Source organism: Magallana gigas, chromosome 9, assembly GCF_963853765.1.
Source record: "Magallana gigas chromosome 9, xbMagGiga1.1, whole genome shotgun sequence".
Taxonomy (NCBI): domain Eukaryota; kingdom Metazoa; phylum Mollusca; class Bivalvia; order Ostreida; family Ostreidae; genus Magallana; species Magallana gigas.
Window position 1 is genome coordinate 42,203,044 of NC_088861.1, and position 72,089 is coordinate 42,275,132.

The 72,089-nt window shown below is 32.3% G+C and overlaps 1 long non-coding RNA gene across 1 annotated transcript; it reads right to left on the bottom strand.

Annotated features, from left to right (window-relative positions):
- Positions 1 to 14,437: 14,437 nt before the first annotated feature.
- Positions 14,438 to 41,912, bottom strand: LOC136271457 (uncharacterized). Its single transcript, XR_010709336.1, has 4 exons — positions 41,801 to 41,912; positions 38,587 to 38,689; positions 20,313 to 20,435; positions 14,438 to 16,237 (listed from the first exon to the last, which is right to left on the bottom strand). It is a non-coding gene; the product is annotated as an uncharacterized lncRNA (long non-coding RNA).
- Positions 41,913 to 72,089: the final 30,177 nt, after the last annotated feature.

Genomic DNA, 72,089 nt, shown 5'->3' on the forward strand with positions numbered 1-72,089 from the left:
TTGAATAAACAAAAAAATTCTACTTCCGGTGAGATATCTCGATTATCTCAGGAAGCTTTTTTAAAACATATTTTGTACCCGCAAGTTCTCAGGTACTGTACGTGATCGAGACACGAAACTTTTACTACACATAGACATTTGATTGAAGATGTGTTTAAACAGTTTCATTTTGTCTTCCGTCACTTCCGGTCCACAGCGGAAGAGTTCAAACAAATCAAACTGTTTATCCGTTAAACTGTTTTTATTTGATAGTTTTAGCTACTTCGATGAATAATAATGTAAAATAGGAAAGTAACAAGATATAAAAAATTTAAATTTCATTAAGCACTTCCGTTTGTCCGTTTCCTGTCCCGAGACAAAAAACCTTATATCGACGAGATCTCAAAAACGGTAACGACTTCAACAACCAAACTTTGTAGGATTAAATTACTGTGTATGGACACGTGTTAACACTATTTTATTTCATCCGGCGTAACTTCCGGTCTTCACAGGAAGTACACCCAATTTTGATATTTTTAAAAATATTTTGGTTATTTAGCATTGAAGTAACATTTTAGCTATAGAAATACAAAAAGTCATCTACACATGGTAAAAAAAAGTTCTACTTCCGGTGAGACATCTCATATATCTCGGATAGCCTTCTTTTTTAAAAACAAAGAATAAATAAGATCTCAGAAACTATGATAGATCAAGATACAAAACTTATATATATTATATTCATTTTCTGTTTACAAGATAACTGGATTTCTTGTGCAGATTAATACATGAGGAACGGAAGACCTTTTTGTTGCTATAGCAACAAGAGTCTAGTTTATTATTATTTTTTTCCCATTTTTTGTCCACAAGATATCTCAGAGATGGCTTGATCGATTTACTTCAAGTTTTCAGGAGTGATAGAAAATGATCGTATCTCGAGGCTTTTTTTTCATTTTTTCAAAATCGACTTCCTGTCGTCTGTTTCCTGTCCCGCGACAAAAAGCTTGTCACATCGAGATCTCAGAAACGATAAAGATTTGAACATCCAAACTTTGAGGGATGATAGACCTATAGTTGTAGATGTGTTTAAACACTTTTGTTTTGTTCGTCGTAACTTCCGGTCGTCACCGGAAGCTCTTCAAAAATTTTTGTTTTTACGTATTTAATTTATTTTCCATAGAATAAAAATATTAGTATAGATCCTAACAAATGTCATCTATGCAATGTTAAATAAACAAAAAAGTTCTACTTCCGGTGAGATATCTCGATTATCTCAGGAAGCTTTTTTAAAACATATTTTGTACCTGCAAGTTCTCAGGTACTGTACGTGATCAAGACACAAAACTTTCACTAATCATAGACATTTGATTGAAGATGTGTTTAAACAGTTTCATTTTGTCGTCCGTCACTTCCGGTCCACAGCGGGGGAGTTCAAACAAATCAAACTGTTTATCCGTTAAACTGTTTTTATTTGATAGTTTTAGCTACTTCGATGAATAATAATGTAAAATAGGAAAGTAACAAGATATAAAAAATTTAAATTTCATTAAGCACTTCCGTTTGTCCGTTTCCTGTCCCGAGACAAAAAACCTTATATCGACGAGATCTCAAAAACGGTAACGACTTCAACAACCAAACTTTGTAGGATTAAATTACTGTGTATGGACACGTGTTAACACTATTTTATTTCATCCGGCGTAACTTCCGGTCTTCACAGGAAGTACACCCAATTTTGATATTTTTAAAAATATTTTGGTTATTTTGCATGGAAGTAACATTTTAGTTACAAAAATACAGGAGGTCATCCACACATGGTAAAAAAACCCAAAAAAGTTCTACTTCCGGTGAGACATCTCAAATATCTCAGATAGCCTTCTTTTAAAAAAACAAACTACCCCCAAAATCTCAGAAACAGTGAGAGATCATGACACAAAACTTGTATGGATAATGGACATTTGAATGAACATGTGTTGAACGGGTTCCATTTGGTCGTACGTCACTTCCGGTTTTCACTCGAAGTGTTCAAGCAATAAAAGATTTTTTGTTTTGTTTTAACATTAGAATTTTTTAACATTTTACTCAATGTGATGAACAATAACGTATCATAGGTAAATGTACTAAAATACGTATTTTCAATTTCTTAATCACTTCCGTTCGTTCGTTTCCGGTCCCGAGACAAAAACCTTTTCTCAACGAGATATTATAACTAACAAAAACTTGAACATCCAAACTTTGAGGAAAGACAAGGCAATGTATGAAGATATGTTTACTATGTTTTGTATGATCCGGCGTAACTTCCGGTCGTCACAGAAAGTACTCAAAAAATGACGTTTTGTCTTTTTGTTTTCTTTATTTCTTGGGAATTCCTTTACAGTATAAATTATATCCGTTTTCTGTTTACAACAGAAATGGATCTTTTGTACAGATTTATATGTGAGGAACGGAAGACGTTTTTGTTGCTATAGCAACAAGAGTCTAGTTAAGGTCTTCCGTTTCCAACGGAAGACCTTATAGTGATTGTAATGTTTCTTATTATTATTATTATTTTTTTTTTTCCTTTTTTTGTCCACAAGATTTCTCAGAGTTGGTTGGATAGATTTTCTTGAAATTTTGAGGACTAATAGAAAATGATAATATCTCTAGGCGTTTTTTTCATTTTGTCAAAATTCATATCCGGTTGTCCGTTTCCTGTCCCGCGTCGAAAAAGCTTGTACATTCGAGATCTCAAAAACGGTAAGGACTTGAACATTCCAACTTTGTGGGATGATAGACCTATAGCTGTAGATGTGTTTAAACTATTTTGTTTTGTTCGTCGTAACTTCCGGTCGTCACCGGAAGTACTTAGAAAATAACAACTTTTCAGCATTTATTTCATTTTAAATAGAATAATATATAAGTATAAATTTTATGCATAAGGTATCTATGCGATGTTATATCAACAATAAAATTCTACTTCCGGTGAGATATCTCGAATATCTCAGATAGCTTTTTTGAAAAACATTTTGTACAAACGAGATCTCAGAAAGTATAAGTGATCAAAGCACAAGACTTTCATGGATGATAGACATTTGATTGAGGATGTGTTTAACCTGTTTCATTTGGTCTTCCGTCACTTCCGGTCCACACAGAAAGAGTTAAAACAAATCAATCGGTTTATCAGTTTAACTTTTTGTCTTTGATATTTGTAGTGTGCTCCATGAACAATAAAATACAAAGGGCAAGTATACAAAAAATATTTCATAAAATTTAAATTAAGCACTTCCGTTTGTCCGTTTCCTGTCCCGAGACAAAAAACCTTATTTCGATGAGATCTCAAAAACGGTGACGACTTGAAGAATAAAACTTTGTGGGATGATAGACCTATGTTAGTACATGTGTTTACACTATTCTGTTTTGTTCGGCGTAACTTCCGGTCGTCACCGGAAGCACTTCAAAAATAACTACTTTTACGCATTAAATTCTTTAGCCATAGAATAGATATATAAGTATAAGTCTATACACACGTTATCAATGCAATGTTATCTCAACAACAAAATTCTACTTCCGGTGAGATATCTCGAATATCTCAGATAGCTTTTTTGAAAAACATTTTGTACAAACGAGATCTCAGAAAGTATAAGTGATCAAAGCACAAGACTTTCATGGATGATAGACATTTGATTGAGGATGTGTTTAACCTGTTTCATTTGGTCTTCCGTCACTTCCGGTCCACACAGAAAGAGTTTAAACAAATCAATCGGTTTATCAGTTTAACTTTTTGTCTTTGATATTTGTAGTGTGCTCCATGAACAATAAAATACAAAGGGCAAGTATACAAAAAATATTTCATAAAATTTAAATTAAGCACTTCCGTTTGTCCGTTTCCTGTCCCGAGACAAAAAACCTTATTTCGATGAGATCTCAAAAACGGTGACGACTTGAAGAATAAAACTTTGTGGGATGATAGACCTATGTTTGTACATGTGTTTACACTATTCTGTTTTGTTCGGCGTAACTTCCGGTCGTCACCGGAAGCACTTCAAAAATAATTACTTTTACGCATTAAATTCTTTAGCCATAGAATAGATATATAAGAATAAGTCTATACACACGTTATCAATGAAATGTTATCTCAACAACAAAATTCTACTTACGGTGAGATATCTCAAATATCTCAGGTAGCTTTTTTGAAACACATTTTGTACAAACGAGATATCAGAGACTATAAGAGATCAAAGCACAAGACTTTCATGGATGATAGACATTTGATTGAGGATGTGTTTAACTGGTTTTATTTTGTCTTCCGTCACTTCCGGTCCACACAGGAAGAGTTTAAACAAATCGAGCTGTTTATCAGTTTAATTTTTTGTCTTTGATATATGTAGTGTGCTCCATGAACAATAATGTACAAAAGGGAAGTATACAAAAAATATTTCATAAAATTTAAATTAAGCACTTCCGTTTGTCCGTTTCCTGTCCCGAGACAAAAAACCTTATTTCGATGAGATCTCAAAAACGGTGACGACTTGAAGAATAAAACTTTGTGGGATGATAGACCTATGTTTGTACATGTGTTTACACCATTCTGTTTTGTTCGGCGTAACTTCCGGTCGTCACCGGCAGCACTACATTTAATATGTTTTTTCTTTATTTATTTCTTTTACATGGAATGAATATATCAGTATACAATCTTAGATGTGTCCTCTTTAAAATGTTAAATTTTCAAATAACTGTTACTTCCGGTGAGATATCTCAAATATCTCTATGTAGCTTTCCTTTTTACAAATGTGATGCCCGCGAGATTTTTGTCACTTAAGGTGATTGAGACTCGAAGCTTTCATGAATGATAGACATTTGATTGATGATATGTTTAGCGGGTTTTATTTTGTCAACTGCCACTTCCGGTTTTCACCGGATTCAAATAAATCATATTTTTAACCAGTTTAACTGAATTTCTTGGGTGTTTCATCTAGCCTGATAAACAGTAATGTACGCTAAGCAAATGTACGAAAAATACCAGCTTTTTTATTAATCACTTCCGTTTGTCCGTTTCCCGTCTCCAGACAAAATCTTTTGTTTCAAAGAGATTTCAGACTTGGCAGAAACGTTAACAACCAAACTTTGAGGAAAGATTGACTTATAATTGTACAAATTTTTAACCTGTTTTGTTTAGTTCAGCATTACTTCCGGTCGTCACAGAGAGTACTTCAAAAACTTATTTCTTTTTCAATCTCGTTGTTTTACATGGAAGTAACGTCTGAATATATCTTTTACAATAATTATCATATCAACTATTTACTCTATGTAAGTGAAGCAATGTCTTCGGTTAAATTGATTCATGTATATCAAAACGGAAGACCTTTTTGTTGCTTTTGCAACAAGAGTCTAGTTAAGGTCTTCCGTTTCCAACGGAAGACCTTATAGTGATTGTAAGGTTTTTTATTATTATTATTTTTTTTTCCCCCTTTTTTTGTCCACAAGATTTCTCAGAGATAGCTGGATAGATTTTCTTGAAATTTTCAGGACTAATAGAAAGTGTTAATATCTCGAGGCGTTTTTTTCATTTTGTCAAAAATCATTTCCGGTCGTCCGTTTCCTGTCCCGCGTTGAAAAAGCTTGTACATTCGAGATCTCAAAAACGGTAGAGACTTAAACATCCAAACTTTGTGGGATGATAGACCTATAGTTGTAGATGTGTTTAAACTATTTTGTTTTGTTCGTCGTAACTTCCGGTCGTCACCGGAAGTACTTCAAAATTAACAACTTTTACGCATTAAATTCCTTTTCAATAGAATAAATATTTTAGCATAAATATACACAAAAGTAATCTTTGCGATGTTATATCAACAACAAAATTCCACTTCCGGTGAGATATCTCAAATATCTCAGGAAGCTTTTTTGAAACACATTTTGTACAAACGAGATATCAGTGACTATAAGAGATCAAAGGATAAGACTTTTATGGATGATAGACATTGGATTGAGGATGTGTTTAACCGGTTTCATTTTGTCTTCCGTCACTTCCGGTCCACACAGAAAGAGTTCAAACAAATCGAGCTGTTTATCAGTTTAACTTTTTGTTTTTGATATCTGTAGTGTGCTCGATGAACAATAAAATGCAAAGGGCAAGTATACAAAAAATAACTAATAAAATTTACATTAAGCACTTCCGTTTGTCCGTTTCCTGTCCCGAGACAAAATACCTTATTTCGATGAGATCTCAAAAACGGTGACAACTTGAACAATCAAACTTTGTGGGATGATAAACCTATGTATGTACATGTGTTTACACTATTTTGTTTTGCTCGGCGTAACTTCCGGTCGTCACCGGAAGCTCTTCAAAAATAACTATTTTTACGCATTAGATTATTTTGCCATAGAATTTATATATAAGTATAAATCTATACATACGTTATCAATGCAATGCTATATCAACAAAAAAATTCTACTTCCGGTGAGATATCTCAAAAATCTCAGGTAGCTTTTTCAAACACATTTTGTACAAACGAGTTCTCAGAAACTATAAGTGATCATAGCGCAAAACGTTCATGGATGATAGACATTTTATTGAAGATATGTTTAACCGGTTTCATTTTGTCTTCCGTCACTTCCGGTCCACACAAGAGGAGTTCAAACAAATCGAACTTTTTATCAGTTTAACTGTTTTTCTTTGATATTTGTAGTGAGCTCGATGAACAATAATGTACAAAAGACAAGTATACAAGAAATATTTAATACAATTTACATTGAACACTTCCGTTTGTCTGTTTCCTGTCCAGAGACAAAAAACTTTATTTCGACGAGATCTCATAAACGATGTCGACTTGAACAATCCAACTTTGTGGGATGATAGACCTATATATGTACATGTTTTTAAACTATTTTATTTTGTTCGGCGTAACTTCCGGTTGTCACCGGAAGCACTACAAATGATATGTTTGTTCTTTATTTATTTCTTTTACATGGAATGAATATATCAGTATACAATCTTAGATGTGTTATCTTTATAATGTTAAATTTTCAAATAACTGTTCCTTCTGGTGAGATATCTCAAATATCTCTATGTAGCTTTCCCTTTTACAAATTTGATGCCCGCAAGATTTTTGTCACTGTAAGTGAATGAGACACAAAGCTTTCATGAATGATAGACATTTGATTGATGATATGTTTAGTGGGTTTTATTTTGTCAACTGCCACTTCCGGTTTTCATCGGAAGGATTAAAAAAAATCATATTTTTAACAACCAAACTTTGTAACCTGTTTTGTTTAGTTCGGCATTACTTCCGGTCGTCACATAAAGTACTTCAAAAATTGATTTATTTTTCAATCTCGTTGTTTTACATGGAAGTAACGTCTGGATATATCATTTACAATACTTATCATATTAACTATTTTCTCTATGTAAGAGAAGCAATGTCTACGGTTAAATTGATTCCTGTATATCAAAACGGAAGACCTTTTTGTTGCTTTTGCAACAAGAGTCTAGTTATTATTATTATTTTTTTCCCAGTTTTTGTCCACAAGATATCTCAAAGATGGCTGGATAGATTTACTTGAAATTTTCAGGATTGATAGAAAATGATAATATCTCTAGGCGATTTTTTCATTTTTTTAAAATTCATTTCCTGTCGTCCGTTTCCTGTCCCGCGACAAAAAGCTTGTCACATCGAGATCTCAGAAAGGATAAAGATTTGAACATCCAAACTTTGAGGGATGATAGACCTATAGTTGTAGATGTGTTTAAACATTTTTGTTTTGTTCGGCGTAACTTCCGGTCGTCACCGGAAGCTCTTCCAATTTTTTTGTTTTTACGTATTTAATTTATTTTGCATAGAATAAAGATATTACTATAGATCCTTACATATGTCATCTATACAATGTTGATATCAACAAAAAAATTCTACTTCCGGTGAGATATCTCGATTATCTCAGGAAGCTTTTTTAAAACATATTTTGTACCCGCAAGTTCTCAGGTACTGTACGTGATCAAGACACGAAACTTTTACTTAACATAGACATTTGATTGAAGATGTGTTTAAACAGTTTCATTTTGTCTTCCGTCACTTCCGGTCCACAGCGGAAGAGTTCAAACAAATCAAACTGTTTATCCGTTAAACTGTTTTAATTTGATAGTTTTAGCTACTTCGTTGAATAATAATGTAAAATAGGAAAGTAACAAGATATAAAAAATTTAAATTTCATTAAGCACTTCCGTGTGTCCGTTTCCTGTCCCGAGACAAAAAACCTTATATCGACGAGATCTCAAAAACGGTAACGGCTTCAACAACCAAACTTTGTAGCATTATAGACCTATGTATGGACACGGGTTAACACTATTTTATTTCATCCGGCGTAACTTCCGGTCTTCACAGGAAGTACACCCAATTTTGATATTTTTAAAAATATTTTGGTTATTTTGCATTGAATTAACATTTTAGCTATAGAAATACAAAAAGTCATCTACACATGGTAAAAAAAAGTTCTACTTCCGGTGAGACATCTCATATATCTCAGATAGCCTTCTTTTTTAAAAACAAAGAATAAATAAGATCTCAGAACTATGATAGATCAAGACACAAAACTTATATATATATTATTCATTTTCTGTTTACAAGATAACTGGATTTCTTGTGCAGATTAACACATGAGGAACGGAAGACCTTTTTGTTGCTATAGCAACAAGAGTCTAGTTAAGGTCTTCCGTTTCCAACGGAAGACCTTATAGTGATTGTAATGTTTCTTTTTATTATTATTATTCTTATTTTTTTCCCCGATTTTCTCAGAGATGACTGGATATATTTCCTTGAAATTTTCAAGAATAGTAGGAAATGGTAAACACTAGGGACGTTTTTTTCATTTTTTCAAAAATCGTTTCCGGTCGTCCGTTTCCTGTCCCACAACAAAAAAGCTTGTCACCTCAAGATCTCAAGAATGGTAAAGACTTGAACAACGAAACTTTGTACGATAATAGACTTGTGTATGTAGATGTGTTTAAACTATTTTGTTTTGTTCGTCGTTACTTCCGGTCGTCACCGGAAGCACTTCATTAAATAGTCATTTCACGTAATAAATTTATTTTCCACAAATTAAATATATAAGTATAAATCTACACATACGTTATCTATGCAATTTTAAATCAACAAAAAAATTCTACTTCCGGTGAGATATCTCAATCATCTCAGGTAGCTGTTTTAAAACACATTTTGTACCCGCGAGATCTCAGAAACTATAGGTGATCAAGGCCCGAAACTTTCATGGATGATAGACATTTGATTGAAGATGTGTTTAACCGGTTTTGTTTTGTCTTCCGTCACTTCCGGTCCACACAGGAAGAGTTCAAACAAATCGAGCTGTTTATCAGTTAAACTTTTTGTCTTTGATATCTGTAGTGTGCTCGATGAACAATAAAATGCAAAGGGCAAGTATACAAAAAATATCTAATAAAATTTACATTAAGCACTTCCGTTTGTCCGTGTCCTGTCCCGAAACAAAAAACCTTGATTCCTAGAGATCTCAAAAACGGTGACTACTTGAACAATAAAACTTTGTGGGATGATAGACGTATGTATGTACATGTGTTTACAATATTCTGTTTTGTTCGGCGTAACTTCCGGTCGTCACCGGAAGCTCTTCAAAAATAACTATTTTTACGCATTAAATTATTTTGCCATAAAATAGATATATAAGTATAAATCTATACATAAGTAAACAATGCAATGCTATATCAACAAAAAAATTCTACTTCCGGTGAGATATCTCAAATATCTCAGGTAGCTTTTTTGAAACTCATTTTGTACAAACAAGTTCTCAGAAACTATAAGTGATCAAAGCACAAAACGTTCATGAATGATAGAGATTATATTGAAGATATGTTTAACCGGTTTCATTTTATCTTCCGTCACTTCCGGTCCACACAAAAGGAGTTCAAACAAATCGAACTGTTTATTAGTTTAACTGTTTTTCATTGATATTTGTAGTGACTTCGATGAACAATAATGTACAAAAGACAAGTATACAAGAAATATTTAATACAATTTACATTGAACGTTTCCGTTTGTCCGTTTCCTGTCCCGAGACAAAAAACCTTATTTCGACGAGATCTCATAAATGATGTCGACCTGAACAATCAAACTATGTGGGATGATAGACCTATATATGTACATTTTTTTTCAAACTTTTTTATTTTGTTCGGCGTAACTTCCGGTTGTCACCGGAAGCACTACAAATAATATGTTTTTTCTTTATTTATTTCTTTCACATGGAATGAATATATCAGTACACAATCTTAGATGTGTCATCTTTATAATGTTAAATTTTCAAATAACTGTTCCTTCCGGTGAGATATCTCAAATATCTCTGTGTAGCTTTCCCTTTTACAAATTTGATGCCCGCAAAATTTTTGTCACTGTAAGTGAATGAAACACAAAGCTTTCATGGATGATAGACATTTGATTGATGATATGTTTAGCGGGTTTTATTTTGTCAACTGCCACTTCCGGTTTTCACCGGAAGGATTCAAATAAATCATATTTTTAACAACCAAACTTTATAACCTGTTTTGTTTAGTTCGGCATTACTTCCGGTCGTCACAGAGAGTACTTCAAAAATTGATTTCTTTTTCAATCTCGTTGTTTTACATGGAAGTAACGTCTGGATATATCATTTACAATACTTATCATATTAACTATTTTCTCTATGTAAGAGAAGCAATGTCTACGGTTAAATTGATTCATGTATATCAAAACGGAAGACCTTTTTGTTGCTTTTGCAACAAGAGTCTAGTTATTAAGGTCTTCCGTTTCCAACGGAAGACCTTATAGTGATTGTAATGTTTCTTATTAAGGTCTTCCGTTTCCAACGGAAGACCTTATAGTGATTGTAAGGTTTTTTATTATTATTATTTTTTTTTTTCCTTTTTTTGTCCACAAGATTTCTTGGAGATGGCTGAATAGATATTTTTGAAATTTTCTGGAATGAAAGACAATGATAATATCTCTAGGCGTTTTTTTCATTTTTTCAAAATTCATTTCCGGTCGTGCGTTTCCTGTCCCGCGTTGAAAAAGCTTGTCACCTCGAGATCTCAAAAACGGTAAAGTTTTGAACACCCAAACTTTGTGGGATGATAGACCTATAGCTGTAGATGTGTTTAAACTATTTTTTTTTGTTCGTCGTAACTTCCGGTCGTCACCGGAAGCACTTCAAAAATTATTATTTCTCCGCATTAAATTTCTTTTCCATAGAATAAACATAAAAATATAATTCTATACATAAGTTACCTATGCGATGTTATATCAACAAAAAAATTCTACTTCCGGTGAGATATCTCAATTATCTCAGGTAGCTTTTTAAAAACACAATTTGTACCCGCGAGATCTCGGAAACTATAAGCGATCAAGACACGAAACTTTCATGGATGATAGACATTTGATTGAAGATGTGTTTAACCGGTTTCATTTTGTCTTCCGTCACTTCCGGTCCATACCGGAAGAGTTAAAAAAATCGAGCTGTTTATCAGTTTAACTGTTTTCCTTTGATATTTTTTAGTTAGATAAATGAAAAATAATGTACAAATGGCAAGTATACAAGAAATATTGAATACAATTCAGATTGAACACTTCCGTTTGCCCGTTTCCTGTCCAGAAACCATAAACCTTATTTCGACGAGATCTCAAAAACAGTAACGACTTGAACAACCAAACTTTGTGGGATGATAGACCTATGTATGTACATGTGATAACACTATTTTGTTTTATCCGGCGTAACTTCCGGTCGTCACAGGAAGTACACCCAATTTTGATTTTTTAAAAATATTTTGGTTATTTAGCATTGAAGTAACATTTAGCTATAGAAATACAAAAAGTCATCTACACATGGTAAAAAAAAGTTCTACTTCCGGTGAGACATCTCATATATCTCAGATAGCCTTCTTTTTTAAAAACAAAGTATAAATAAGATCTCAGAGACTGTGATAGATCAAGACACAAAGCTTATTTATATTATATCCATTTTCTGTTTACAAGATAACTGGATTTTTTGTGCAGATTAATACATGAGGAACGGAAGACCTTTTTGTTGCTATAGCAACAAGAGTCTAGTTATTATTATTATTTTTTTTTTTCCTTTTTTTGTCCACAAGATTTCTCAGAGATGGCTGGATAGATTTTTGTGAAAGTTTCTGGAATAAAAAGCAATGACAATATCTCGAGGCGTTTTTTTCATTTTGTCAAAAATCATTTCCGGTCGTCCGTTTCCTGTCCCGCGTTGAAAAAGCTTGTATCAACGAGATCTCAAAAACGGTAAAGACTTGAACATCCAAATTTTGTGGGATGATAGACCTATAGCTGTAGATGTGTTTAAACTATTTTGTTTTGTTCGTCGTAACTTCCGGTCGTTACCGGAAGCACTTAAAAAATAACTCCTTTTCGCAAAAAATTTCTTTTCCATAAAATAAATATCTAAGTATAAATCTATGCATAGGTTATCTATGCGATGTTATATCAACAAAAAAATTCTACTTCCGGTGAGATATCTCAAATATCTCAGGTAACTTTTTTTAAACACATTTTGTACAAACGAGATCTCAAAAACTATAAGTGATCAAAGCACAAAACTTTCATGGATGATAGACATTTGCTTGAAGATGTTTTTAACCGGTTTCGTTTTGTCTTCCGTCACTTCCGGTCCACACAGGAAGTGTTCAAACAAATAGAGCTGTTTATCAGTTTAACTGTTTTCCTTTGATATTTGTAGTGAAATCGATGAACAATTAAATAGAAAGGGCAAGTACAAAAAAAATATTAAATACAATTTACATTGAGCACTTCCGTTTGTCCATTTCCTGTCCCGAGACAAAAAACCTTATATGACGAGATCTCAAAAACGGTGACGACTTGAACAATCAAACATTGTGGGTTGGTTGACCTATGTATGTAGATGTGTTTACACTATTTTATTTTGTTCGGCGTAACTTCCGGTCGTCACCGGAAGCACTTCAAAAATTATTATTTTCCTTAATTTATACATTTCACATGGAATGAATATATCAGTATACAATCTTAGATATTACATCTATATAATGTTGAAATAGCAAATAAATTGTACTTTCCGTGAGATATCTCAAATATCTCTATGTAGCTTTCCTTTTTAGAAATGTGATGCCCGCGAGATTTTTGTCACTTTAAGTGATTAGGACAGGAAGCTTTAATGAATGGTTGACATTTGATTAAAGATGTCTTTAACGGGTTTTATTTTGTCAACTGTCACTTCCGGTTCTCACCGGAAGGGTTCAAACAAATCATGTTTCAACAAGTTTAACTAACTTTCTTGGGTGTTTTATCTAGTCTAATAAACAGTGATGTACGCTAAACAAATGTACGTACTAGAAATACCAGGTTTTGTTTTTTTTATCACTTCAGTTCGTCCGTTTTCGGTCCTGAGACAAAAAACATTGTTTCAAAGATATCTCAGATTTGGCAGAGACGTAAACAACCAAACTTTGAGGAAAGATTGACTTATGATTGTACAAATGGTTAACATGTTTTGTTAAGTTCAGCGTTACTTCCGGTCGTCAAAGAATATACTTCAAAAATTGATTTTTCATTCTCGTTGTTTTACATGGAAGAAACGTCTGGAAATATCATTCACAATAATTATGATATCCACTATTTTTTCTATGTGAGAGAAGAAATGTCTTACAGTTAATTTGAAACATGTATATCAAATTTTAAAACGCTTTGTGGGATGATAGATCTATGTAGATACATGCGTTAACACTATTTTGTTTGATCCGGCGTAACTTCCAGTCGTCACAGGAAGTACACCCATTTCAATTTAAAAAAAAATAGTTTGGTTACTTAAGATGGAAGTAACATTTAAGCTGTAGAAATACAAACGGTCATCTACGCATGGTAAAAAAACAAAAAAAGTTCTACTTCCGGTGAGACATCTCAAATATCTCAGGTAGCCTTCTTTTATGAAAACAAAGTACCCGCAAGACCTCAGAAACTATGAAAGATCAAGACACCAAACTTATATGGATGATGGACATTTTTTTTTACTTAAGATTTTTTTTAACATTTTACTTAGTGTGATGAACAGTAATGTACCGTAGGTAAATGTACTAAAAATATCTACTTTTAATTTCCTTAGTCCGTTTCCGGTCCTGAGACAAAATCTTTTCCTCAACGAGATACTATAACTAACAAAAACATGAACATACAAACTTTGAGGAGTGACAAAACAATGTATGAAGATATGTTTACTATGTTCTGAATGATCCGGCGTAACTTCCGGTCGTCACAGAAAGTACTCAAAAATTGACACCTCGACTTTTATTTTGTTTAACTTAGAAATAATTTCTTTGGAATTCCTTTACGAACAAGAGTTACTTTTAATTTCATTTAACACTACCGGTTGATCACACTCACCTGACTGATATATCTCAACTTTGCTTGCAGGGCAAACAGAAAACAAAAACAATTCATTAATAAAAGAATAATTAATTTTATTCAGCAATACACAATTTGTTGACTATATGGCATTATTTGTTATGAACAATTGGGCATTTGTGTATGAAAAAAAATCCAAAAATCCATTATTAAGTACAATAAATGGAACAAATGAAAAATAACAATATCATGCTGTCACGGTTAATCTAACAATTCGATGCGTCGTGAAGTTTTTCAAAGACAACAAACCTGCATATTTTGAAATTGTATACCTTTCCTCAGGTGTTATATGATTTTTCCAAAGAGATGGGTTATGTGTTACTTTTTTCGTATTTTTATACGCTGGTCATTGACACTGTCTTTACAATGATATGAACAATGTCCACACGTGTGGACAAGCAACTGACAAACATGGATTTCCTTGGGTATTCTGATTTAAAAAGGTTCAATGTCCATCACGTTTACAAAATAATCAATCATGGGATTGTAAATTGGTGTATATGAGTGACCCAAAATATTCCTGAACATTTATGTCCCATGAACATGATAATTAATTCAACAACAATACAAATCAATTAACAAAGTAATCAGTCACTGAGTCTGTTTTCCTTCCTGTGAGTGTTTCCGAGTGAAAAATGATAATTTAATTGGCAATGAAAATATTTTGGTTATTTTCCCTTTCATCAATTCCAACTATATTTCTTTCACGAGTATGTGTATTTTGATTAAAAATCCTCTAAATATTATGGGAGCATTACTTAGGACAGACTATGGATAATGTTTAAATATAACATAAAACTTAAAAGGCATACTTTTGCATTCTTATGCAATTAATCTATAGTATCAAAAATCATTGCATGAATTTTTGCATATAAATTGTCAATGAAGAACACAACTACATGTACCTGTATAATGACAGTTATAGATTATTAATTTCAAATACACATAATACAAGGCACCCTTCTTACTCAAGTAAATATTGTCTTTATCTTCTAAATATCATAATGATAATGATACAATCTTTCATTTTTCATGAATGAGAACATATTGACACATATCTAGCTACATGTTATCTTCACATCATATCTTATATATTTTGTCTGAATAAGAGGGACTAAAAGGCCAACTGTAGATGAAATGACGTTTAAGCATTATTGAGTCCAAATCCACACACAACTAGAGTAGGAAGAAAAATACATGTAATGGGGAAATATCTGAAATATATAAAAAATGATTCAAATTTGGCTTTTCTTCAAGTTCGTCAAAATTGGAGGGAGCAAAGAGCCCTTCTCCCACTGCATTTTGCATCTATCTTAACAAAACCACCAACTCTTTGTAATGTACAAAATAAATTTGGCTGGAGTCAAAAACAGTTTATTAAATCTAAACCAAAAATCTATATTAAAAAAAAAAACCTATTTGCACAGGAACACTTAATCTATACTTGAATATGCATATCTACATATTATGTCCTTATTGAGTAATTTGATGGAAGTACAATTTAAAGGTCTCTGAGAGGAGTTGCAATGTAAAGGAAAGGACCTAGCATTACTTTACATGTATGAAATAGAAAAAGAGATGTTTCAATGGAAATATTGAATGTCATTCACATAAAAGTTTTAAATGGTTATGCAGTCCAGTAATGCATTTTCCGTAGGCGGTATTAAATGTTAACATTAGGGTTCATAGCTCTCGCTCTAATTTTTGTTCACCAACAAGGGACCCCACAAGGGACCCCTTGAATAAAAGCTCATCAAGTTGTCTCTCTCTGGTAAAAATTTCATGGTGTGAAGTCAGATTCGTTTTCTGGCAAAATGCGTCTGTATTGAAAAACTCTGAAAATAAAAGTATAAGTAGGAAATTTCACAGTTTCGGAAAGGGTGTACAAAAAACAATTTGAATTCTTTCCTTCAAATGATAATTCAATTTGACACTTGCTTTTCAATTTTGACATGTGTCAAGCATTTTGATTAAAAAATGTCACATTAAATGCATATACACTCTGCAAGTACAAGAGCTATTTTGCTGAATGGCACTACTTTGTCCTACAGTTTTAAAAATAATAAAATGGATATACCCAATATGAAACAGTCATTGTGGTTATTTACAATTCTAAACTTATATTTTCACTCTATTCACAATACAGAGCCATGATATCAAATCTGGAAAAATTCAATACATTATAATGGATTTTGCAGCATCCATGATTTCTGAAGAAACAGTGAAGTCAAAATTTACATAAACAACATCTAGGTCATTGGCCCTCGATGTTCTTCATATCCCATATATTGAGAAAACGTTCATCTCAAGGATTAACACAAATGTAAAACATAAACATTCAATATTTTACCAAATTTATTTTATTCATATTCTTATTAAAAAGCTCAATGATGTCTGATTTTTTTAACTTTTATTTGCAGAATGTTAATTCTTTTTTTTTTTTTGGAAGTTCCCAAATAGAAAAGTTTTTAAATATTTTGAAATAGGTAAAATAAAAAAAGTACCTCTGAATGTGTAATATTAACAGAACTTTTAATTCAGCCTAATTTCAGAAGAAATGCACCATAATTTTACCCCTTAAAGATATGTCATAGAGAAAAGTAAATTGCTAATAAGGAGGTTTTTTTTTTACTCTTGTGTATGGTTAACGTAGTAACTATTTACTTATATTAAGTGTGTCTCATTGTTGAGTTTTAATCTTTTATGCAGTTCGATTTCAATTAACATAGAGTACATGTATATAAAATGAAATGTTTTGGATTTAATTCTACATGTATCAAATACTATCCCCACAATTTGCATTTTCATGTCACAAGCACCAAATATTTAAAGCTCTCAGAGAGAGAGAGAGAGAGAGAGAGAGAGAGAGAGAAAGGGAGAAAGGGAGAGAGAGAGAACTGCACTTTTATGCACTACACATTTCTGCAACCTAAAGACCAACCTCCCTCAAACATTCAATATCAACCCCCGTATGCATCGCCAACTAATATATCTATGTTTTAATAGTAAAAATATGACAATAAAAATCGTCAATAATGAATATAATAAATAGATATGAAAAGATAAATAGATAAATTACCTGTAAATATCTACTTAAAATAATTACAGATAATTTAAACAAAGATAGGTTTTATGCATTAAGTTCTAAGCAATATGATAGGCTTTGACTTGTAAAAGTGTGAAAACGTACATCTTCATAGTTCTGTCACATGCATGACAGATTTTTTTATGCAGAGTCAAGGTAAAGTTTTAACATCAACCATTTAAAGACTGTCATAACTTTAATACAAAATGCATGATGTTGAAAAAGTTCATTCAGTTATTGATATACAATAACATACATTTCGCTCCGACAAAAAGTGATTGGGATGAAGGTTAATTAAATGATTTGTTCAACATTTGTTCAAAATCATGATTGGTTCTGAAAATAAAAATGACAGAATATTTTATTTGTAATGATTTCCAGCATTAAAGTACTATTTGTCATATACTAAAATTTGATAGTTTATTTATTAGTTTATTGATTATCATGACAAATCTATTTTACATTATAATTAAAACATTTATTCATTAAAGTTTATATTTCTGATATTTTTATCAATCTGACTTTTCTGCAAAGTTACATCTAAATGTCATTAGCAGAATTTTAAACATGACAATCATGTGTCAAAGTGTACACAGAGATCATAAAATCTAATAAGAATCCTCAATTCAATGTTGTTACATGATATTGTGTAAAATATGATTTGTATCGAAGATTTGTGCGAAAAATTATTCTTTAAACAATTCATGAAAGTATTTCTTGAATTGATCCATTAAGTGGCACTACCTGCAGTTAATTACTGAAGAAAACAAATGAGCCTTACTTTTTGGGTGTTGATTTTAATCAACTCTCCTATGCAGTTACTCTGGCAAACCGAAAGTGAAACACTGTTTGGACCTAAGCACAAATCATCACTGCTGACAAGACTTAGTTCTTGAAATCAAAGTAATGTATGCTGAAGCATTGTTTTTTAAGGAAACTTATCAATAAACACTTTGAAAATAGTCATATTTTATGAAATATTAACAACTAAGATATTTTAATAGTCTCATGTATTCCTACACCAGAGTTTAATATAGCCTCATTCAACCAAACGCTCGGATGTCTCTGCAAATCTCTGACAAGCAGAAAGACTCTCTTGCTTGTCGGAGATTAATGGAGACAGCCGAGCGTCTGGGTGAACGAGACTAGAGTTCGATATCAATAGTGCTTGGATCCATAAAATCTTTAGAATTGCTTCGATTACTTATACATAGCTTGAAATCTTTCTTTAAATATTACACAACATGATGCATATGGGGTTTCTCGAAATTCTTGTCAGAAAAGTCTAAAATTCATATATATAATAAAAAAGTGCATAATTCAAATACAGACTAGAAACTAATTGCCATTCAAGATAAGTTGAGTTTAAAATTAATGATAATCAGTAAAATAAACTCCCGTCAGTACTTCAGTACTTTGATTATTCTTTACTAGAAATTAACCTATTTTTCAAACAATTAAGGAAGCTGACTTTAGTTTTCATTTCACATGTATATGCACATTCTAGTAAAATACAATGTATTTATACCTTTTATTAATTTTTTTTTCGACATAATTTCTGAAATTGAACACAATAAACAAAGATAGATAAAAATATTAAGAATTTTTAAGGAATTCTTTCCTTACAAACAATTTTTCCTTTCTATGGTAGAAGAGTGTTGCTGTTAAGCTTTCATGACGTTAATATAAAATGAGGCTTTGTAGGAGATAACATATCAAAAACTAAAAATTGTACCCAGTTCAAATTTTACACACATAATAATGCTTTTTGGGGTTATTTTGCTTAATTTTTCAATGAATGCACTACATCAATCTACATTTGTAATACTCCATATTTATAGCAAAATTTGGTGCAATTTTACATTTTGAGATAGCTGCCACTAAGCACCAGATTGTAAAATTTAGTATTTTTTTTATATGCGAGTTAAAAAATGATGTGAACTTATGACATATTTCTATTTGAGGATAATTGTTACAGAAGTATTTTTAAAATTTGATTAGAAGAGCGTAAAATGACATTATACATTTATATAGGTAAATATACCTGAATTTTGAGATGGTTTCCCCAAAAATTCCAGATGGTCAATTTTCTCAAAACTTTGCAAATAACCTTTAATTGGCATTAATTACATATGGTTGAAAAATAAGGAGTTTTCTTTTATTCAAGTTTAATGTCAAAAACAAAATACCAAACCCATTAAGAAATTTTTTTCAAGTCATTTTTTTAAGAAAGAGGCGTTGTACTGTATCTTTAAGTATTTCTTGGAAAGACACAAATTATGTCAATCTTTTTTTGATTAACCATAAAATGTACATTTTTACATTAACTTTGGGTAAAATGGAGCAAAGACCTACTCATGTGAAAATATTTTATTTTGAGTAAATTAACATTTTTGTCCATTTTTTGTCAACAGCAAATTATTTAATTCTTTTATTTTAGATTTTTTGCAAATTGATTTAAAAGAAAACTTTGTCATCATGGAGATGTATCATCTTCATTAATTAAAATTCATAAATTATAATAGGCATTTGGCTCACTTCATTTGCCCATATTCTTATGTTTCTTTCATTGACAACTTAAGAAAGATTTCTTTGCTTAAAGTATGAAACTGAGATTTCTTAACTTCAAATATTGACATATATTGAATGCATTAAAGAAGATGTATATACATGTATACGCTGTACAGATATGTAATACATACAAGAAATAGAACCTATATTATTTACTTTTCTGTTTAAATTATATTGCAAATACAGTTTCTTAAAGTTCCAGCAATTTAAATTGTAAATCAATTCATTTTTAAGAATTTTTGTGGCATTATTACCTTCAAATTGTAGACATTTTTCTGCTCTTCAACTTAAGTACATTTCCCATTCTTTATGCAAATTTCATGTACTGCTAGGATTGCAGTAGGCATTGAGAATCTAACCCATGTCTCAATAAACATCTGTCAAAACAACAATGAAAAATATAAGTACATATGTATAACTGATATGTAAACATTGTAAACACAGTATCAATTTGATTCTCATTATCTCATGAATTTAGCACTGCACTCTTCTATTTAGAAAATCACTTTATAAAGATATTATATATGTCCTCTGAACATTGTTATGACATAGAAATTAAGTATGAAAAATTCTTTCAAATTGAAAAGGCAACATGTTTTTTAATATTGAAGAACAGGTAATCTTTTGAAAACTAAGGCTTCCAAATAAAGAAAGTATCTAATAATATATCAACAACCGTTAAATTCATTTTTTATCAGACAAAACTAAAAATTATCCTTGTTTAAAAAAATGTGAACTCAAAATCAGTTTGAACCTTTTTATTTAGTTCTCACATGAATTTCAATAGCTTCATGATAACTGAAATAAAATGACACTTTGTGTACACAGGTTTTTAGAGGGTCAGTTACGTATACATGATCTAATATTGTTCCACCCTCTGTTGTGTAAAAATGCACTAATTGCATAAATCCCATTGATTCTAAGAAACTCTGTATGGGTCCTTGCATTTTGGCATCTTCATTCATGTCACCTATAATAATCAAGTTGCAATAACGTCTCTTAAAAAAATCCACCACTTTTTGTAATGTGTCAAGAAAATTGTTCACAGGCAGTAAACTGGGCCGGTAGAGTGTAATGATCGCAATGTCTTCCTGATGTATTTCTATAGTTATTCCCTCTATGTTCTTGTATTCCAAAGCATTGATCAAGACTGTCTCCTTTGTTTTCTTTTTGTACACTCCAACCCCACCACCTTTTGCTTTCCTCAGTCTTGTCATCAGATCTTCACTATCATCATAACACTGGTTACGAACAACATGGTGAAAATCAAAGCCTGAAATTTCAATATCTTGAATGTCCTCCTCTTCTTTCAACCATGTTTCAGTTAAACAAACAAAATCTGCTTTCATTAATCTGCTGTCGCAATTTATCTCCTGAAAGTGTCCTCTCAAACTCTGAACATTGAACAAAAGAATTGTTTTGTAATTTCCATATTTTGCTACATTGCATTTCCAGTCTTCATCTAAAATGTATCTCTCCATACTATTAAGAGCTAATTTCACATCTAAATCTGCATATATTTTTTTCTGTAAGACACTTTCATCATTAGTCTCAATGAATAGACCATCTTTTGAAGTTACGCGACTGATTGCTACGTATGCTTGCCCAGGAGAAAAAGTGCGATCTAAATTGACAACAACACTTTTGGTAGTCATGCCCTGAACTTTATGTGCTGTACATGCCCACGAGAGTTTTAGTGGAAATTGATGTCTGACAACACTCTTCACATTTTTTTCATTTATCTCTTCTTCCACTCTTTTAATTGGGACCACATTCCCATTGGGAGTCATCTTTCCTTGGATTTTACCAATATTTGCACTATCAAAGATGACTTCAACTACTTCTACTGCATTTACAGGCTGTTTGCTTTTAAACACAAAATTTGCAATATATCCCATTGCACCATTCACTAGTCCATCCTCAACACTTACATTTCGTGTTAGCATTACTCGTGCATTCACAGCTAAAAGTAATGAAGCAGAAAGGCCATCAGTTCGGGAACTAGTCAAAGGTTTGTCACGTAAAGTTAATTTTCCTGTTGTCTTGTCTTTCTGATAATCATCAGCTTGCACTTCTATTAATTGTTCACAATTCCTATGCAACATTTTGAGATTGTATTCATTTGCTTCTTGGTTTGTAGAATAAACATGTAAAACATCATCTGGTCCTTCTCTAATGCATTCTTGAAGTGTTGACAAAGCATCATCTGATATAAATTCTTCAGATGTCCTAATGCGCAGTGAATTCAAAACAGTTGCAAACGCTTTATCTTCTCGTTGTCGCATAATTTCATCCAACTCGACAATTTTAAAAAAATCAAGCCAGTAATCAATTGGATATGAACCATTTTCTTTATACAACCTCTCATCTTTTCGTTGTTTGACAGGTGGAAGTTGGTAGAAATCTCCAACTGCTATCACAGATACACCACCAAAAGGTTTTTTACATTTTTTGATTTGGACAAGTCGTTCATGAATATAAAACAGTAGCCTTTTGTACACCATGGAAACCTCATCAATCACTAAAATCTGCAAATACTCTAATCTTGTTCTTATTCCACATAAACTTTGTTCCTTCAAGGGTTGATATGGAATTGGTAAAGCTTTTGATAAAGAAAAAACATGATGAATGGTATTTCCTCCAATATTGAATGCTGCTGTTCCTGTAAAAGCTGTCAAAATCACAGATATTGCATTTGGGGAAGGCAAAGTTTTTTCAAAGAGACGAGATGCTTCATAGTGTATTGTCTTTATCAGATGGCTTTTTCCTGTCCCTGCTCCTCCAGTTATAAAAATGTGCATAGGTTCTATATTCTCTCCAGACACTTTTTTAATACACCATTCATGAACAGCATAAAAAATCTGCCTCTGTCTCTCATTCAAACTGCGCAGTAAGGGAAGCATCTCTTTTCTAGTGTTTTGGGTTTCTCTCAAATGATAAACAATGTCTTCAGAACCACTAATTTCAACTTCGTGTGTTACTTCTGATTCTGTATTCTCTGTTTCCTTTGATTTTTCATTCAAACATTGTCTTCGATTTAATTCTGATTCTGGACATAAATTTGCCCATGCATCTTCTGGTTCACCAAGCATTTCTAAAGCATCCTGAGCATTTTCAATATCATCCTCATTCTTTGAGAAGTAATTATGATTGCTATCCACAATGCTTTTCACTCTTTCTAAATCTCTGTTTGAATTCACTTTGACATATCCATTTTCATAAAAAGTCTGGTACAAATCAAATCCAGGTGGTTTCAATTGATTCAGATTGCGGTATGGAAGGAAAAGTTGTAGGCGACACTGATAAAATTTTTCAGGTGCATTGTCACGACTAAACCTTGGGTAACGTACAACAGCTGGTTTCCCTCTGCTCCTCTTTTGAATATAACCCTTTCCATTTCTCAATTCATATACACCATCCTTTTTGCCCTTTGGAATCTCAGATTTACTAAGCACTCTGTATTCTGAACAGAATTCAGCAAGACACATTTCATGGAAAAGATTCAACTGAGGTCGGTTTTCATACCTTTCCACAATATTTGTCATCCATAAACTGTTTTCTTCATCATCATCATCATCATCATCCATAATCACATCATTTTCACCAATTTTGACTTTCTTGTTGTTTGTTATTTGTCGAAGAGGCTTACTCAGTCGAGTTGGATTTTCTCCCACAGGAATGAAATTGACTTTTCTTGAACTCTCCTTCATTTTAAGATTGCACACCCTGTAAACTGCTTCCTGTGCACTAACTTCTCTATGATTGAGATAAGCTGACCCTACTCTCTTAATGGTGTCATGTGCACTCAAATTCCCCTCTGCTGCTTCTATTTTAGTTTGCTTAAGTAACATTCCCATTTCCCTTTCTGATTTTGAAATATATGAGATAATATAGACAATGCAGCTGAAAGGGTCCAATACATATTGTATGTCCATGTTAGCATCCCAGCTTTTGAGGAGGCATGGATTATATTGATTTGTCCACATTTCTGTTGGATTTCTTTTCAAAATACAAGTGGTTTTAGAGGCCAATACTCTATGTGCTTTTTCATATAAATCCTGTGATAGCTGCATGTTGCTGAATATTTCCTCTGTTGTTCTACACATATTAGCTTCATTAGTTACTTCATTCCATACCTTCAACAAAATCTCCTTTGCCTGTGGACAACTTAATTCATTACCTGAATCATCCAAATTTTGTTCCAGTTGTCTTGAAATGAATGAACGCTCAGATGGTGGTCTAGGAAAATTGAACCTACACTCTGTTCCTTTTTTTCTACACGATTTTGAGTGACTTTTGCTATGTTGTTGTACATCCAGTACAGTTTGTCGAAGTTCTTGGTCAGTGTCTTCTGATGGTAGAGCACATGTGATATGCCTATCAATAAATTGACAAATACTCTCCTCACTGTCTTCATCTAATTTTGGGGCATTCTCAACCCAGTACAAGCAATGCATATGAGGAGAACCTCTCTGCTGAAACTCAACTCTTACAAAATAATCTACAATATTTCCAATCGGTTTTGCTGGGGACATAATTACATTTTTCTGGAAAATATGGAACCTATGTTCAAACATCCTTCCAACTGTAACAGGATTGCTCCTCAAAATTTCACTTTTCTCAGTCCAATCTAAATCAGAGGGATTTCTGTTGTCATTCATTTGTAACATAATTGAACTCAATATTTCATTCCACCTGAATTCTGCAGCGGAAAAAGAACAGAACCATGTTGGAATTCCAAGTTGTCGAAGCATTGCAAAAAGATCTTTTTGTGCAGTTGACCAATAAGCAGGTGTTCCCCTAATTGGTTGCATAAATCGCAGGGCTTCGTCACTCCTGAGCAGTTTTGCAAGTACAACAGGATTTTGTAACATTTCTGTAGTGACTGGTATCCCTCCATCAAGTTTTGATACAGACTTGCGAATTGAAATTTGTGTTTTCTCAATGACCTGATTCAATTCAGATAGATATTGACAAAAGAAAATGTAATTTGTATCCTTTGCAAATCTATTATCTGCATTCATCAACCTGTTGTTAAAATATCGAGAAAGTGTTATCCTTACATCTCGACTTTCATTCCATGAATATTTTCCAGTTGGAAATAAGTGGGGAAATGTCTTTGCTTCATTGCCCTCCTCTTGCAACATTCTTACTGGATTTTGTCCTTCACCTGGAGCTATATTATAAACATCATCAAAGTAGTGATCTAGGACTTCTTGTGCAATATCAACAGGTTGTAAACAAGTATCTGTAGCAATTTCTTCAATTTCATTGTTCTGTTCTTCAACTATTTCTTCATTGTCAAAAACCTCTGGCTGGCTGAACAACATACTCTGGTCATTATCTTTCTCCCATGTTCTGTTGATTTCAACATCATGATACCACTGATTGTTTTCTTTCAGGTAATTGAGGGCTATTCTAATGTGATTTGGGTTTACAAACTGATATTCATAATATCCCTTGTAGGACAACTTTTGCTTGAGCTTAACTCGTAACAAAAGATTTTCATTTCCATCCAAAGGCAAACTGCTCGTTTTCTTTATGTTTGATGGCACACATACAACAGGTCCATGTACATTTTGTTGGCCACCTTTTGGAAGCATTGTCACTTTCATGAAAGGTATATGTAAAGCAATAAGATGCTGTTCAAGAGTATTTAAGCTATTGAGTTCTGGTGGAATATCTTCCAAACACATTTTGTTAAAGGCTGCTTCAGCAGGAACATTTCCATTGAGAATTTTTCTATGGCATGTAAAACAAATCTAGGTACGTGATTTGGGACAATTCTCAAAACACGCAGATGTACAGCTATGAACATATTTCTTATCAATGCACAAATTTGCAACCTGAGCTGCTTTAATACTTTTTTCATACATTTCAAATGAACATCCTTGTATCTGGTTTTCAAACAAAAGACGATGGCAGCAGCAACATGTATATTCCGGTCCATGTCTAGTGCAATTTTTAAATGATTTCACCACTTCATCAGTATTTTCAAGCATTTTGTTCAGTGCATTTCTTTGTTTTTTCACAGAAACTTTTTTCTGTATCTTTGTTTCTGCATTGGAATGATATTTAACTTTAGCAGCTGTTTTTACATTTTCTTTATGTTGTTCATCTGTTTTATACTTCTGTACACTTCTTTGTTTGACTTCCTTTTTGAACGACTGATCTGTTTTATATTTCTGTATGCTGCTTTGTTTAACTTCCTCTTTGAATGATTGATCTGTTTTATATTTCTGTCTGCTTCTTTGTTTAACTTCCTCTTTGAATGATTGATCTGTTTTATATTTCTGTCTGCTTCTTTCCTTGACTTCTTCTCTGTGTAGCTTGTTTGTTTCATACTTATTTTTGCTTTTTTCTTTCATCTTTTCTTTGTGCAGCTGGTCAGTTTTATATCGTTGAACACCGATTTGTATTAAATTGTCACGATAGTGTTCATCATTTCTGTATCTTTTCTTTGTATCTACAATGCATTTTCTTTTGAAGTCTAAGTCTGTCTTGTACTTCATGTTTTGCTTGTGCAATTTATTTTCTTTAGCACTAACATCTGACTTTTGAACTTTGTTTCTTTCATTATGGAATGAAACAGATTCTCGTTGTTGTCTCTTTCGGTTTTTATCTGCAAATTTCCTACTGTTTTCCTTCAAACATGATAGTTTCTGTGATGTTGTTGCGGACACATTTTCTCCCAAAGTAATAGACGTAACAACATTATAATGGTTCTGATTCTTATGATCCAAATAAATGCCTCCCAATGATGTCATGTTTTCCTGTGAATCTACCATTAACCCAGAAAAAGTAACCCATTTATTCTCCGAGTATGTATGAATTTCAGTTTTCAGTAAATGGGACAGTGCAAGAATCTCTATTTCCGTTGCCCATTTCCCATCCATGGTCATGTCTGATGTAGAAATGTGGTTCTCAATAGAAGTTTGACCTGGCCTTAAGAATGATGTGAAAAGCAACGCATTTTCCAACAGATGATAACATACTGCTAAACGTATCATGTGATGATAGTCTTGCTTTCCTGTTAAACAGAACGAGATTGCTCTGAAGAAACAATTTCCATCTGGCTCAACTGGTACAGTGGTCATAGGCACCGTTATTTCCTGTCCATACTGATGTTGATTTTCACATTTCTGCATTGAATATGGTATTCTTAAGATTTCACAATGTCTTTTCTTTTGTTCATTAGAAAGAGGTAAAAATCTAATCTGATGCTGCTCACTCCCAACAAATTCTACTTCATCATCATTATCTTTTACACCAGTACTACTAATACTGCATTCAAACTCTGCAGGTTTCTTCACTTGATATTTTTCATCACTGATTTCCAATTGTTTTTCAATACCTTCTTCTATACCCAATGAAAGCTGTGTAACTGAGCATTGCACTCCAGTTATTTCACATTCAACTGCTTGAGAATAACCCATTGACAAAGCAAGAGACAAGACATGATTACATACATCTTGTACCATTTCATACAATACTCGTGTACTTCTACCATTTACACATTGAAATCCTGCAGATGACCTTGAGTGGGAATCAAATGTAAACAATTTATAGTGGCATTTCCCAATCAAAAATGTATATCCGCCAAAACACACAAAACAACCATCATTGTCATCAAGGGCTATTAGAAGTGCATCTAATATCTGATAGGCATTGAAGTCATCATAATTCAGCTCTACATCTGCCAAGTTAATCAGACTTGGTAAAGACTCATTTGCTTTAAACTCAAACATTCTACCAAAGCATTCAAAAAAGTGAGGCAATTCATTTACTAAAAGGTATCTGTTTGCAATTGTTGAACTAAACTGTAGATAGGAATACATTTCATCTCCTGTTGCCAATATCTTGTTCATATCTTCAGATTGCCATTGCTCACAATTCTTTAATTTATGGTATGCCAATGCTGTTAAAGAATTTGCTACACACTGAGTTCCAGCATTTTCACCAAACATTGGATCCCCCTGATGAAATGAACCTTGCACAGACAAGTTGACATTTTTTGAACATTTATCATAACTTTCTTTACCAGTAACTTGTGTAGTACTAGCTTTTCTATCACTATTCAGTTTATTTGCATTCATACATGTATTACCAATTTTTTCAACTTGAAATTTCTCTCCTTTTGTGTTATTTGTTTCACTTCTACCAATACATGCATTATAGTCCTCCACACGTATATCTATACCATTTCCATCATATCTTTCTAACTTTTCTGTATATTTCTTTGATTTCTCTGAATATTTCTTTGATTCTTCAATATTTTTGTTAGTTTTCTCTATATCGCCTTTGTTTTCCTTAATATCGCCTTTGTTTTCCTTCATATTGCCTTTGTTTTCCTTTATATCGCCTTTGTTTTCCTTTATATCGCCTTTGTTTTCCTTTACATTGCCTTTGTTTTTCTTTATTTTGCCTTTGTTTTTCTTTATATTGCCTTTGTTTTCCTCTATATTGCCTTTGTTATGTTCCTCTACGTGCCTTTCATCTTTTTTTAATGCCTTGCTGACCTCTTCCCTCTTGGAAGGTATCAGCTGCGCCTGACCTGCTGAATCTGACATCATCCAGATGTCTGATTCAGATACTCTCGGTGGAGTACAAACCCACGCTGGGGAGTCAGGGGATGCTACCTTGTCCTTTGTGACAATCAGACGACTTCCCCGAGGAGGTGACAACCTCGGGGCTGAGTGCATTCTCTCACAAGGAGAGGCCTGCACCCTGGCCATGGGTTTTTCCTTAACAGGAGGTAACCCATTAGAACCTTGCCCAGGAGTACCCAAGTCAGCAGGAGACTCTGATCTAATCTCATCTTGAGGGATATCATCCTGTCTCTGTTGCCTTTTCATCAACTTCTGTTTCACTCGTTCCTTTCTTCCAGTCAAAGACTTTCTCTTTGGCATCTTTAATATTAAAAAAGAACACTTAAACATGTAACACAGCTACAAAAATCATTTGAAAAATGTCCTATTACGAATTAAGACATTACCAATTTTTTCTTAGACCTATGGGCTACATTGCTCATCTGATAGCACTTACTTTCATGACTGATTCAACTAGAGGTACTGTGAGCAAGCTCACAATTGATACCCCCCGCTAAGATAAAAATCATAATGCGTGTATTTTTCCAATTATAAAAAATATTGGATGAATCTATTTCACAGTACATTATCTATAAATAACAACTGCTCTATTTTTTTAAAACTGCTGGTCATAAGCAATATTTGTGTAAAGTAAGAACATTCAATGCTTCTCCATAAGAAAGATAATGACCGGACACGAATTTTGCACTTTTTCTGCCAGTGACCTTGACCTTGCCCAAATGACCTTGGGTCAAAGTCATGACACACCCTTTGGTCCTAAGCAATATTTGTGTGAAGTTAGAACATTTAATAATTCTCCAAAAGAAAGATAATGACCGGACACTAATTTTGCACTATTTTTTCCCCAACGACCTTGACCTTGCCCAAATGACCTTGGATCAAGGTCATGACACACCCTTAGGTCATAAGCAATCTTTGTGTGAATTAACAACTTCCAATAATTCTCCTTAAGAAAGATATGGACCGGACACAAATTTTGCACTTTTTCTGCCAGTGACCTTGACCTTGCCCAAATGACCTTTGGTCAAGGTCATGACACACCATTAGGTCATAGGCAATCTTTGTGTGAAGTAAGAACTTCCAATAATTCTCCATAAGAAAGATATGGATCGGACACAAATTTTGTATTTTTCCTGCCAATGACCTTGACCTTGCCCAAATGACCTTGGGTCAAGGTCATGACACACCCTTAGGTCATAGGCAATCTTTGTGTGAAGTAAGAACTTCCAATAATTCTCCATAAGAAAGATATGGACCGGACACGAATTTTGTATTTTTTCTGCCAGTGACCTTGACCTTGCCCAAATGACCTTGGGTCAAGGTCATGACACACCCTTAGGTCATAAGCAATCTTGTGAAGTATGAACTTCCAATGTTTCTCCATAAGAAAGATATGGACCGGACACGATTGCACAGACAGACGGACAAGGTGATTCCTATATACCCCCTCAAACTTCGTTTGCGGGGGGTATAATAAAATATTGCAATACTTTAATAAGTCAAATACAAAAGTATCTGTATTATTTAGCAGACAAGCATTTTGTAAATTCTCCCCCAATTTTACAAATTCAAATCCACTGAAGAGCCGATTAGGCGAAAGCACTTTCGATTAAATTTGAGAAAAATGGAGTATTGTGTAATCGCCTGCTAAAATCATTTTTCTGTATCGTTACATGGTCTATACCAAGGATTAATTCGTTTATATATAATCTAAGCAGATTTGATCAAATCCAACCAACCTTATATCCTGGTGAACTTGCTGTATATTACTTATTTTTACATTTAAAAAAGACAAATCATTTAAAACTGTTAAAATTACATATTTTATGTTTACAATAATCCAAGTCACAAGCAATAAGTGCTTGCTATGATCATTGTGGCGTCATCGAAAAGTTCATACAGAATTAACGTTTTCGCTTTTCTATAAGTTCATATAAGGAAACAAATTTGCAAATGTAAAACTGAAAATTTACAAATCGGGTCAATGTGCGGTCAGATTGATACTACCAAGCTGCCCCATTGTGGCCCCATCCTACCCCCCGGAGTCATGATTTTCACAACTTCGAATCTACACTACCTGAGGATGCTTCCACAAAAGTTTCAGCTTTCCTGGCTAGATGGTTTTTTAGAAGAAGATTTTTAAAGATTTCATAAAAAAATTTCAATGATTCCTAATTATCTCCCCTTGTAAAAGGGTGTGGTCCTTAATTTTCATAACTTTGAATTTTGAACTACATTTGTTGGTAGTTTCATTTCTAGGCCACAAAAAGGGGGAAAAAATAACATAATAAGAATTTAAAGCAGTAACTGAAATAAAATTTTGCACGGCATTGATAATTTAGATGCTAAAATGACGATTTCTAACCAGTAAAATGTATATGTCTCATATTATATATCTTAGATGAATGATTACATATTTTATAAACTATTCAGGAAAATATTGTGATGCCTACTAATCATTAGACTTCAAGTTTTAAATAGTAACTTGAACTTTGCTTAAGGGTGCACTGTGCCAAGTTTGGTTGAAATTGGTCCAGCAGTTCTGGAGATGTTGAAAATGTGAAAAGTTTACAGACAGATGGACGGACAGACGGACGACAGACAAAATATGATCATAATAGCTTACTTGTGCTTTCAGCTCAGGTGAGCTAAAAGGCAATTGCATGGCTGGATATTTAGAGGTGCTGGCAGGAATGAAAATCTTAACTTAAGGAGGCCGATTTGGGTTTTTTTGCGGAAAAACTACAATAGCATAACTCTTTATTTTTTAACCATATGTAATTTAAACCAACTCTAGTTTATATGCGAAGGTTCATGAAAATCGACCGTCTGGTTTTTTTTAGGGACCATCTCAAAATAGAGCTACATTTACTATAGGAATATATAGGAAACTGTCATTTTCCGCACATCAAAGCAGTTTTAAAAAATACTACAATAGCTTTTTTTCTCAAATTGTTTTATATGATAAATAATATCATTTCCTACCTTATATGTAAAAAACACAAAATTCTACCGTCTGGTTTTTAGTGGGGGCCATCTCAAAATATTAAAATGCACCAAATTTTGCTATATATTTGGATCATCACGAATGATGATTGGTATAATGGATTCATTCCAAAAAAGAGGAAAATATCCTCGAGGATAGCATTATTCTGTATATAAAATTTCAACAGCGTACAATTTTTACTTTCTCTTTTATGTTATTTCTTATAACGTACTCCTACAAAGCTTCATTTTATCATAACGTCATAAAAGCGCAATGGCAATGCTCCCCTGCCACACAACGTAAAAATCGTGTTAAAAAAAAAAATTTCCTATACAAATCTAAATATTTTTATCTGTATTTTGTTTATTGTGTTCAATTTTATAAATGATATCGAAAAAAATCATAAGAAGTATAAAACAACTGTATTATATTAGAATGCGCAAAAACATGCGCAATGCAAACTAAAGTCGGCCTCCTTAAATTGAATATATTATAAATATACATGTACATATACATTCTCTTAATTCTGTCTGTTGCAGCTGACTGGAAAAAATTACAAACTTTTTATTTTATTTCAAACCAGGTAGTTAGTGTATATAGTGAATCTTATCATCTTTTCTAAATGTTGTTCTTTAGTTCAATTTCATTATAATTGTTATCACTGTCCCAAATAAGAATTTCAAATACAAGACTATCATTCCAAACATAGATGTAAAGTTGGAGGTTTTGATATTGTGACTGCTCAAATAGCTAAAACATGTTGACATGCTGATATTTTAAAATAAAGAATTTGAAGTAGAGTCTGTTGCAGTTCTTATTGTCTCTCCCTGCAACTTAAACTTAACCCAATCTGTCAAAACATTCATTTTGTATAGGAACTGTAAATTCATTAATTGTTGCACTGCAGCACATTTTATAATCTTATTTCAATAGATCAGTGGACTGTGTAAAATGCATTGTACCCCTATTTTTGTCTAGTTTTGCTAGATTATTTATCATCTAATTTTTTTTTTTTTATTTAAACAGTTTATGAATGAACACCAAAATTGTTGTTATTTATTCTTTTTTATATAGACTTAAAGTGCAAAAAAATTATGTATATAAATCTATCAATAAACATCGAAAGAACTCAAATTTTGATGAAAAAAATACTGCAATACATATCACAATACATATCTAAATATCGCAATATATCAAAATACCCAGCCCTAGTTATAAGATTAACTACCAATCAGTCATGGTATAAAAAAATGTATGTAACTTACAAACGTGTACCCATATTTTTTTATGTCATCCAAGATTTCTGCCTGAACATTAACTTGCTCTACACTTTCCGCCATGACGTTAATTACTCAACCCGCATTTTTTGGGCTCCCGTTCTGTAGAGTTCTTTCCATCAAAACTTCAATCTGGTAAAATTGGCCCAATTTTAACTACTTTTTTTGTATTAACTAAAGATGCCGTTTCAGGGTATCTAACAACAACTCTATACATGATGAACTCGTCCTACATTCTCCGTTATGTCGTTAATTAGTCAACCTGCGTTTCTGATTGCTCCGTTCTAGACAGTTCTATCCATCAAAACTAAAAGCGCAATTTCAAGACACGAATTGGCTCATTTATTCAACATTTGTTAAATCTCAGTATGTATACCCTAAATGAATTCCCAGTACAAATGTAAATATATTCACTTTTAACATATTTATTTAATATTATTTCATTGCAAGTATATATTTTGATGCAAACTTCCACTAACTTCATTCGCCAAAGTGTGTCCACCACGTTACTCTTATTTCTGCTATTTTGGGCTGATTAATTGACAATGAAAATAGATTTTTAATTTATGTTACAATAATTATTTATCAGGTAAAATTCAAATATAGTTTAGAAACATCATCTCACTTATATTGAACGAAATACCAAAGGTGTAAGCAGTTACTCTGGTGCAAGCATTCCTTGATTTATTGGCAAAACTTCTTAATTCATTAGCATGCATATATATATATATATATATATATATATATATATATATATATATATATATATATATATATATATATATATAAAAGAAGAGGCCCAGGGGCCACATCGCTCACCTGAGCACCAATTGCTTAAATTCTGATCCAATTAGCATTACAGTATCAAAATATCTTGACAACTGAGTACAGTAGATCTTGCTAAAAAAAATTGAAAATCTGCCAATTTTAATCCACGTCTTATTTTTGGTAAATACCATGCCCCTTTTGTTGTTGTACCTGTAACAAAATTTTTCTCTATTCCTATATACCCGCCCCCTCCATTTTGTGGCCCCCACTTTTCTCTAGGGAATCATGGTTTCATCAAACTTAAATCTGCATAACCTGTGCTTTCACACTAAGTACCGAGTTTTGGACCGGAAACTTTCCCAGAATATTTTTAAAGATTTTCTCTATATTTCCTATGTAAAAATTCAAACCGCCATCATGGCCCCGCCCTACCACTAGGGACTGTGATTTTGCAAACTTGAATTTACACTACCCGAGGATGCCTCTACACAAGTTTAAGCTTTTCTGGCCAAAAAGTCTCTGAAAGAAGATTTTTAAAGATTTTCTCTATATATTCCTAAGTAAAAATTTATCCCCCATTGTGGCCCCACCCCCAGGGACCATGATTTGAACAAACTAGAATCTACACTATCTAAGGATGCTTCCACTTAAATTTGAGCTTTCCTGGCCTAATAGTTTTTGAGAAGAAGATTTTTAAAGATTCTCTCTATATATATATAAACTTGAATCTACACTATCTGAGAATGGTTACACACCAATTTGACCTTTCTTGGCCAAATAGTTTTTATAAGAATTTTTTTTAAAGATTTTCTCTATATATTCCTAAGTAAAAAATTTAGCCCCCAATTGTGGCCCCACCCTACCCCCGGGGACCATGATTTGAAGAAACTTGAATCTACACTATCTGAGGATGCTTCCACTCAAATTTGAGCTTTCCTGGCCTAATAGTTTTTGAGAAGAAGATTTTTAAAGATTTTTTCTATATATTCCTATGTAAAAATTGATCCCCCAATTGTGGCCCACCCTACCCCTGGGGACCATGATTTGAACAAACTTGAATCTACACTATCTAAGGATGCTTCCACTTAAATTTGAGCTTTCCTGGCCTAATAGTTTTTGAGAAGAAGATTCTTAAAGATTTTCTCTATATATTCCTATGTAAAAATAGATTCCCCAATTGTGGCCCCACCCTACCCCCGGGGACCATGATTTGAACAAAACTTGAATCTACACTTCCTGAGGATGCTTCCATTTTAATTTGAGCTTTTCAGGCCTGATGGTTTTTGAGAAGAAGATTTTTTAAAAATACCAAAAAATTGTCAATAATTCTCAATTATCTCCCCTTTAAAGAGGGCGTGGCACTTTATTTGAACAAACTTGAATCCCCTTCACCTTGTGGTGCTTTGTGCCAAATTTGGTTGAAATTTGCCTATTGATTGTTGAGAAGAAGATGAAAATGTGAAAAGTTTACAACGACGACGACGACGACAACGACAGACAACGGACAAATTGTGATCAGAAAAGCTCACTTGAGCCTTTGGCTCAGGTGACCTAAAAAAGATCATGATTCAGTCGGCTGGAAAAGGGACATGAAAATATAATTTGGTCCCTATATCAGTTTTGTTCTTTTTTTGCTCCGTAACTCCCAATGGGGTACATAAACAGGTCAACAAAGTTACGGTCAGCTGATTTCCTATCTAGGCATTCAGGTTGCACAGACTTCTTATTGCATTGCATGAACTTTTACATTGTACTAAGTAGTGATGGGCAATCGGACCAAAAACCATAATCGATTATCGGAAATAATCGGACACATATATCGATTAATAATCGATTATAATCGTTATTTTCATCCATATTGTTAAAAGTGCATGGCTTACTGAGTATTTATTAATAAATACACCAGTTTCAATTATTATTTATTAACCTTCCTTTGATCACAGATAAATAAATCCGAATTTAAAGTCATGGAATTTAGTTCATAATGTCTCCAAAAAAGAAATGCTTTAAAACCTATTAACTATTGACACTCTCTCTATATATATGTGGTTACTAAAACTAGAGGCATTATGGGAACTAATTCAATATCCTATAATCTTCTGCAGTTTTTGTAGAGATTTAATTGAAATCACACTAAGCTTGATAATTACAAAAATCTGTGAATGTATTTGAATATTGAAATGCAAGAGTATTTTTCTAGAGGCTTGCAATTTTTACACTGTTTGTGACATGCTATCTAACTTGATTTTGTTAGGAGGGTTTATTTTTAAATCTGTAAAACATTGTAAACTCCGAGATACTTGACATTGTAACTCCTGAGGATTGAAAAACAAACCGATCTCCTTTATTTGTCAGAGAATTGTTACTGTTTCCATACACGCAATCAACTACCGCCATTTTGTTTTTCTTGTTTATAGATCGGGTTTGACATCCAGAAAATAAAATCTGAACCAAAACTAACCAAAATCCGGATTTTTTTTCTGTTAGCGATGTCGGCGACTTGTATTTTGAAATCGATTAGTAGCATCGTGGGCCTCAGAGCGATAGATAATCGATCATCGGCGACAATCGTTCCATCACTAGTACTAAGTAAAATGTTATAAAGAATAAATGAAACTACAATCAATAAAACAATATATATATACACACTGTGACTTTATATATATATATATATATATATATATATATATATATATATATATATATATATATATATATATATATATATATATATATATATATATATTTTTTTTTTTTTTATTTTTTTTTTGCAGAGATAGTGCTGCCTTATTTCACATGCACATCAAACACGTTTAGTACATAAAGAGTAGTTTGCATATTTTTAAAGATTGGCCAGCAGCAGTACATCCAACACAGTAGATAAATGACAGTTAATCTAAGAAAGTTAAAACATTGTTTTCATCAGTTTATACAAAACACTCCGTTTCTTAAATCCATGCGGTCATTGACATTGCTCAATCTGCCAGAGTGTGTGGTTGTGCATGTGTGATGTTATAACATAACACAGGAATACATTCAACAATTATCAGGGATTTTTTAAATATGTGTGCCTGGATTTCAGTCTGTCTTGTTTAGTCGTTCATAGTATATTTCTTACCAGTGGAGTGGTTAATTGTTACATTATTTTTGTCCAAAGGTGTTTCTACAAATCATTTGTCCAATGTAACGTGTTCAGGTGATTGAAATACCTGAATGGGGTGATCGAAGCATGAATAGTGCTATCAAACTTATATAGGGGGTGTGTAGATATGCGCAGAACAATAGAAATCGATAGTCAGAGATCAAAGGAAAATAATGCGTATTTATGAATTTAAGTCAGCTTCAACACCGCTGCAGATGTGTTCAGAATGTTTTCTTTATCGTTGCTAAGTATGTAATAAAGCCAGAGGTGCTGGAATGAAAGTTAACGAGACTTCCCCGAGATTTGTTCAGTTTGTTCTTTGATGATAATTTGTTTAAAAATGTAACTCTAAAATTAACAGTCGTCATTTAACAGGAACTTCAAATCATATTGCTACGAAAATAAATCCTACCATATAGCATTACATGTACTAAACAAAGTGTGAGGTAAAGTTTTAAGCATCTGCAGTTATTAATTGTGCAGAGAAAATATTACAGAAATTTACTACAGACAGCCACACAAAAAAGAAAAACAGTGCATTTTCTTTAGAGCAGAGATATATAGATTATTACATGCCAATTTTTATATTGCATCCTATATTAGCCCGAGGTTCTGTATATCAGCCCAAGAGCTGTTAGGCTTCAGAGGGCTGATATACAGCAACTAGGGGCTAATAAAGGATGCGATATAAAAATTGCCATGTTATGATTTGTATATCATATAATTATAGAAAATATCAAAGAAACAATAAAAACATCATGAGTAAAATGATTATTGATTACAATTCGCTCCGTGTCTATATATTCCACCTCTAATAAACTTCACTGGAATTTTAGCGCCAGCTGTGTGTATACCAAGTTGACGTCAACGTTCTATTTGACGTCATACTCAAAGATCGGAGTTGAATGATGCATACCGAACTCTACGTCATAATAGCCGATGATTAATGGAAAGGGGTGTAATATAACATCCGAAGATTGCTAGAGAGGGGTGTGATATAAATGTTATATCACACCCCTAGGGTTTATATCACATGGGTAGGCAAAATTTCTGTTTATATCACGCAGGGAGGAAATTTCGAAAATTGTATATTTTCAATAAGTATACGATATGGGCTTTGTTCATATATATAACAAAAGATTGTGACCTCAGTACCATGATTATAACAAAATGGCTCACAGTAAAATTTTGAATGACCATTAGAAATGCCATACTAAAGTATTGTAAACACTAACAAGATATTTGTGAGCCAACGCTCTCTAGTAATTACCCCTGCTCTGATGTGAATATACAAAATAAGCAAAATCAACATTTAACAGAAAGGTGACTTCAAATTGGTACACAAATACCATGCCTAAAGAGAGAATGTGCTAAATTTGAAACATATCTGTGATTAATTCAGAAATTTTTGACTAAAATTTGATTGAAAATATTTAAGCTAAAAATAAATAAAGTTGTCATTTAACAGGATATTGACGTCCGATTAGTACAAAAATGGATCCCACTATATATATGGCACGCAAAACCAAATAGTGTGTTAAAATTTCTAGCACCTGTGATGAATAGTTGCAGACTTATTTTTTGTTACAGACAGACAGAAAGACGGACAAACAGACACACAAGGATAAAACAGTATACCCCCTTCTCCTTTGTAGAGAATTGCCAAAAAATAACCATGCCCCTTATAGTACCATCTAAACAATGTTTTGCTAAAAATCTCTTAAAAATTGATTTGTTAGTGTTTACCTTATTACTGTTCACAGCTTCACAGCAACCTTGATTTTCTATAGTGTTCTCCTTGTTCTTGACAAGTAATCCTCCTGGGTTACAAGGCAGAAAGTGCTCTGCTCTAAAATTACAAAACAAAACAAAGTTCTGAATATATATACAGGTGAATCTCGATAACTCGAACTTCAGGGGACCATGATTAAACTTCGAGAGATCAAGAGTTCGAGAGATCGAAAGTTTAAAAAAATCCAGAAATTTTGGTTCCGGTCATTTTGGTTCTAAAATTATAGTAGCCGGAAATTTATATTTATAACATGGAAGGATAGTCTGACATGATTTTAATCGTATTTTCTGCTACATTACTTCCATTTAAACAATACAGAACTTACATCTGTGGTTATTAAGTGTATTTTTTCACGTTAAAAAACTTTTAAGCATATTATGTTTTCTTAATCATTACGTTTATTTTAAATAAAAAGCATTTACCGTTAATTTTAAATAAAGAGCATTTACCGTAACATTCACAAGTTGTTAAAATTAATAGATCACTTACAAATTACCTATCTACCCTTTGAAAGAAGCAAGGGGTAGTGTCACTTACGTAATCAACCAATTAACACTACCACGCTAGCCCCCAGGAGTTCACTCAACCATCCAGGTAAGGTCCACGCGAAGCTATAATTATACGCTTGATCGGCCGCGTGTGTACACAGCAACAACTTCGAGTTATCAAGAGTGAAAAACAATAAAATATGTATAACGGGACCAAGGTTTTACTTCGAGAGATCAAGAACTTCGAGAGATAGGAGTTCGAGAGATCAAGAGTAAATTTGCTTAGCATATTGTGAACATTAAAAATTTACAAATAACAAAACAAAATTGTGTCAATCCCTCCTCTCAAATTTAAAATTCTGCCTTTTTGACCGTTTTTACTGCCTCTTGATCAGGCTTAATTTTCATATTAATCAATAATCATAAATGCAAGTACAATATTCTGCTGAATAAAGAAACTACAGGTGAATCTTGACAACTCGAAATTCAGGGGATCATGATTAAACTTTGAGAGATCAAGAGTTTGAGAGATAAAAAGTAGTTTAAAAAATCTGGAAATTTTTGTTCCAGTCATTTTGGTTCTAAAATTATAGAGGCGGGAAGTTTAGGCCACATAAAATTAATTTTTAGATGTTCATCTCCGTCCCCCCTCTGAAAATGGCCCGCCCCAATGCATTTTTTATTTTTTGGAAGAAAAAAAATTGTGGGAAAAAAAAGCGGGAAAAAAATTCAATACATTTTAATAGCTGCCTTAACATGTGGATTACTGTTTGATTCCAGTCATGTTTGTTATAAGGATACAAATGTCTGCATGAAATGTTAAGTCAAAATAAAACGGAATTAAAAGATTTTAAGTGGCTTTGTGTACCCATATTAGCATTAACAATTGAAAAGAAAAGAGCTGTTGTTATTTCTAGAACAAGAACAGTCATTCACTTGATGACAATCGAGAGACTATTGTTGTGAATTTGATAAAACTTTGATTATGAAATTAGGCCCAAGAAAAAAAAATGGTTGTTTCCGCTTTCTCGACACCCTAGCCTAATACAGCCAACTCAAAACTTTTTTGTAACGATCTTTGACTGAGGATCGTTTAGTCTGGTTTGAAAAAAAGTTTACTCAAAATTTAGGTCACAAAAAAGCTTGTAGAAGTCTCTTTAACTCAAACATTTTATCTCCCCTTTAAAGAGGGCGTGGCCCTTCATTTGAACAAACTTGAATCCCCTTCACCTAGTGGTGCTTTGTGTCAAAATTTGGTTGAAATCTGCCCAGTGGTTCTTGAGAAGAAGATGAAAATGTGAAAAGTTTACAACGCCAACGACGACAGACAACGGACAGGTGAGCTAAAAAGTAGCAGGGGGTCTGGGGTCTTGCTTATAGCTACATTGTGTTTAAATGCAATGATAGCCGGGTAATTAAGGCGTTATAGGCGGGGGAATTTCCCGCCTCCCAGGTCTTAGAGACAGCCCTGTTAAAATTTATTTTTAAAATCGTCCAAATGTACTGCGTAAATATCTTGGGACAGACTATATATATAAGCTAGTAGCCAATTTTTGTTAGTACATTGTACCCCTGCCCCCACTTTTGACATGAATACAGATTTATTGTCAGTCCCAAGTTATTGCTTCCATCACATTTTGATGATTTTTAATAAAAATACACATACCTGCGAAAGGTGAAAGAAGTACAGTTGAAATCGATGAAATGGAAAATATCCAAGATATCTTCATTGACAAATTATCTCTTTTAACTCATAGTTTACAGGAACGAAAGCAAAATTCTTACGGAAATTTATAATGGAAAATGTTTATCTTTTTACCATTCGGATCTACTAGGGACACCTCACGCAATTTTTTAACATTATCATCGAGGTTTATTAAAGGCTGATGCAATGCAAAATCTCTGTAGACTCTAGACTATTTTGGGTTGTATATTTAAACCTGAAGTGGTTAAGGAGACGTTTCAAAACAGATAATCTGGACACTTTTCAAATTAGTGGATGTACGTAGTTTGAGCATAAAGGTATTTATTATTATCGAAATATCAACAAAAAGTGGTGGAAGCAAAAACTCGGGACAGAGTACGGGTATAGACAAATTGTACATGAATATTAGCCTAGATGCTATATGTATCTACCATGACAGTTCTTGAAATTATAGTTCATTTCTCATTGATAACAATTATGTACTGTAAACAAATTTGTTTCATCAATCAAATATCCGTCAAACTACAATAAGGAAAAACTAAAAAAAAAAATATGTGTTATTTAATGATATCTATCAATTTATTACTTTACGACATCCAAACTTAACGTATGGTTTTCTATAAACAATGATACATGCATTTCCTTATTTTGTATGAGATAACACCAGTTTAACCCCCCCCCCCACCCCCACCCCCAATATTATGAGTTTATAACACTACTGTACTGCAGTACAGGGCCGTTGTTCTGAGTCTCATCACCCCAAACAAAAAATTCAGCAATCATTGGAAATACCATTATTAATCATAACCTTAAATTTGGAGAAAATGTCCAAGTTCCTTTAACACAGTTAAAATATCAACTGAATAGAGAAGATGCGTCTGTGATCACAGTCTACAATAATTGCTGTACAAAATCATCTATTTTTTCAAGGAAATTTTAATGCAAAAGAAGTCGTATCAAGTGCATTATACTTACCTCGTAATGTGTAAATCTCTTCAAAGATGATAATAATAATCAACGAGCCCAGAAATCTTTCGGGTTGTTTCTAACTTACTATAGTCAGTAAAACTAAAAGTTCTCTCGCAGCAGACGCAGACGTGTGCACACTAGCAACGACGGAAAAACGTCACAAACGGTGCCTCTTTATTTATATCCATACGTAATTCAGATCGCTGAAATACCGCCCTATCACATCATCAGGTTCATATTTTGACCTCTTTTCGCACGATTTTAAAAAAATAACTAAATAGATAACTTTCAATGATAATATAAAACACAATTATCTATTTGTTTGTTTTTTTCCTTGAGGTAAAAGTCAGAAACGAGTTTCTTTTTTATCCGGCGTTACTTCTGATCCTCTCTTTCAGACCTTATATATGACATAATCATTTTTATACTATCAGAATTTGCAAAGAGGTTTTACTCCGGTAACAGTATTTTTCAAGATACTGTCCATCCTCCATTCACCCCCGAGTCCCCCCCCCCCCCCCGAGAATAAAATTCAGGGAGGACCACAGGTGAAGATTTTTTCAAGTTTTTATAAAGTGATATACAATGAAAGATACATCTCAGATTCTCATATATACTATATTGTAATTTCAAGTCCGTCATATATTCTTATCGTGTATTTTTTTTAAATTCTGAATAACCGCAGTCAGTGGCGGATCCAAGAATTTCATAACACGAAAAGGAGTCCAACAGAAGAAAGAATGTCTAGCGGACCGTTACATTTAAATATTATAACTGTGATTCTGCGGAATAGTTTTATTTTTTATAGAATTATTATCATGCTTATTTTTATGAAAAAAAAAATAAAAGTAAATTTGCAAGTAGAAATATATTTTCTGCCTTTAAAAAATAGAACATGGTTTTTGTCTCACTCGTAAATGTAATGTAAGTCAGACTGTGGTGTTAGGCGCGTTTTTATTAACACTATAATCTATTCGGAAAATTCCGGAGTTTTCCATTGTATGAAGATGGGTATACTGAACATACTGAAGACCTGAACCAGTAAAGACCCGAATGACATGAAATTTTATATAAATGATATATTTAAATTTGTATGTTCTGCGTCAAATAAAATGACTTTTTGTGTGTATTTATTATATTTCCATGTGAAATGTGGTCGAAAGAAATGAAATGCCATCCCTATCCATTATTTACACAAAAATATGAAAAACCTAAAAATTTAAAATGACCTGCAAATATGAGCTGACCTCATTTATTTTTAATTCTTTTGAGAACCTCATGCAATTCAATAACCATGATATTATCTTCATATACTAATGTGTAGATAAGATTTACAATTCCACTTAGGAAAAAAATATCCGGCTTATTTTTTGCCTTTAAAATTGTGCAGTTTCTACCGGATGAGCATCATATGTACCTTTAAAATAATCCATTTTTTATTTTAATATGTGGTCCCTTGAAATCATATCATAGGCGTCGGAACCGGGGGGGGGGGGGGGGGCTTAGCCCCCCCCCCCCCCCACTTTTTTTGCAAAGTTATACCTAACCATTAGAAACATAGCATGATAGAGGGTTCAGCCCCCCCCCCCCCCCACATTTTCTCGCAGGAAAGATTATTGTTCATAAATTAACCTTAAAAGATTGAGAAGTTGGATTCAGAAGCATACTAGCCCCCCCCCCCCTTCCCCCCCCCCCCCCCCCCCCCCCACGGATTAGGAATTTCATGATTTTGGGAAAAAAAATTGGGTAAGTAAGGTATTTTTTCTTTTGTAAGTATAGGTATACCCCCCCCCCCCCCCCCACCCCCACGGATTAGGATTTCCATGATTTTGGGAATTACTTTTTTCTCAATATTTTTGAGGATTAGTCTAGCCCCCCCCCCCCCCCACACTTTCAATTTGCTTCCGACGCCAGTGCATATAAACTAATGCATTAAGTTTTGATTCAATACATTGCAATAAAAAAGTTTTGAAATACATAATCTCCACGAGAATAATGATGAGCTGAACTTTGTATTTGAATAATGTACAAAATTAATCAATGTCTAAGCCATTACTTCATAATATGGCAATGGTCATACAATGCGCATGCCCGCTTACAGTAACGAACTCGATTCTTAATGATAATAGTAGAATGTAGAACTTCAAAACTTAATATTAAAATAAGCCATTAAAATTAGTACAACCAACTCGTTATTTTCTTTTTTTTTTTGTCGTGTGTTTTTTATGTAAACAACCAGTGATGATTCATACAACAATCATATTTTTTGCAGCCCATTTGACGCTTGCGTCAATATGTTTTTTCTTTCATTTATTCTACATGGAATGAATATATTAGTATAAAATCTTGAATAAATTTTACTTCTGGTGAGATATCTCAAATGTCTGTAGATAGATTTTTACAAATTTGATGCCAGCGGGATTTTAGTCACTGTAAGTGATTGAAACACGAAGCTTAAACGAATGATATATATTTTATTGAGGATGTGATCCGGTTCTTACCGGAAGGGTTAAAACAAATCATATTTTTAACAAGTTTAACTGACTTTCTTTGGTGTTTCATCTAGCCTGGTAAACAGTGATGTACTTTAGCCAAATGTATTAGAAATAACAGCTTTTGTTTTTATCAATCACTTCCGTTCGTCCGTTTCCGATCCCGAGACAAAAAATATTGTTTCAACAAGATCTCAGATTTGGCAGAGACGTGAACAACCAAACTTTGAGGGAAGACTGACTTATGGTTGTACAAATGTCTAACATGTTTTGTTTGGTTCGGCGTTACTTCCGATCATTACAGAAAGTGCTTAAAAATAATTTCTTTTTCATTCGCGTTGTTTTACAAGGAACTAATGTCTGGATATTTCAATCACAATTAGTATCATCTCAACTATTTTTTCTATGTGAGAGAAGCAATGTCTTACAGTTAAATTGAACAACGTTTATCAAAACGGAAGACCTTTTTGTTGCTTTTGCAACAAGAGTCTAGTTATTAAGGTCTTCCGTTTCCAACGGAAGACCTTATAGTGATTGTAATGTTTCTTATTATTATTATTATTATTATTTTTTTTTGTCCGTTTTTTGTCCACAAGATTTCTCAGAGATGGCTGGATGGATTTTCTTGAAATTTTCAGGACTGACAGAAAATTATAATATCTCCAGGCGTTTTTTTCATTTTTTCAAAATTCACTTCCTGTCGTCCGTTTCCTGTCCCGCGACAAAAAGCTATGGACAATGAGATCTCAGAAACGATAAAGACTTGAACATCCAAACTTTGAGGGATGATAGACCTATAGTTGTAGATGTGTTTAAACTATTTTGTTTTGTTCGTCGTAACTTCCGGTCGTCACCGGAAGCTCTTCAAAAATTATGCTTTTACGCATTTAATATATTTCTCGGAGAATTGAAATATAAGTATAAATGCTTACATATGTCATCTATCCGATGATTAATAAACATAAAAATTCTACTTCCGGTGAGATATCTCAAATATCTCATTAAGCCTTTTTTAAAGTAAATGTTTGAACCCCGAGATCTCAGAAACTGTAAGTGATCAAAACACGAAACTTACAGGGATGATAGACATTTGATAGAAGATGTGTTTAACCGTTTTTATTTGGTCGACCGTCACTTCCGGTCCACACTGGAAGAGTTCAAACAAATCAAGTTTTTTAAAAGTTTAACTCGATTTTTCAGAGATGCATGGATGGATTTTCTTGAAATTTATAGGACTGATAGAGAACGAAAATATCTCTAGGCTTTTTTTTCATTTTTTCAAAATTCCCTTCCTGTCGTCCGTTTCCTGTCCCGCGACAAAAAGCTATGGACAATGATATCTCAGAAACGATAAAGACTTGAACATCCAAACTTTGAGGGATGATAGACCTATAGCTGTAGATGTGTTTAAACTATTTTGTTTTGTTCGTCGTAACTTCCGGTCGTCACCGGAAGCACTTCAAAAATTATGTTTTTACGCATTTTATTTGTTTAACACTGAAATGATATAAAGGTATAAACGCTTTCATATGTCATCTATCCGATGATTAATAAACAAAAAAAATTACTTCCGGTGAGATATCTCAAATATCTCAGGTAGTCTTTTTAAAACAAATATTATGACAGCGAAGTCTCATAAACTGTTAGTGACCAAGACACAAAACTTACACGGATGATAGACATTTGATAGAAGATGTGTTTAACCGTTTTTATTTTGTCAACCGTCACTTCCAGTCCACACCGGAAGAGTTCAAACAATTCATGTTGTTTAAGAGATTTACTGCTTTTGTTTGACAAAGTAAGACAAATTGATAGTCAATTAAGTCCTGTTGTCTAATGGTTATGAAATACTGAGAGAAGCAATGTCTTACAGTTAAATTGATACATGTATATCAAAACGGAAGACCTTTTTGTTGCTTTTGCAACAAGAGTCTAGTGTTTCTTATTATTAAGGTCTTCCGTTTCCAACGGAAGACCTTATAGTGATTGTAATGTTTCTTATTAAGGTCTTCCGTTACAACAGAAGACCTTCTAGTGATTGTAATGTTTTTTATTATTATTAAGGTCTTCCGTTTCCAACGGAAGACCTTATTGTTATTGCTTTGTTTCTTTTTCCCTTTTATTATTTTTTTTTTCTTACGCTTTTTTGTACAAGCGATTTTTTGAAAACGACTTGACCGATTTTCGTGAAAATTTCAGATCTTGTAGATATTGATAAAAACCTTATATATAATTTTTTATTTTAATGACGTCATTTCCGTTCGGGAGATATTGACGTTTTAGTGATTTTTAGAGGGTCATTTTGTCCTGCTATCTCCTCCTAAACGAAAAAAGATATTGAATTTAAATTTTCAGGGATTGTAGACAAAATATTGTAGATGTGTTTAAGGGCATTTGTGGTTGTCTGGCTTCAAAGGCGTCGAAGCTCGCCTGGACCCGAAAATCGAGTTTAAAAAAACGACGTAATTTTTAATGGTTTTCGTTCTTTATCTCCTTTCCTGAAAATATTTTACCATAACATATAGAGCAAATAAAATTTATATTTACAGGATCTTCCGTTTGATAACAAGAAAAAGGGGCTGGTCCCTTAAATAAGGGGCCAAAAGGGCTCTAAAGTCTTTCTCCCATAGCACTTTACTGAGAAATATTTTGTAATATGTTTAAGAAGCAAAAATGTTCATCTTTTACTAATTAAACTATACATTATAAATTTTTTATTATGCGTTACGTAATTAGGGGTTTTAAGGGGCCAAAAATCCAAAACTTCGATCGAATATATCTCAAAAAGGACAAATATTTTGAAAAGCAATATAGAATAAAAGATGCTTAGAATGATGTTTTAAACAATATTCAATCCTAAAATTTTCGTTATCTGGCCCCAATAAGGAGATTAGGGGTCGGCCCCTAAAATGTCCTTTCCCAGATAGCTCTTTAACGGCAAAGAATTTCTAAACACTTGTTGAACAAAATATGTTTAATATCAAAAGAACTTTCGTATGATGCCAAGAAAAAGGGGCTGGCCCTTCAATTTAGGGGCCAAAGGGCTCTAAAGTCTGTCTTCCATAGCACTTTACTGAGAAATATTTTGTCATATGTTAAAGAAGCAAAAATGTTCATCTTTTACTAATTAAACTATACATTATAAATTTTTTATTATGCGTTACGTAATTAGGGGTTTTAACGGGCCAAAAGTCCAAAACTTCGATCGAATATATCTCAAAAAGGACAAATATTTTGAAAAGCAATATAGAATAAAAGATATTTAGAATGATGTTTTAAACAATATTCAATCCTAAAATTTTCGTTATCTGGCCCCAATAAGGAGATTAGGGGTCGGTCCCTAAAACGTCATATCCCAGATAGCTCAAAAACGGCAAAGAATTTCTAAACACTTGTTGAACAAAATATGTTTCATATCAAAAGAACTTTCGTACGATGCCAAGAAAAAGGGGCTGGTCCTTCAATTTAGGGACCAAAAGGGCTCTAAAGTCTTTCTTCCATAGCACTTTACTGAAAAATGTTTTGTTATATGTTTAGGAAGCAAAAATGTTCATCTCTCATTTATTTAACAACATATTATAACTAGACCTATTTTTGTCTCCAACAAAAAGGAAGGGCTTTTCGACAGCCCTTAAAACCCCTTAATTGAATTTATCATATTTTCTCTCAGAATCTGTATATTAAAAATTAGGAAAATATCATGAGCATATACCCACACGTTAGCATTTCAGAAATTCAATGCCCAAAGAAAGACAACTTCAGAATTTTTTATCCAACTATATCGTTTGTTTCCTGAAATAAAAGTTCTAAAAATTCATATATAAGAAAGTACTCATTTAAGAAATAAGAGTTTTGGTATGCCAAAAGCTCTAATGCTAATCATTCATTGAGCAAAGCGAGATAACTCTTGAATTTTAATTTTTTGGAATGTGATAAAGTTATCATTTTCAGACCCTTAAAACCCCTATAAGGAATCAAAAAGTGCCCCCTCGGACCCTATTTTTTAAATTGTACTCTTTATTCCAAACTATAAACCGAAAAGATTTTGAAAATCGGATAAACAATAAAAAAGTTACAGCTAAAGAGCCGATTTTGATATTGACCCCTTTAGATCCCTTATCTTTAAGAACTTTTTTCCCAGGACCTTTTCCGGTCTGCGCATTAGGTCCCTTATTGCAAATACAAAATATAAAAATATTTGCTTGAAAACTGTTTGAGAAAACGTTACATGCGTGAATTCAATTTAACATAGAAACTCCCGTTGACAATTTTCATCGGCTCATAAAACCGGAAGTACTCAATACTATTCAATGAAACTTGGAATATATCTTAATTACATCTATATAAACAATGTATATCCGTCTAAGAACATTCCTGAGCTTTTCTGAGTTTTTTATTTTTTCATCCCCCTTTTCTCAAGTTTGAGGCTTAAAATCTCAAAACTGATAAGAGATAGAAACTCGCCGCCGCTTTACTTTTTAAACAACTCGACATGGTTGATCTAACTGTAAAATTACAACGAATTTCCTTTACAAATAAAAACAATATATTGATTCATTTAAGTTCTACTATTTTGCTTGTGTAAACCGGAAGTACCGGAACCGGAAATCTAAAACCTTACATACTGGTGACATTTAAAAATGCTATAAGACTATTGTATAGTTATTTCTAAAATCCTTTTCGTTTTCAAAAAATCGCTGACGGAAAATCTGTCGAGAAAAAGAATAATAACTAGAACTTTTTTTGTCTTCAACAAAAAGTAAGGGCTTTTCGACAGCCCCATTATCCCTTTTTAATTAAATGTTCCAAAAAAATATTCTCTTAATTATTTCCAAGTGTTCTAAACGCCTTGGTGTCCCCAGTTGCTTAGATAGGAACTTATGAGTAGTGCAATGTGAAAAGAAAGATAACTTCAGAACCTTACAGGTAGTTACACTTCTAATATTGAGAAGAATATTTTCAAAAAATCATATTGAAGTAAGTATTTATTTCCTTTACACCAAATTTAGTATGCCTACAGTATTAATGCTGTTTATTCTTACAGCAAAGTGAGGTAACTCTTTCTAAATTTTTTTTTGAAACTTAAAAAAGTTCTGATCTTTAGGTCTTTAAAACCCCTATAAGGAGTTAAAAAGTGGCCCCTCGGACCATAATTTTAAAATTGTACTCTTTATTTTAAACAATAAACTGAAAAGATTTTTAAAATCGGATGAAAGGTAAAAAAGTTACAGCTAAAAGGCTGTTTTGCACGTTGGCCCCTGCAGATCCCTAATTTTTTCGAGTTATCTACCCAAAACTTTTTCAGGTCTGCGGATTGTGTGTGTCATTATAAAGATGAAATATTGTAGCAATTACTTGAAAACCTTTTGAGAAAACGAACCACGCGTGATTTTTGTTTAACATTGAAACTCCCATAGGCGATTTCATTGACCTATAAAACCGGAAGTAGTCATAATATTTTAATGAAACTTAGAATATATGTTAATTACATCTATGTTAGTAATGTTGAGGCGTTAAATAATTTTTTAAAGGTCATTTGAATTTTTTTGCTTTCTCATCCCCCCTTTTCTAAAGTTTAGGACTTTATATCTCAAAAACGGTAAGATATAGAAAGATGTCTTCGCTGACAATTTTGTACAGCAAGACAAGATGCATCTAATTCTAAAAGTTGAACTTTCTAATATAAACACTAAACAAAGTATTGCGTTTTAATCAATTTTTACATTTTTCCTTGTAAAAACCGGAAGTACCGGAACCGGAAGTCCAAAACCTTACATTCCATAGATTGAGAGATTTGCGGTAAGACCGTTTCAAAACTGTATCAATATATCTTCCAGTTTTCAAAAAATCGCTGACAGAAATCTGTCGAGAAAAATAATAATAATAACTAGAACTTTTTTTGTCTTCAACAAAAAGGAAGGGCTTTTCGACAGCCCCAGTTTCCCTTTTTTATTTAAAGTGTCCAAAAAATATCTCTATTCTATTTCCAAATTTTCTAAACGCCTCGGTATAACCAGTTGCTTAGAGAGGAATTGATGAGTACTGCAGTGTGAAAAGAAAGATAACTCCAGAATTTAACAAGAAGCTACACCTGTAATATTCAGAAGAATATTTTCAAAAAATCATTCCAAAGTAAGTATTCATTCATTGCACGAAAAACTTGGTATGCTAAGAGTATTTGTGCTCTACATTCTTAGAGCAAAGCGAGATAACTCTTCCAAGAAAACATTTTGAAATTTAAACAAGTTGTGATCTTTAGGCCCTTCAAACCCCTATAAGGAGTCAAAAAGTGGCCCCTCGGACCATAATTTTTAAATTGTACTCTTTATTCTGAACTATTAACCGAAAGGATTTTGAAAATCGGATGAATAATAAAAAAGATACAGCTAAAGGGCTGTTTTTAATACTGATCCCTACAGATCCCTTATTTTTCAAAAGTTCTTTTCCAGGACCTTTTCCGGTCTGCGCATTAGGTCCCTTATTGCAAATACAAAATATAAAAATATTTGCTTGATAACTGTTTGAGAAAACGTTACACGCGTGATTTCAATTTAACATAGAAACTCCCATAGACAATTTTAATCGGCTCATAAAACCGGAAGTACTCAATACTTTTCAATGAAACTTTGACTATATATTATTTACTTCTATCCTATTTATATTCAGGCGTCAACAAATTTTTTAATGGTCATTTGAATTTTTTTTGTTTTTTCATCCCCCCTTTTCTAAAATTTAGGACTTAATATCTCAAAAACGGTAGGAGATAGAAAGTTGTCTACGGTTACAATTTTGTACAACTATTTATGATAAAGGTAATTCTAAAATGTGAGGGCTCTACATTAAAGAATAAACAAAGAATTGAGTTTCAAACATTTTTTGCAAATTTCCTTGTAAAAACCGTAAGTACCGGAACCCGAAATCGAAAACCTTACATTTCATATACTGATATACTTGCTTTAAGACCAATGTGTACTTGTATCAGTATTTCTTCCAGTTTTCAAAAAATCGCTGACAGAAATTTGTCTTAAAATAATAATAATAAACTAGACCTATTTTTGTCTCCAACAAAAAGGAAGGGCTTTTCGACAGCCCTTAAAACCCCTTAATTAAATTTATCGTATTTTCTCTCATTGAATCTGTATATAAAAAATTAGGAAGATATCATGAGCATATACCCACACGTTAACATTTAAGAAATTAAATGCCCAAAGAAAGACAACTTCAGAATTTTTTATCCAACTATATCGTTTGTTTCCTGAAATAAAAGTTCTAAAAATTCATATATAACAAAGTACTCATTTAAGATTCAAGAGATTTGGTATGCCAAAAGCTCTAATGCTAATCATTCATTGAGCAAAGCGAGATAACTCTTGAAATTTAATTTTTTTGAAATGGGATAAAGTTGTCATTTTCAGGCCCCTAAAACCCCTATAAGGAGTCAAAATGTGGCCCTTTGGACCATGATTTTTAAATTGTACTCTTTATTCTAAACTAATAACTGAAAAGAGTTTGAAAATTGGATAAGTAATAAAAAAGTTATAGCTAAAGGGCTGTTTTTAATACTGACCCCTTCAGGTCCCTTATTTTTCGGAATTTTTTTCCTCAGACATTTTCCAGTTTGCGCATTTAGTCCCTCATTACAAGTGCAAAATATAAAAATATTTGCTTAAAAACTGTTTGAGAAAACGTTACATGCATGAATTCAATTTAACATAGAAACTCCCATAGACAATTTTTATCGGCCCATAAAACCGGAAGTACTCGATACCATCCAATGAAACTTTGAATATATCTTAATTACGTCTATTTAAACAATATCTATCCTAATCATTTATTGAGCAAAGCGAGATAACTCTTGAAATTGAATTGTGATAAAGTTATCATTTTCAGACCCTTAAAACCCCTATAAGGAGTCAAAAAGTGCCCCCTCGGACCATATTTTTTAAATTGTACTCTTTATAATGAACTATAAACCGAAAAGATTTTGAAAATCGGATAAACAATAAAAAAGTTACAGCTGAAGAGCCGTTTTTAATATTGACCCCTTGAGCTCCCTTATTTTTCGGATTTTTTTTCCCAAGACCTTTTCCGGTCTGCGCATTAGGTCCCTTATTGCAAATACAAAATATAAAAATATTTGCTTGAAAACTGTTTGAGAACACGTTACATGCGTGAATTCAATTTAACATAGAAACTCCCATAGACAATTTTCATCGGCTCATAAAACCGGAAGTACTCATTACTCTTCAATGAAACGTGGAATATATCTTAATAACATCTATTTAAACAATATATATCCGTCTTAGAACATTCCTAAGCTTTTCTGAGTTTTTTATTTTTTCATCCCCCCTTTTCTCAAGTTTGAGGCCTAAAATCTCAAAACTGATAAGAGGTAGAAACTCGCCGCCGGTTTACTTTTTAAACAACTCGACATGGTTGATCTAACTCTAAAATTACAACGAATTTCCTTTAAAAATAAAAACAATATATTGATTCATTTAATTTCTACTATTTTGCTTGTGTAAACCGGATGTACCGGAACCGGAAGTCCAAAACCTTACATACTGGTGACATTTAAAAATGCTATAAGACTATTGTATAGTTATTTCTGAAATCCTTTCCGTTTTAAAAAAATCGATGACGGAAATTCTGTCGAGAAAAAGAATAATAACTAGACCTATTTTTGTCTCCAACAAAAAGGAAGGGCTTTTCGACAGCCCTTAAAACCCCTTATTTAAATTTATCATATTTTCTCTCAGAATCTGTATATTCAAAATGAGGAAAATATCATGAGCATATACCCACACGTTAACATTTAAGAAATTAAATGCCCAAAGAAAGACAACTTCAGAATTTTTTATCCAGCTATATCGTTTGTTTCCTAAAATAAAAGTTCTAAAAATTCATATATAACAAAGTACTCATTTAAGATTCAAGTGTTTTGGTATGCCTAAAGCTCTAATGCTATTCATTCATTGAGCAAAGCGAGATAACTCTTGAATTTTAATTTTAAAAATGTGATAAAGTTATCATTTTCAGGCCCTTAAAACCCCTATAAGGAGTCAAAAAGTGGCCCTTGGACCATGATTTTTAAATTGTACTCTTTATTCTTAACTAATAACTGAAAAGAGTTTGAAAATTGGATGAGTAATTAAAAAGTTATAGGTAACGGGCTGTTTTTAATACTGACCCCTTCAGGTCCCTTATTTTTCGGAATTTTTTTCCTCAGACCTTTTCCAGTCTGCGCATTTAGTCCTTTATTACAAGTACAAAATATAAAAATATTTGCTTGAAAACTCTTTGAGAAAACGTTACATGCGTGAATTCAATTTAACATAGAAACTCCCTTAGACAATTTTCATCGGCTCATAAAACCGGAAGTACTCGATACTATTCAATGAAACTTCGATTATATCTTAATTACGTCTATTTAAACAATATATATCCTAATCATTTATTGAGCACAGCGAGATAACTCTTGAAATTGAATTGTGATAAAGTAAGCATTTTCAGACCCTTAAAACCCCTACAAGGAGTCAAAAAGTGCCCCCTCGGACCATATTTTTCAAATTGTACTCTTTATTCTGAACTATAAACTGAAAAGATTTTGAAAATCAGATAAACAATAAAAAAGTTTTAGCAAAAGGACTGTTTTTAATACTGACCCCTTCAGATCCCTTTTTTTTTAGAATTTTTTTCCCAGGACCTTTTCCGGTCTGCGCATTGGGTCCCTAATTGCAAATACAAAATATAAAAATATTTGCTTGAAAACTCTTTGAGAAAACGTTACATGCGTGAATTCAATTTAACGTGGAAACTCCCATAGACAATTTTCATCGGCTCATAAAACCGGAAGTACTAAATACTATTCAATGAAACTTGAAGTATACCTTAATTACTTCTATTTGAACAATATCTAAACGTCTTATAACATTCCTAAGCTTTTCTGAGTTTTTTATTTTTTCATCCCCCCTTTTCTCAAGTTTGAGGCCTAAAATCTCAAAACTGATAAGAGATAGAAACTCGCCGCAACTTTACTTTTTAAACAACTCGACATGGTTGATCTAACTCTAAAATTACAACGAATTTTCTTTAAAAATAAAAACAATATATTGATTCATTTAATTTCTACTCTTTTGCTTGTGTAAACCGGAAGTACCAGAACCGGAATTCCAAAACCTTACATACTGGTGACATTTAAAAATGCTATAAGACTAATGTTAAGTTATTTCCGAAATCCTTTCCGTTTTAAAAAAATCGCTGACGGAAATTCTGTCGAGAAAAAGAAAAATAATAATAAAACATCAGAATAACAATAGGTCTTTTCGACCGAAAGTCGAAAAGCCCTAATAATAAAAAAAGACAAAAACAATAGGTCTTTTCGACCGAAAGTCGAAAAGCCCTAATAACTAGAACTTTTTTTGTCTTCAACAAAAAGTAAGGGCTTTTCGACAGCCCCAGTTTCCCTTTTTTATTTAAAGTGTCAAACAAAAAATATCTCTAATCTATTTGCAAATTTTCTAATCGCCTCGGTATAACCAGGTTCTTAGATAGGAGTTTATGAGTACTGCAGTGTGAAAAGAAAGATAACTCCAGAATTTAACAAGTAGCTACACCTGTAATTTTTAGAAGAATATTTTCAAAAAATCATTCCAAAGTAAGTATTCATTCCTTGGACGCAAAACTTGGTATGCTAAGAGTATTTGTACTCTACATTCTTAGAGCAAAGCGAGATAACTCTTCCAAGAAATAATTTTGAAATTTAAACAAGTTGTGATCTTTATGTCCTTCAAACCCCTAAAAGGAGTCAAAAAGTGGCCCCTCGGACCATAATTTTTAAATTGTACTCTTTATTCTAAACTATTAACCGAAAAGATTTTGAAAATCGGATGAATAATAAAAAAGATACAGCTAAAGGGCTGTTTTTAATACTGACCCCGACAGATCCCTTATTTTTCAGACGTTTTTTTCCAGGACCTTTTCCGGTCTGCGCATCAGGTCCCTTATTGCAAATATTAAATATAAAAATATTTGCATGATAACTGTTTGAGAGAACGTTACACGCGTGAATTCAATTTAACATAGAAACTCCCATAGACAATTTTCATCGGCTCATAAAACAGGAAGTACTCAATACTATTCAATGAAACTTGCAATATATGTTAATTACTTCTATCATAATAATATTCAGGCGTCAAATAATTTTTTTAAGGTCATTTGAATTTTTTTGTTTTTTCATTCCCCCTTTTCTAAAGTTTAGGACTTAATATCTCAAAAACAGTAAGAGATAGAAAGTTGTCTACGCTTGCAATTTTGTTCATCTATTTATGATAAAGGTAAATCTAAAATTTGAATGCTCTCCTTTAAAAAATAAACAAAGAATTGAGTTTCAAACAATTTTTGCAATTTTCCTTGTAAAAACCGGAAGTACCGGAACCGGAACTTCAAAACCTTGTATTTCATAGACTGATACATTTGCTGTAAGACCAATTTATACTTGTATCAATATTCCTTCCAGTTTTCAAAAAATCGCTGACAGAAATTTGTCTTAAAATAATAATAATAAAAAAAGACAAAAACAATAGGTCTTTTCGACCGAAAGTCGAAAAGCCCTAACTAGACCTATTTTTGTCTCCAACAAAAAGGAAGGGCTTTTCGACAGCCCTTAAAACCCCTTATTCAAATTTATCGTATTTTCTCTAAGAATCTGTATATTAAAAATTAGGAAAGTATCATGAGCATAGACCCACACGTTAACATTTAAGAAATTCAATGCCCAAAGAAAGACAACTTCAGAATTTTTTATCCAGCTATATCGTTTGTTTCCTGAAATAAAAGTTCTAAAAATTCATATATAAGAAAGTACTCATTTAAGATTCAAGAGTTTTGGTATGCCAAAAGCTCTAATGCTAATCATTCATCGAGCAACGCGAGATAACTCTTGAATTTTAATTTTTTTTAAAATGTGATAAAATTATCATTTTCAGGCCCTTAAAACCCCTAAAAGGAGTCAAAAAGTGGCCCTTTGGACCATAATTTTTAAATTGTACTCTTTATTCTAAACTAATATCTAAAAAGAGTTTGAAAATTGGATGAGTAATAAAAAAGTTATAGCTAAAGGGCTGTTTTTAATACTGACCCCTTCAGGTCCCTTATTTTTCGGATTTTTTTTCCTCAGACCTTTTCAGGTCTGCACATTTAGTCCCTCATTACAAGTACAAAATATAAAATTATTTGCTTAAAAACTGTTTGAGAAAACGTTACATGCGTGAATTCAATTTAACATAGAAACTCCCATAGACAATTTTCATCGGCTCATAAAACCGGAAGTACTCGACACTATTCAACGAAACTTTGAATATATCTTAATTACGTCTATTAACACAATATCTATCCTAATCATTTATTGAGCAAAGAGAGATAACTCTTAAAATTGAATTGTGATAAAGTTATCATTTTCAGACCCTTAAAACCCCTATAAGGAGTCAAAAAGTGCCCCCTCGGACCATATTTTTTAACTTTTACTCTTTATTCTGAACTATTAACCGAAAAGATTTTGAAAATCCGATAAACAATAAAAAAGTTACAGCTAAAGAGCCGTTTTTAATATTGACCCCTTGAGCTCCCTTATTTTTCGGTATTTTTTTCCCAAGACCTTTTCCGGTCTGCGCATTAGGTCCCTAATTGCAAATACAAAATATAAAAATATTTGCTTGAAAACTGTTTGAGAAAACGTTACATGCGTGAATTCAATTTAACATAGAAACTCCCTTAGACAATTTTCATCGGCTCATAAAACCGGAAGTACTCAATACTATTTAGTGAAACTTGGAATATATCTTAATTACATCTATTTGAACAATATATATCCGTCTTAGAACATTCCTAAGCTTTTCTGAGTTTTTTATTTTTTCATCCCCCCTTTTCTCAAGTTTGAGGCCTAAAATCTCAAAACTGATAAAAGATAGAAACTCGCCGACGCTTTACTTTTTAAACAACTCGACATGGTTGATCTAACTGTAAAATTACAACGAATTTCCTTTAAAAATAAAAACAATATATTGATTCATTTAATTTCTACTATTTTGCTTGTGTAAACCGAAAGTACCGGAACCGGAAGTCCAAAACCTTACATACTGGTGACATTAAAAAATGCTATAAGACTATTGCATAGTTAATTCTGAAATCCTTTCCGTTTTCAAAAAATCGCTGACGGAAAATCTGTCGAGAAAAAGAAAAATAACTAGACCTATTTTTGTCTCCAACAAAAAGGAAGGGCTTTTCGACAGCCCTTAATACCCCTTATTTAAATTTATTATATTTTCTCTCAAAATCTGTATTTTAAAAATTAAAAAAATATCATGAGCATGTACCCACACGTTAACATTTCAAAAATTAAATGCCCAAAGAAAGACAACTGCAGAATTTTTTATCCAACTACATCGTTTATTTCTTGAAAAAAAAGTTCTTAAAATTCATATATAAGAAAGTACTCATTTAAGATTCAAGTGTTTTGGTATGCCTAAAGCTCTAATGCTATTCATTCATTGACCAAAGCGAGATAACTCTTGAATTTTAATTTTTAAAAATGTGATAAAGTTATCATTTTCAGGCCCTTAAAACCCCTAACAGGAGACAAAAAGTGGCCCTTTGGACCATGATTTTTAAATTGTACTCTTTATTCTAAACTAATAACTGAAAAGAGTTTGAAAATTGGATGAGTAATAAAAAAGTTATAGCTAAAGGCCTGTATTTAATACTGACCCATTCAGGTTCCTCAATTTTCGGAATTTTTTTCCTAAAACCTTTTCCGGTCTGCGCATTTAGTCCCTCATTACAAGTACAAAATATAAAATTATTTGCCTAAAAACTGTTTGAGAAAACGTTACATGCGTGAATTCAATTTAACATAGAAACTCCCATAGACAATTTTCATCGGCTCATAAAACCGGAAGTACTCGACACTATTCAATGAAACTTGGAACATATCTTAATTACGTCTATTAACACAATATCTATCCTAATCATTTATTGAGCAAAGCGAGATAACTCTTGAAATTGAATTGTGATAAAGTTATCATTTTCAGACCCTTAAAACCCCTATAAGGAGTCAAAAAGTGCCCCCTCGGACCATATTTTTTAAATTGTTCTCTTTATTGTGAACTATAAACCGAAAAGATTTTGAAAATCGGATAAAAAATAAAAAAGTTACAGCTAAATGTCCGTTTTTAATACTGACCCCTTGAGCTCCCTTATTTTTTAGAATTTTTTTCCCAGGACCTTTTCCTGTCTGCGTATTAGGACCTTCATTGTAAATACAAAATATAAAAAATATTTGCTTGAAAACTGTTTGAGAAAACGTTACATGCGTGAATTCAATTTAACATAGAAACTCCCATAGACAATTTTCATCGGCTCATAAAACCGGAAGTTCTCAATACTTTTCAATGAAATTTGAAATATATCTTAATTACATCTATTTAAACAATATATATCCGTCTTAGAACATTCCTAAGCTTTACTGAGTTTTTTATTTTTTCATCCCCCCTTTTCTCAAGTTTGAGGCCTAAAATCTCAAAACTGATAAGAGATAGAAACTCGCCGCCGCTTTACTTTTTAAACAACTCGACATGATTGATCTAACTGTAAAGTTACAACGAATTTCCTTTAAAAATAAAAACAATATATTGATTCATTTAATTTCTACTATTTTGCTTGTGTAAACCGGAAGTACCGGAACCGGAAATCTAAAACCTTACATACTGGTGACATTTAAAAATGCTATAAGACTATTGTATATTTATTTCTGAAATCCTTTCCGTTTTCAAAAAATCGCTGACGGAAAATCTGTCGAGAAAAAGAATAATAATAACTAGACCTATTTTTGTCTCCAACAAAAAGGAAGGGCTTTTCGACAGCCCTTAATACCCCTTATTTAAATTTATTATATTTTCTCTCAAAATCTGTATTTTAAAAATTAAAAAAATATCATGAGCATGTACCCACACGTTAACATTTCAAAAATTAAATGCCCAAAGAAAGACAACTGCAGAATTTTTTATCCAACTACATCGTTTATTTCTTGAAAAAAAAGTTCTTAAAATTCATATATAAGAAAGTACTCATTTAAGATTCAAGTGTTTTGGTATGCCTAAAGCTCTAATGCTATTCATTCATTGACCAAAGCGAGATAACTCTTGAATTTTAATTTTTAAAAATGTGATAAAGTTATCATTTTCAGGCCCTTAAAACCCCTAACAGGAGACAAAAAGTGGCCCTTTGGACCATGATTTTTAAATTGTACTCTTTATTCTAAACTAATAACTGAAAAGAGTTTGAAAATTGGATGATTATAAAAAAGTTATAGCAAAAGGGCTGTTTTTAATACTGACCCATTCAGGTTCCTCAATTTTCGGAATTTTTTTCCTAAAACCTTTTCCGGTCTGCGCATTTAGTCCCTCATTACAAGTACAAAATATAAAATTATTTGCCTAAAAACTGTTTGAGAAAACGTTACATGCGTGAATTCAATTTAACATAGAAACTCCCATAGACAATTTTCATCGGCTCATAAAACCGGAAGTACTCGACACTATTCAATGAAACTTGGAATATATCTTAATTACGTCTATTAACACAATATCTATCCTAATCATTTATTGAGCAAAGCGAGATAACTCTTGAAATTGAATTGTGATAAAGTTATCATTTTCAGACCCTTAAAACCCCTATAAGGAGTCAAAAAGTGCCCCCTTTGGACCATATTTTTTAAATTGTTCTCTTTATTGTGAACTATAAACCGAAAAGATTTTGAAAATCGGATGAAAAATAAAAAAGTTACAGCTAAATGTCCGTTTTTAATACTGAGCCCTTGAGCTCCCTTATTTTTTAGAATTTTTTTCCCAGGACCTTTTCCGGTCTGCGCATTAGGACCTTCATTGTAAATACAAAATATAAAAATATTTGCTTGAAAACTGTTTGAGAAAACGTTACATGCGTGAATTCAATTTAACATAGAAACTCCCATAGACAATTTTCATCGGCTCATAAAACCGGAAGTTCTCAATACTTTTCAATGAAATTTGAAATATATCTTAATTACATCTATTTAAACAATATATATCCGTCTTAGAACATTCCTAAGCTTTACTGAGTTTTTTATTTTTTCATCCCCCCTTTTCTCAAGTTTGAGGCCTAAAATCTCAAAACTGATAAGAGATAGAAACTCGCCGCCGCTTTACTTTTTAAACAACTCCACATGATTGATCTAACTGTAAAATTACAACGAATTTCCTTTAAAAATAAAAACAATATATTGATTCATTTAATTTCTACTATTTTGCTTGTGTAAACCGGAAGTACCGGAACCGGAAATCTAAAACCTTACATACTGGTGACATTTAAAAATGCTATAAGACTATTGTATATTTATTTCTGAAATCCTTTCCGTTTTCAAAAAATCGCTGACGGAAAATCTGTCGAGAAAAAGAATAATAATAATAATAATAATAAAACATCAGAATAACAATAGGTCTTTTCGACCGAAAGTCGAAAAGCCCTAATAACTAGAACTTTTTTTTGTCTTCAACAAAAAGTAAGGGCTTTTCGACAGCCCCATTATCCCCTTTTAATTAAATGTTAAAAAAATATTCTCTAGTTTATTTCCAAGTGTTCTAAACGCCTTGGTATCCCAAGTTGCTTAGATAGCAACTTATGAGTAGTGCAATGTGAAAAGAAAGATAACTCCAGAACTTTACAGGTAGCTATATTTCTAATTTTCCAGAGAAATATTTTCAAAAAATCATATTGAAGTAAGTATTCATTCCCCGGACACCAAATTTGGTATGCCTACAGTATTCATGCTCTTTATTCTTACAACAAAGCAAGACAACTCTTACTAAAAAAGATTTTGAAATTTGAACAAGTTCTGATCTTTAGGTCCTTCAAACCCCTATAAGGACTCAAAAAGTGGCCCCTCGGACCATAATTTTAAAATTGTACTCTTTATTCTAAACAATAAACTGAAAAGATTTTTATAATCGGATGAAAGGTAAAAAAGTTACAGCTAAAAGGCTGTTTTGCACGTTGGCCCCTGCAGATCCCTAATTTTTTCGAGTTGTCTACCCAAAACTTTTTCAGGTCTGTGGATTGTGTGTTTCATTATAAAGATAAAATATTGTAGCAATTACTTGAAAACCTTTTGAGAAAACGAACCACGCGTGATTTTTGTTTAACATTGAAACTCCCGTAGGCGATTTTCATTGACCTATAAAACCGGAAGTAGTCAATATATTTAAATAAAACTTAGAATATATGTTAATTAAATCTATGTTAATAATATATTGGCGTTAAATAATTTTTTAAAGGTCATTTAAATTTTTTAGCTTTCTCATCCCCCCTTTTCTAAAGTTTAGGACTTTATATCTCAAAAATGGTAAGATATAGAAAGATGTCCACGCTGACAATTTTGAACAGAAAGACAAGATGTATCTAATTCTAAAATTTGAACATTCTAATATAAAGACTAAACAAAGTATTGCGTTTTAATAATTTTTAAAATTTTTCCTTGTATATACCGGAAGTACCGGAACCGGAAGTTAAAGACCTTACATTCCATAGATTGATAGATTTGCTGTAAGAGTGTCCCAAAACTGTATCAATATATCTTCCAGTTTTCAAAAAATCGCTGACAGAAATCTGTCGAGAAAAATAATAATAATAATAATAACTAGAACTTTTTTTGTCTTCAACAAAAAGTAAGGGCTTTTCGACAGCCCCAGTTTCCCTTTTTTATTTAAAGTGTCAAAAAAAAATATCTCTAATGTATTTCCAAATTTTCTAAACGCCTCGGTATAACCAGTTGCTAAGATAGGAATTTATGAGTACTGCGGTGTGAAAAGAAAGATAACTCCAGAGTTTAACAAATAGCTTCACCTGTAATTTTCAGAAGAATATTTTCAAAAAATCATTCCAAAGTAAGTATTCACTCCTTGGACGCAAAACTTGGTATGCTAAGAGTATTTGTGCTCTATATTCTTAGAGCAAAGCGAGATAACTCTTCCAAGAAATAATTTTGAAATTTAAAAAAGTTGTGATGTTTAGGCCCTTCAAACCCCTATAAGGAGTCAAAAAGTGCCCCCTCGGACCATAATTTTTAAATTGTACTCTTTAATTTGAACTATTAACCGAAAAGATTTTGAAAATCGGATGAATAATAAAAAAGTTACAGGTAAAGGGCTGTTTTTAATACTGACCCCTACAGATCCCTTATTTTTAAGAAGTTCTTTTCCAGGATCTTTTCCGGTCTGGGCATTGGGTCCCTTATTGCAAATACAAAATATAAAAATATTTGCTTGATAGCTGTTTGAGAAAACGTTACACGCGTGAATTCAATTTAACATAGAAACTCCCATAGACATTTTCATCGGCTCATAAAACCGGAAGTACTCAATACTATTTAATGAAACTTTAAATATATGTTGATTCTATCTATCTTAATAATATTCCGGGGTCAAAAAAATTCTTAAAGGTCATTTGATTTTTTTTGTTTTTTCATCCCCACTTTTCTAAAGTTAAGGACTTAATATCTTAAAAATGGTAAGAGATAGAAAGTTGTCTACGCTTACAATTTTGTACAACTATTTATGATAAAGGTAATTCTTAAATTTGAATGCTGTACATTAAAAAATAAACAAAAAATTGAGTTTCAAACAATTTTTGCAATTTTCCTGGTCAAAACCGGAAGTACCGGAACCGGAAATAGAAAAGCTTACATTTCATAAATTGATATATTTGCTTTAAGACCAATGTATACTTGTATCAATATTCCTTCCAGTTTTCAAAAAATCGCTGACAGAAATTTGTCTTAAAATAATAATAATAATAAAAAAAGACAAAAACAATAGGTCTTTTCGACCGAAAGTCGAATAGCCCTAATAATAAAAAAAGACAAAAACAATAGGTCTTTTCGACCGAAAGTCGAAAAGCCCTAATAATAATAAAACATCAGAATAACAATAGGTCTTTTCGACCGAAAGTCGAAAAGCCCTAACTAGACCTATTTTTGTCTCCAACAAAAAGGAAGGGCTTTTCGACAGCCCTTAAAACCCTTATTTATATTTATCATATTTTCTCTCAGAATCTGTATATTAAAAATTAGGAAAATATCATGAGCATATACCCACACGTTAAAATTTAAGAAATTAAATGCCCAAAGAAAGACAACTTCAGAATTTTTTATCCAACTATATCGTTTGTTTCCTAAAATAAAAGTTCTAAAAATTCATATATAAGAAAGTACTCATTTAAGATTCAAGTGTTTTGGTATGCCTAAAGCTCTAATGCTATTCATTTATTGAGCAAAGCGAGATAACTCTTGAATTTTAATTTTAAAAATGTGATAAAGTTATCATTTTCAGACCCTTAAAACCCCTATAAGGAGTCAAAAAGTGGCCCTTGGACCATGATTTTTAAATTGTACTCTTTATTCTAAACTAATAACTGAAAAGAGTTTGAAAATTGGATGAGTAATAAAAAAGTTATAGCTAAAGGGCTGTTTTTAATACTGACCCCTTCAGGTCCCTCAATTTTCAGAATTTTTTTCCTAAAACCTTTTCCGGTCTGCATATTTAGTCCCTCATTACAAGTACAAAATATAAAATTATTTGCTTAAAAACTGTTTGAGAAAACGTTACATGCGTGAATTCAATTTAACATAGAAACTCCCATAGACAATTTTCATCGGCTCATAAAACCAGAAGTACACGACACTATTCAATGAAACTTGGATTATATCTTAATTACGTCTATTAACACAATATCTATCCTAATCATTTATTGAGCAAAGCGAGATAACTCTTGAAATTGAAATGTGATAAAGTTATCATTTTCAGGCCCTTAAAACCCCTATAAGGAATCAAAAAGTGCCCCATCGGATCATAATTTTTAAATTGTACTCTTTATTCTGAACTTTATACCGAAAAGATTTTGAAAATCGGATAAACAATAAAAAAGTTACATCTAAAGGACCGTTTTTAATATTGACCCCTTCAGATCCCTTATTTTTTTGAATTTTTTTCCCAGGACCTTTTCAGGTCTGTGCATTAGGTCCCTTATGACAAATACAAAATATAAAAATATTTGCTTAAAAACTGTTTGAGAAAACGTTACATGCGTGAATTCAATTTAGCATGGAAACTCCCATAGACAATTTTTATCGGCTCATAAAACCGGAAGTACTCAATACTATTCAATGAAACTTGGAATATATCTTAATTACATCTATTTAAACAATATATATCCGTCTTACAACATTCCTAAGCTTTTCTGAGTTTCTTATTTTTTCATCCCCCCTTTTGTCAAGTTTGAGGCCTAAAATCTCAAAACTGATAAGAGATAGAAACTCGCCGCCGCTTTACTTTTTAAACAACTCGACGTGGTTAATCTAACTGTAACATTACAACGAATTTCCTTTAAAAATAAAAACAATATATTGATTCATTTAATTTCTACTATTTTCCTTGTGTAAAGCGGGAGTACCGGAACCGGAAGTCCAAAACCTTACATACTGGTGACATTTAAAAATGCTATAAGACTATTGTATAGTTATTTCTGAAATCCTTTCCGTTTCAAAAAAATCGCTGACGGAAATTCTGTCGAGAAAAAGAATAATAATAACTAGACCTATTTTTGTCTCCAACAAAAAGGAAGGGCTTTTCGACAGCCCTTAAAATCCTTTATTTAAATTTATCATATTTTCTCTCAGAATCTGTATAATCAAAATGAGGAAAATATCATGAGCATATACCCACACGTTAACATTTAAGAAATTAAATGCCCAAAGAAAGACAACTTCAGAATTTTTTATCCAACTGTATCGTTTGTTTCCTGAAATAAAAGTTCTAAAAATTCATATATCAGAAAGTACTCATTTAAGATTCAAGAGTTTTGGTATGCCAAAAGCTCTAATTCTAACCATTCATTGAGCAAATCGAAATAACTCTTGAATTTTAATTTTTTTGAAATGTGATAAAGTTATCATATTCAGGCCCTTAAAACGCATATAAAGAGTCAAAAAGTGGCCCTTTGAACCATAATTTTGAATTGAACTCTTTATTCTAAACTAATAACTCAAAAGAGTTTGAAAATTGGATAAGTAATACAAAAGTTATAGCTAAAGGGCTGTTTTTAATACTGACCCCTTCAGGTCCCTTATTTTTCGGATTTTTTTTCCTCAGACCTTTTCCGGTCTGCGCATTTAGTCCCTCATTACAAGTACAAAATATAAAAATATTTGCTTAAAAACTGTTTGAGAAAACGTTACATGCGTGAATTCAATTTAACATAGAAACTCCCATAGACAATTTTCATCGGCCCATAAAAACGGAAGTACTCAATACTATTCAATGAAACTTGCAATATATCTTAATTACGTCTATTTAAACAATATCTATCCTAATCGTTTATTGAGCAAAGCGAGATAACTCTTAAAATTGAATTGTGATAAAGTTGTCATTTTCAGACCCTTTAAACCCCTACAAGGAGTCAAAAAGTGCCCCCTCGGACCATAAGTTTTAAATTGTACTCTTTATTCTGAACTATAAACCGAAAGGATTTTGAAAATCGGATAAACAATAAAAAAGTTACAGCTAAAGAGCCGTTTTTAATATTGACCCCTAGAGATCCCTTATTTTTCGGAATTTTTTTCCCAAGACCTCTTCCGGTCTGCGCATTAGGTCCCTAATTGCAAATACAAAATATAAAAATATTTGCTTGAAAACTGTTTAAGAAAACATTACATGCGTGAATTCAATTTAACATAGAAACTCCCATAGACAATTTTTCATCGGCTCAGAAAACCGGAAGTACTCAATACTTTTCAATGAAACTTGGAATATATCTTAATTACATCTATTTAAACAATATATATCCGTCTTATAACATTCCTAAGCTTTACTGAGTTTTTTATTTTTTCATCCCCCCTTTTCTCAAGTTTGAGGCCTAAAATCTCAAAACTGATAATAGATAGAAACTCGCCGCCGCTTTACTTTTTAAACAACTCGACATGGTTGATCTAACTGTAAAATTACAACGAATTTCCTTTAAAAATAAAAACAATATATTGATTCATTTAATTTCTACTATTTTGCTTGTGTAAACCGAAAGTACCGGAACTGGAAATCCAAAACCTTACATACTGGTGACATTTAAAAATGCTATTAGACTATTGTATTGTTATTTCTGAAATCCTTTCCGTTTTCAAAAAATCGCCGACGGAAAATCTGTCGAGAAAAAGAATAATAATAATAACTAGAACTTTTTTTGTCTTCAACAAAAAGTAAGGGCTTTTCGACAGCCCCATTATCCCTTTTTAATTAAATGTTCAAAAAAATTATTCTCTTAATTATTTCCAAGTGTTCTAAACGCCTTGGTATCCCCAGTTGCTTAGATAGGAAGTTATGAGTAGTGCAATGTGAAAAGAAAGATAACTCCAGAACTTTACAGGTGGCTATATTTCTAATTTCCAGAACAATATTTTCAAAAAATCATATTGAAGTAAGTATTCATTCCCCGGACACCAAATTTTATATGCCTACAGTATCAATGCTGTTTTTTCATACAGCAAAGCGAGATAACTCTTTCCAAAAAAAATTTTGAAACTTAAAAAAGTTCTGATCTTTAGGTCTTTCAAACCCCTATAAGGAGTCAAAAAGTGGCCCCTCGGACCATGATTTTTAAATTTTCCTTATTAATCTGAACTATTAACTGAAAAGATTTTGAAAATCGGATGAATAATAAAAAAGATAAAGCTAAAGGGCTGTTTTTAAAACTGACCCCTACAGATCCCTTATTTTTCAGAAGTTCTTTTCCAAGATCTTTTCCGGTCTGCGCATTAGGTCCCTTATTGCAAATATTGAATATAAAAATATTTGCTTGATAACTGTTTGAGAAAACGTTACACGCGTGAATTCAATTTAACATAGAAACTCCCGTTGACAATTTTCATCGACTCATAAAACCGGAAGTACTCAATACTATTCAACGAAACTTTGAATGTATGTTAATTACATCTATCTTAATAATATGCAGGCGTCAAATAATTTTTTAAAGGTCATTTGAATTTTTTTGTTTTTTCATCCCCCCTTTTCTAAAGTTTAGGACTTAATATCTCAAAAACAGTAAGAGATAGAAAGTTGTCTACGCTTACAATTTAAAACAACTATTTATGATAAAGGTAATTCTAAAATTTGAATGCTCTACATTAAAAAATAAACAAAGAATTGAGTTTCAAACAATTTTTGCAATTTTCCTTGTAAAAACCGGAAATACCGGAACCGGAAACTCAAAATAGGACATTTCATACACTGATACATTTGCTGTAAGACCAATGTATACTTGTATCAATATTCCTTCCAGTTTTCAAAAAATCGCTGACAGAAATCTGTCGAGAAAAATAATAATAAAAAAAGACAAAAACAATAGGTCTTTTCGACCGAAAGTCGAAAAGCCCTAATAATAACTAGAACTTTTTTTGTCTTCAACAAAAAGTAAGGGCTTTTCGACCGCCCCAGTTTCCCCTTTTTTGTTTAATATGTCAAAAAATTATCTTTAATCTATTTCCAAATTTTCTGAACACCTTGGTATAACCAGTTTCTTAGATAGGAATTTTTGAGTAGTGCAATGTCAATACCTCAATTTCCAGAGGAATATTTTCAAATCAAAGGCCTGAAGGGCCACAATGGCGTCGAGTTAAAGTTAATTTGAAGATTAAAAACCAAAATAATTTTTTTTAAAAGTCAAAATAATCTCCACTTTTACAATAAAGCATATATTTTTTATTTGTCTTATTTATGGTTCTCCTTCATTGATCAAATGTACTCTTAGGTACTGTAGATTAAAAAAAAATCCTTAAAACAAAGTTTGATTCAGTAACTCTTAGTAATGTGTGTACTTAACATAAGACCAACTTTTCTTGTTGTTTGCTGGGGATTAATTTTATAAAAATTGAGTTTGGCGGTCAATTTAACAGAAATAAAATTTAATACAGATTTTACGCTGTCAACTAAAATAATAGAAATATTAAAATTAAGTGTGATTTTTTTTAATATTTTCAAAAATCATTCTGATTAGGTTATTGACCATTCATTTGGAAATCGATATCAATTATACTTACTTTTTAAAAACAAATACATGTATAAAGACAGATACATTAGTCAACTTTCAAAAAACAAAAAATAAAAAAAAAATAATGTTTTTTATCACATAACTAATTTAAAAATTACAATTCATTACAAATTGACTCACCTTATTCTTTAAAAGTTTTGAATGTTAATTAAAAATCTAAGTTTAGAAATATCTGAGGAGATAGATTTTTTAGATTTTTTTTCTCTATTCATATAGAATTAGATATTAAAATTATGATTGTGTTTAATTCTATATATTGTACATTGTATACTGCTGATAAAACACTGTCTCTTATTATCAATTTGATTTAAAATTCACAAGGGTCCAAATGACACGGGCCGAAAAGATCAGGGGTAAATAAAAGAAAGCATCCATTCACGTTGTTTACAAAGTGAAAGTAGTTCACTTGTTGGTTTAAAATAACTTTTGGTTGTAGATATACTTATCGCTCGATGTAGGAAGTTTTGTTTCTAAAAGATCAAACATTTGTGCATTGTCAATATTCGATATGGATACAAAATAATCTGTTTTGCAGGCTGGTATATTTCATAACCAAATTGAGTATGTAGGCCTGTCTCCGTGCAAGTGTATTCATCCGCTAAAACCCAGACATATTGTTTACAATAAAATATGAACATTATCAAAGACATCAACCATTTCGTATCTGCCAACTTGTTTTGTTGACGTACAGTTCTGCTCGAAATCTATTTTTCTTCAAACACATAAGAAAACTTTGCACTCATTTGAGTTGTTTGGCTCCTTAAAATTTGCAACTTCCGGACGTACGATCCCTAGATGGCTTTCGAGCTTCGCTCGACGCCATAAAAAATCATTCCCCGGACACAAAACTTGGTATGCCTATAGTGTTTATGCTCTACATTCTTACAGCAAAGCAAGATTACTCTTACTAAATGAAATTTTGAAATTTAAAGAAATGATGATCTTTTGGCCTTCCAAACCCCTATAAGGAGTCGAAAAGTCGAAAGCTACAGCTAAAGGGCTGTTTTGTTCGTTAGCCCCTGCAGATCTCTAATTCTTTCGAATTGTCTACCCACAAACGTTTTCGGTCTGCGCATTGTGTGTATCATTATATATATACATTGTGCGAGTTATTATAAATATAAAACCTGTTATATTTACTTTGATTTGATCTTAAATTAACATGGAATTCCAATAAACGAATTGATTTTTAACTATATACATTTATAATAAACACTAAAAACAATCTTTACATCTATCTTTATGATACTACATTTAAACGGCTTTAATTTGTTGTACTAAATAATTTTAATTTGAAGTTAAACCAATCCAATTAAGTTTAAAAGCCACAAATGCAATATTTATTCTATTAGGAATTTGTAAGCTAATCAACAACTAGCTCTTGAGTCAATTTAAACGTGTCTATTTTCAATAGTGTACCATAATCTAAAGTTTTTTTTTTAAAGATATCTTTTTGACAGAACACTTAAAATAAACCCGGAATTTTTTTTAACAACATTTTGGTCTCATCAAGAGGATAAAATAAATTTCTTATATATCATTTTCTCATATAAACACAATCTGAACTAGACCTATTTTTGTCTCCAACAAAAAGGAAGGGCTTTTCGACAGCCCTTAAAACCCTTTATTTAAATTTATCATATTTTCTCTCAGAATCTGTATATTAAAAATTAGGAAAATATCATGAGGTTATACCCACCCGTTAACATTTAAGAAATTAAATGCCCAAAGAAAGACAACTTCAGAATTTTTTATCCAACTATATCGTTTGTTTCCTGAAATAAAAGTTCTAAAAATTCATATATAAGAAAGTACTCATTTAAGATTCAAGAGTTTTGGTATGCCAAAAGCTCTAATGCTAATCATTCATTGAGCAAAGCGAGATAACTCTTGAATTTTAATTTTTTGGAATGTGATAAAGTTATCATTTTCAGACCCTTAAAACCCCTATAAGGAGTCAAAAAGTGCCCCCTCGGACCAAATTTTTTAAATTGTACTCTTTATTCCAAACTATAAACCGAAAAGATTTTGAAAATCGGATAAACAATAAAAAAGTTACAGCTAAAGGGCCGTTTTTGATATTGACCCCTTTAGATCCCTTATCTTTTAGAACTTTTTTCCCAGGACCTTTTCCGGTCTGCGCATTAGGTCCCTTATTGCAAATACAAAATATAAAAATATTTGCTTGAAAACTGTTTGAGAAAACGTTACATGCGTGAATTCAATTTAACATAGAAACTCCCATAGACAATTTTCATCGGCTCATAAAACCGGAAGTACTCAATACTATTCAATGAAACTTGAAATATATCTTAATTACATCTATTTGAACAATATATATCCGTCTTAGAACATTCCTAAGCTTTTCTGAGTTTTTTTTTTTTTCATCCCCCCTTTTCTCAAGTTTGAGGCCTAAAATCTCAAAACTGATAAGAGATAGAAACTCGCCGCCGCTTTACTTTTTAAACAACTCGACATGGTTGATCTAACTCTAAAATTACAACGAATTTCCTTTAAAAATAAAAACAATATATTGATTCATTTAATTTCTACTATTTCGCTTGTGTAAACCGGAAGTACCGGAACCGGAAGTCCAAAACCTTACATACTGGTGACATTTAAAAATGCTATAAGACTATTGTATAGTTATTTCTGAAATCCGTTCCGTTTTCAAAAAATCGATGACGTAAATTCTGTCGAGAAAAAGAATAATAATAATAATAATAACTAGAACTTTTTTTGTCTTCAACAAAAAGTAAGGGCTTTTCGACAGCCCCATTATCCCTTTTTAATTAAATGTTCAAAACAAAATTAGTCTCTAAGTTTTTTCCAAGTGTTCTTAACGCCTTGGTATCCCCAGTTGCTTGGATATGATCTTATAAGTAGTGCAATGTGAAAAGAAAGATAACTCCAGAATTTTACAGGTAGCTACACTTCTAATTTCCAGAGGAATATTTTCAAAAAATCATTTCAAAGTAAGTATTTATTCCTCGGACACAAAACTTGGTATGCCTATAGTATGTATGCTCTACCTTCTTACAACAAAGCGAGATAACTCTATCTAAAAAAAAAAATTGAAATTTAAACATGTGATGATCTTTGGGCTTTCCAAACCCCTATAAGGAGTCAAAAAGTGGCCCCTCGGAGCATAATTTTAAGATTGTACTCTTTATTCTGAACAATAAACTGAAAAGATTTTGGAAATTAGATGAAAGGTAAAAAAGTTACAGCTAAAGGGCTGTTTTGAACGTTGGCCCCTGCAGATCCCTTATTCTTTCGAATTGTCTACCCAAAAACTTTTCCGGTCTGCGCATTGATTGTGTCATTATTAAAAAAAAATATTGTAATAATTACCCAAAAACTTTTTGAGAAAACGTGACACGCGTGATTTTAGTTTAACATTGAAACTCCCATAGACAATTTTTCATAGGCTCATAAAACCGGAAATACTGAATATTTTTTATTCAAACTTGGAATATATGTTAAATAGTTCTATCTGAACAATGTTTTGGCGTCTTATAAAAATTTGAAGGTTTTTTGAATTTTTTTGGGTTTTACATCCCCCCTTTTCTCAAGTTCGAGCCTTAATATCTCAAAAATGGTAAGAGATAGAGGAATGC